Below are 59,030 nucleotides of genomic sequence, written 5' to 3' on the forward strand. Positions count from 1 at the left end.
GACCCTGATGATCTGAGTCACCTTTGGGGTCATGCGTCACTTGTCTAAAAGTATAACACACTTCACAGCTGAATGGCTCTATCATCTCATCCTGTAAAATCCACGAAGCCCAACAGCATTTATTGGTTGCTTCCCATCTTCACTCCAAATTGGCAGTTTTCCTGCTGAGGTAGCTGATTAATTCCCAGTTCACACCCAATACTAATTTCCTTATCCAAGGGACACTGAGTCACACCCTTGATCTTCTCTTCCAAACATGGATATATTTTTTTTCAATCAGTTCAGTTCAGTTCAGTCAATCAGTCATGTCTGACTCTATGACCCCAGCACACCTGGACTGCAGCACATCAGATCTCCCTGTCCATCGCCAACTCTTGGAGCTTGTTCAAACTCATGTCCAAAAGCCGGTGATGCCATCCAACCATCTCATCCTCTGTTGTCCCCTTCTCCTCCTGCCTTGAGTCTTTCCCAGCATCACGGTCTTAACAAATGAGTCAGTTCTTTGCATCAGGTGGCTAAAGTATTGGAGTTTCAGCTTCAACATCAGTCCTTCCAATGAATATTCAGGACTGCTTTCCTTTAGGATGGACTGGTTGGATCTCCTTGCAGTCCAAGGGACTCTCAAGAGTCTTCTCCAACACCAGAGTTCAAAAGCATCAGTTCTCTGGTGCTCAGCTTTCTTTATGGTCCAACTCTCACATCTGTACATGACTACTGGAAAAACCATAGCTTTGACTAGATGGACATTTCTCAGAAAAGTAATGTCTCTGCTTTTTAATATGCTGTCTAGGTTTGTCATAGCTTTTCTTCCAAGGAGCAAGCATCTTTTAATTTCATGGCTGCCATCACCATCTGCAGTGATTTTTGGAGCCCAGAAAATAAAGGCTGTCACAGTTGCCATTGTTTCCCCATCTATTTGCCATGAAGTGATGGGATGCCGTGATCTTAGTTTTTTGAATGCTGAGTTTGAAGTCAGATTTTTCACTCTCTTCTTTCATTTTCATCAAGAGGCTCTTCATTTCCTCTTCACTTTCTGCCATAAGGGTGGTGTCATCTGCATATCTGAGGTTATTGATATTTCTACTGACAATCTTGATTCCAGCTTGTGCTTCATCCAGTCCTGCATTTCACATGATCTACGCTGCATATAAGTTAAATAAGCAAGGTGACAATACATGGCCTTGATGTACTCCTTTTCCTATTTGGAACCAGTCTGTTGTTCCATGTCCAGTTCTAACTGTTGCTTCTTGACCTGCATACAGATTTCTCAGGAGGCAGGTAAGGTGGTCTGGTATTCCCATCTCTTGAAGAATCTTCCACAGTTTTTTGTGACCCACACAGTCAAAGGCTTTGGTGTATTCAATAAAGCAGAAGTCGATATTTGTCTGGAACTCTCTTGCTTTTTCGATGATCCAACAGATGTTGGCAATTTGATCTCTGTTTCCTCTGCCTTTTCTCGGTTCACATACTGTTGACGCCTCGCTTGGAGAATTTTGAACATTACTTTGCTGACGTGTGAAAGGGAAAGTTGCTCACTTGTGTCTACCTCTTTGCGACCCCATGGACTGTACAGTCCATGGAATTCTCCAGGCCAGAATACTGGAGTGGGTAGTCTTTCCTTTCTCCAACGGATCTTTCCAACCCAGGGATCGAACTCAGGTCTCCTGCACTGCAGGCAGGTTCTTTACCAGCTGAGCCACCAGGGAAGCCCATTGCAAGCTTGTGAGATGAGTGCAGTTGTGTGGTAGTTGAACATTCTTTGGGAATGCCTTTTCTTGGGGATTGGAATGACAACTGATCTTTTCCAGCCCTGTGGCCACTGTTGAGTTTTCTGAATTTGCTGGAATATTGAGTGCAGCACTTTAGCAGCAGCATCTTTTAGGATTTGAAATAGCTTAGCTTGAATTCCATCACCTCCACTAGCTTTGTTAGTAGTGATGCTTCCTAAGACCCACTTGACTTCGCATTACAGGATGTCTGGCTCTAGGTGAGTGATCACACCATTGTGGTTATCTGGGTTATTAAGAGCATTTTTGTATAGTTTTTCTGTGTATTTTTGCCACCTTTTCTTAATATCTTCTGCTTCTGTTAGGTCCATACCATTTCTGTCCTTTATTGTGCCCATCTTTGCATGAACTGTCCCCTTGGTATCTCTAATTTTCTTGAAGAGATCTCTACTCTTTCCCATTCTATTGTTTTCCTCTATACCTTTGCACTGATCACTGAGGAAGGTTCTTATCTTTCCTTGCTGTTGTTTGGAACTCTGCATTCAGATGGGTATATCTTTCCTTTTCTCCTTTGCTTTTCTCTTCCCTTCTTTTCACAGCTATTTGTAAGGCCTCCTCAGACAGCCATTTTGCCTTTTTGAATTTCTTTTTCTTGAGTGGGGTTGGTCTTGATGACTTCCTCCTGTACAATGTCAGGAACTGCTGTCCATAGTTCTTCAGGCGCTCTGTCTATCAGATCTAATCCCTTGCATCTATTTGTCACTTCCACTGTGTAATCATAAGAGATTTGATTTAGGTCATACCTGAATGGTTTAGTGGTTTTCCTTACTTTCTTCAATTTAAGTCTGAATTTTGCAATAAAGAGTTCATGATCTGAGCCACAGTCAGCTCCTGGTCTTGTTTTTGCTGACTATGTAGAGCTTCTTCATCTTCAGCTGCAAAGAATATAATCAATCTGATTGCGGTGTTGACCATCTGGTGATGTCCATATGGAGAGTCTTCTCTTGTGTTGTTGGAGCAGGGTGTTTGCTATACTAGTGCATTCTCTTGGCAAAACTCTGTTGGCCTTTGCCCTGCTTCATTTTGTACTCCAAGGCCAAACTTGCCTATTACTCCAGGTATGTCTTGACTTCTTACTTTTGCATTCCAATCCCCTATGAGGAAAAGGACTTTAAAAAAAAAGTTATTTCTAGAAGGTCTTGTAGGTCCTCATGTAGCCATTCAACTTCAGCTTCTTCAACATTACTGGTTGGGGCATAGACTTGGATGACTGTGATATTGGACAGTTTGCCTTGGAAATGAACAGAGATCATTCTGTCATTTTTGACATTGCACCCAAGAGCTGCATTTCCAACTCTTTTGTTGACTCTGAGGCCTACTCCATTTCTTGTAAGGGATTCTCGCCCACAGTAGTAGATATAATGGTCATCTGAGTTAAAGTCACCCATTTCAGTCCATTTTAGTTCACTGATTCCTAAAATGTTGATGTCCACTCTTGCCATTTCCTGTTTGACCATTCCCAACTTACCTTGATTCGTGGGCCTAACATTCCAGGTTCCTATGCAATATTGTTCTTTACAGCATTGGACTTTAATTCCATCACCAGTCACATCCACAACTGGGCATTGTTTTCACTGTGGCTTTGTTCTTTCTGAAGTTATTTCTCTATTCTTCTCCAGTAGCATACTACTGACTGGGGAGTTTATCGTTCAGTGTCATATCTTTTTGCCTTTTCGTACTGTTCATGGGGTTCTCAAGGCAAGAATACTGAAGTGATTTGCCATTCCCTTTTCCGGTGGGTCACGTTTTGTCAGAACTCTCTACCATGACCCGTCTGTCTTGGGTGGCCCTACATGGCATGGCTCATAGTTCATTGAGTTAGACAAGACTGTGGTCCATTTGGTCAATTTGGTTAGTTTTCTGTGACTGTGGTTTTCATTCTCTCTGCCCTCTAGGCTAAGAGCCTCCCAAATATTTAAGTTCTTGCTCCTTCTTGTTTGATAATGCCATCTTTAAGTCATTCCTCTCTTCTTGCATTTTGTTATAAGCAATTAGAAGGAACCGGTTTGCTCCACTGGCACTATAAAAATGTGATCAACAAATATGTTGTTGTTTTTCAGTCACCAAGTCTTGTTCACTCTATGCTATATATCCAATTTCATTTTTAAACCATTTAAACAGTTCTGCCTTCCACAAAACACTGTGCCTTGAACACAGTTAGGCCAAGTTCTTTACCACTTTATTACAAGTATCACCTTTTCTCCATTGTCCAATAAACTTTTCCTTATTTCCTTCCAAGACCTTTTCAATATGGTCTTTATCACCCATACATCTGGCAATATTTTGTACATGAATGTGAAAAATGCTCTAAGAAGTGAAAGTTTTCTCTACAACTCTCCCCTCCATTCTAAGCTGTTATCAGAATTACTTTTAAAAGCCCCATCACAAGTTCTATATAGACGGACCATGTGTACCTCCCCCAAATTCCTATGTGGAAGCCCTAGCCCCCAGTGTGACAGTATCAGGAGCTTCGACCTTTGGGAGCCGATTAGGTCAGAGTTCTCCTGACTGGGATTAGTGCCCTTATGTAAGAGACCCCACATAGCTGCCTTTCCCCTGCCATGGGAGGTCACACTGAAGCTGCCTTCAATGAGGAAGCAGGCTCTCTCCAGACACTGAACCTGCTGGCATCTCACTCTTGGACTACGCAAGCTCCAGAACTGTGAGAAACAGGTGTCTATTGTTGATGTTCCCAACCTGGGAAGGGCCAGCTTGCACTTCGCTTGGAGTGTTGCAGGGTCAGAAAAAGGTTTGCTGTGCACTGCCGGGTGCCCGCATCTGGAGGCTTTGTGACCTGGGAGTGGAGTTCAAGGTGTTGACTAGGCTGGGGCTGGCCTGAGGACCGAGTGAGCGAGCATGGGAAGCCTGCAGGCCACGTTCACTGTCCAACTCAGCCTGGCAATGTCGTGAACCTCTATGACATTGAAAGAGCTTCCCTGGTGACTCAGATGGTAAAGAGTCTGCCTGCAATGCAGGAGGCCAGGGTTCGATCCCTGGGTCAGGAAGATCCTCTGGAGAAGGAAATGGCTACCCACTCTAGTATTCTCGCCTGGAGAATGTCATGAACAGAAGAGCCTGGCAAGCCCCAGTCCGTAGGGTCACAGAGTCAGACACAACTGAGTGACTAACACTTCACTTCACATTCTGTAACATTCGGTTTGCTCATCTGTAGTGGGAACACCTTTAAGGACTAGTGAGCTGCACCAGCTTCCCAGAGAAGTCAAGGTGAAGTGCAGGCAGAATCCTCCTATGTGGCAGCTGTTTGTGGGGGCTTTTCAGCAGGTGACGTGTCAGGTCCCCTAATGCGCTGTGTAGCCTGCTGAGCACAGAAGGCCTGAACTGGGCTGAGAGGGGTTGTTGATGTTCAGTTGCTAAGTCGTGTCCAACTCTTTGAGACCCCATGGACTGTAACCCACCAGCCTCCTCTGTCCATGGAATTTCCAGGCCAGAATACTGAAGTGACTGCCATTTCTTTCTCCAAGGGCTCTTCCCAACCCAGGGAACAAACCTGCATCTTTTGTGTCTCCTGCATTGGCAGCAGATTCTTTACCACTGGGCTTGGCAAAGGTTACGGAAATGTTACTTATTGGAGAGATCTTTAGAGTGTGGTCTGGAATGGAGGGATAACCTGTCACAGCTGAAAGAGTCTGTCTACAGTGCTCCCTAAATATTCCCATTCCATCATTCTGTACTCATCATTTCTGTGATCTGAACACTCTCACACCTGTTATACCCTCAAATTTGATATCCAGGGATACGATGATGCCCTCTCTTCCTGGTAGTTCTTTCTGTTCAGGAATGGTTTGTCAGGGTATTTATGCCTTATAAAAAAGATTGGGGAGTGGATGGGGTTAGGGGTAGGGGTTCAGTTCAGTTCAGTCGCTCAGTCATGTCCTACTCTTTGAGACCCCACGAATTGCAGCACGCCAGGCCTCCCTGTCCAACACCAACTCCTGGAGTTCACTCAAACTCATGTCCATCGAGTTGGTGATGCCATCCAGCCATCTCATCCTCTGTCGTCCCCTTCTCCTCCTACCCCCAATCCCTCCCAGCATCAGAGTCTTTTCCAATGAGTCAACTCTTCGCATGAGGTGGACAAAGTACTGGAGTTTCAGCTTTAGCATCAGTCCTTCCAAAGGACACCCAGGACTGATCTCCTTTAGAATGGACTGGTTGGATCTCCTTGCAGTCCAAGGGACTCTCAAGAGTCTTCTCCAACACCACAGTTCAAAAGCATCAATTCTTTTGCACTCAGCTTTCTTCACAGTCCAACTTTCATAACCATACACGACCACTGGAAAAAACATAGCCTTGACTAGATGGACCTTTGTTGGCAAAGTAATGTCTCTGCTTTTTAACATGCTATTTAGGTTGGTCATAGCTTTCCTTCCAAGGAGTAAGCATCTTTTAATTTCATGGCTTCAATCATTTAGGAGCCCAAAAAATGGGGTCTGCCACTATTTCCACTGTTTCCCCATCTATTTTCCATGAAGTGATGGGACCAGATGCCATGATCTTAGTTTTCTGAATGTTGAGCTTTAAGCCAACTTTTTCACTCTCCTCTTTCACTTTCATCAAGAGGCTTTTTAGTTCCTCTTCACTTTCTGCTATAAGGATGGTGTCATCTGCATATCTGAGGTTCTTGATATTTCCCCCGGCAGTCTTGATTCCAGCTTGTGCTTCTTCCAGCCCAGCGTTTCTCATGATGTACTCTGCATATAAGTTAAATAAGGAGGCAGGGATCAAGACCATCCCCATGGAAAAGAAATGCAAAAAAGCAAAATGGCTGTCTGGGGAGGCCTTACAAATAGCTGTGAACAGAAGAGAAGCGAAAAGCAAAGGAGAAAAGGAAAGATATAAGCATCTGAATGCAGAGTTCCAAAGAATAGCAAGGAGAGATAAGAAAACTTTCCTCAGCGATCAATGCAAAGAAAGAGAGGAAAACAACAGAATGGGAACGACTAAAGATCTCTTCAAGAAAATTAGAGATACCAAGGGAACATTTCATGCAAAGACGGGCTCGATAAAGGACAGAAATGGTATGGACCTAACAGAAGCAGAAGATATTAAGAAGAGGTGGCAAGAACACACAGAGGAACTGTACAAAAAAAATCTTCACGACCAAGATAATCATGATGGTGTGATCACTCACCTAGAGCCAGACATCCTGGAATGTGAAGTCAAGTGGGCCTTAGGAAGCATCACTACGAACAAAGCTAGTGGAGGTGATGGAATTCCCAGTTGAGCTATTTCAATTCCTGAAAGATGATGCTGTGAAAGTGCTGTACTCAATATGCCAGCAAATTTGGAAAACTCAGCAGTGGCCACAGGACTGGAAAAGGTCAGTTTTCATTCCAATACCAAAGAAAGGCAATGTCTGCTCCAATCTCCCTATTTATCCCTCCTCTGCTTCTTTCCCCTTGGTAACTTAAGTTTGTTTTCTACATCTGTGACTCTAGTTCTGTTTTATAAATAGTTTCATTTGTACCATTTTTTTTTTCTGATTCCATATACAATCCTAGGTGTGTGGTTTAGCATCTTGGGCTCAATTAATTGGTCAGTTCCTATGCTAGTCTGGTCAGTTCCTATGTCTGGTTCACAAGTGAAGCTGTAGTCATCTGGTTCCCTGACTGAGGAAGCTGTTTGGTTCAAAATGACTTCATTTACTTTGGTAGTTTGTGCTGGCTGTTGGCTAAACCACATGTCCCTAGCAGTCTAGCCCCAGGTTTCTTCATGCGATGACAGTGTTCACAGAAAGCAGGCTCTAGTGAAAAAGTGTTTTTCATCTGTGTTTGCATCATATGTTCTTATAGCCAACATAAGTCAGATGGCAAAGCCCATGTCATTTGTAGGGAACTTCACAGGGAAATCAATACAGAGAGGCAGCCATTGTTTAAATAAAACAACAACCACTATTTAAATAAGCATCTTTTAAAATTTCAGTTGACATGCCTCCATTAACCTTCTCTGTCAACTCTATTTCCAGAGTTCTCTATGTGTTTTTAAGAACAGCAAAAAATGAATACACCTCTGGTGAGCTGGTTTTTTCCTTAACTTGTTTTATATTTTGCTACATGAGCTTTTTGACGGTCCTTAAAAGAAATAGGGAAGTGAAGATAAGTAAAATTTAGCTTCAGGGCAATATACATAAACAAGATAGAGGTGGCTTGTGAATATAGGCAGGCAATATGAGCTTCGAGTCATCCAAGATGAGTGCGATGGCAAAAGCACAGATACGGCTGTTGCCTGGTCAGAAGGGACCCTTAGGAGAGAGAGTGCTGCATTCTCCTGAGACATGATAATTGCAGGCACAGAAATCTGAAGTGGAGTGGACAGTGTCTCACTGTCAGTCAGTCTGTAAATAAACACTTAGCATGCATTCTGCAGTGGTGACAGTTAGTTACCTAGTGTTGAAGGAGAACTTGCTGAAAAGATTTTTCTGGACTTGCTAAAATAGTGTGGCCCCAGACAGCTTTTGGAAGGCCCTACTTGGTACACAGACAAACTGTTGAATGTCTGGAGGATTGAGCTGACTCAGGTTCTTTGACTAATTCTCCATACATTTCTCTCAGCTAGTTGATATATGAAGGTTGTATAGCATACTGTTCAACATTGTATTTTCTGGCAAATGTTCCCACTGCTCTTTTGCACCTTAACCTACTCTGAATGGTTCTTAATTAATTTCTTCTCAAGGTCACCAATATCCTAAATTATAGTAAGTTTTGATGACTATGCTATAATCTTTCCCTTACTTGAACCTTTGGCCATCCTGAAGTTACTGTCCCTGATCTCCTGGAAATTCTTGCCCATTAGCTTCTGTCACAGCCTCTCTGATGATTTCTTCTCTTGATTTCTTCTCTGTATTCCCATATTCTCAAGAGTCCTCTCCAACACCACAGTTCAAAAGCAGCAATATTTTGACACTCAGCTTTTTAATGGTCCAACTCTCACATCCATACATGACTGCTGGATAAACCATAGCTTTGACTGGACGGACCTTTGTCAGCAAAGTGATGCCTCCTTTTGTGAGAAACCAACACCATTGAATCTTCACAGAACTGACTTCCAGGAGCAGCAGCATGAATGTAATCGAAGTGGGAATAATTTCTGAAAGAAATTACATTTCACTCAGCTTCAGAGAGTTCAGCTAGTAGATAGAACTTTTGAATGTGATGTATGTGGTAAAACTTTCTATAAAAAGTTTAATCTCTCTTAACATCAGAGAACTCATACAGGAGAGAAACCATATGCATGTGATCTATGTGGACAGTTCTTCTGCCATAAATCAGCCCTTACTATTCATCAGAGAATCCATACGGGGGAAAAGCCCTACGATTGTAGTGAATGTGAGGAATCCTTCTGCCAGAAGTCAACCTTCACTGTTCATCAAAGGATTCACAATAGGGAGACACCTCATGAGTGCAATGATTGTGGTAACCTTGCATGAGAAATCAGTATTCACTGCACATCAGAGAACTCACACAGGAGAGAGACCTTATGCCTGCAAAGAATATGGGAAATGCTTTGGTCTCTGGCCTGCCCTCCCAGTACATCAGAAAACCCAAACAAGAGACAGATCTTATAAATGTAATAAATGTGGGAAATCCTTCTATGTGAAGCCAAAACTCACTGTACCTCTGAGACTTCCCACAAGTGAGGAACCATGTGAATGTAAAGAATGTGGTAAAGCTTTCTACCAGAAGTCAAAACTCATTGTATACCAGAGAGCTCACACAGGTGAGAAACCTTATAAATGTAATGAATGTCAGAAAACCTTTTGTGGAAAGTCAACCCTCAGTAGACATCAGAGAACACACACAGGAATGAAGCCCTATGGATATAAAGAATGTTGGAAAACTTTCTTCTAGAAGTTAGCCATTACTGCATATCAGAGAACTCACACAGGAGAGAAGCCCTATGAATGTAATGAATGTGGAAAAACCTTTTGCCAGAAATCAGACCTCAGCAAACATCAGATAACTCACACAGGGGAGAAATCGTGTATATCAGAGACTGGCTGTGTGTACACAAAAACTCACTTTTGTTTTCTTTTGAGAGCACAGTTAACCTGCATTTCTCGGCCTTCCTTTTCTGTGAGTAGGACCATATAACTTAACTCTGGCAAGGAGAATTTGAACACAAATGATAAACTGTAATTCCAGGCCAGCTCCCCTGTGCCGCCACCCAGATTTCATGCATTCCTGTTAACTTTTTATGCCCTGTAGTTCTGAAGTACAGATTCCACCCCTACCCTTTCCCTTACCCCCAGTTTGCCTTGGTGGCCATTGGGTGGAGATGGCAACCATGGCTTAAGACAGGGAGGATTAATTGTGGAGAGCAGAGATTTTCCTAACTCCACACACACACATGCAAAGTTCATCTGTACTTTACCTGAGTGAGGAATACCCACTGTTATAAATATCCCACGTGTAATCTATTTACAACACTACCAGTCACTGTAGCCAGTTCATTTTATGAATTAGAGACAGACTTCTGTGAAAAGTTACCAGTCTTTTGGAGCTGATTCACACAGGATAGAACCTGTGTTGTCATCTTTCATCCCCAGTTAATTGATGGAAAACCAAATCATATGAAGAGACAAGAATGCAAGAAATAGGAGGTGGTCCTAAGATGGCAGAGGAATAGGACGGGGAGACCCCTTTCTCCCCCACAAATTCATCCAAAGAACATTTAAACGCTGAGTAAATTCCACAAAACAACTTCTGAATGCCAGCAGAGGACATCAGGCACCCAGAAAAGCAGCCCATTGTATTCAAAAGGAGGTAGGAAAAAATATAAAAGAAAAAAAAAGAGAGAGAGACAAAAGAGATAGGGACGGAGCTCCGCCTGGGATGGGAGTCTTAAAAAGAGAGAGGTTTCCAAACACCAGGAAACACTCTCACTGCTGAGTCTGTGGCGAGCCTTGGAACCACAGAGGGCAACATAACTGGGAGGAAAAATAAATAAATAATTAAACCCCACAGATTACGTGCCCAATGGTAACTCCCCCAGTGGAGAAGCAGCGCATACGCCTGCACACGCCACTAGCAAGCGGGGGCTGGGCAGTGAGGCACGGGCTGCATTGCCTAGAGTAAGGACCGGGCATGAATGCCCTGAGGGCAATCTGAGGGAACTAACTTGGGCTAGCAAACCAGACTGTAGGATAGCTACCACGCAAAAAGTCCTAACCTAAGACACCGTCAGGCCCGCTCACAGAACAAAGGACTGAACAGAGCTAGTTGGCTGCAGACCATCCCCCTCCCGTGACAGGCGGCCAGAGCCAGAAGGGGGCAATCGCGGCCCCAGAGAGGCATTATCCATCAAACTGCAAGCAGGCTTCTTTGCTAACTAAGACTTCTTGGGGTTCTGGACGGTCAACATCCACCTGAGAAGGTGTGCTGGTTGTACACCCAGAAAACCGAGCAGCAGAGATGGGGGACGTGAAGAGTCACAGCGACCGCGCTCGCCAAACACCTCATCACCCGAGCTGCTCGGACCTGGGAAGGGCACAAACGCAGGCCCGATGGAGTCTGCGCCTCTGAGGACTACCTGAGTGCCTGAACCTGAGCAGCCTAGACGTGGGAGGTGCATGCAGCCCAGGGCCGGCCTTGGACGGTTCCCGGCGGAGCAACCTAGAGCCTGAGCAGTGTGGGCAGGGAGGGCACACGCACCGTGAGCGGGGGCAGGCCCAGTGTGGCTGGTGCACTAGGAGCGCACGCCAGTATTGTTTCTTTGCAGTGTTCCTCCCTCCCTCCAGCGCGACTGAACAAGTGAGCCTAAAAAAGTGTCCACCACCGCCCCCTTGTGTCAGGGCGGAAATCAGACACTGAAGAGACCAGCAAACGGAAGAAGCTTAAACAGAGGGAACCGCCTTGGAAGTGCCAGGTGCAATAGATTAAAACCCTGTAGTTAGTATCGACTACATAGGAAGGGGCCTATAGATCTTGAGAAATATAAGCTGGACCAAGGAACTATCTGAAAATGAACTGACCCCACACTGCCCACAACAACACCAGACAAAGTCCTAGATATATTTTTACTATTTTTACGATCACTCTTTTTTTTTTTTTTTTTGAAATTTTAAGTCCTCTATTACTCCTTTAATTTCCATTTTTATAACCTACTATTACTTTGCAAAAAAAAAAAAAAGAAAGAAAAGAAAAAGAGAGACCCTATTTTTAAAAGCAAATGTCATGTATATATATACACACACATAATTTTTGTGACTCTTTTTTTCTTTTCTTTAATATTGTATTTTTGAAAATCCAACCTCTACTCTAGATTTTTAATCTTTGCTTTTTGGTATTTGTTATCAATTTTGTACCTTTAAGAACCCCATCTTCAGTATCCATTTTTAATTGGGAGTGAGATTACTGGCTTGACTGCTCTCTCCCCCTTTGGACTCTCCTTTTTTCTTCACCAGGTCGCCTCTGTCTCCCCCCTCTCCCTTCTCTTCTCTACCCAACTCCGCAAATCTCTTTGTGTGTTCCAGACGGTGGAGAACACTTAGGGAACTGATTACTGGCTGGATCTGTCTCACTCCTTTTGATTCCCTCCTTTACCCTCCTGGCCACCTCTGTCTCCTTCCTCCCTCTTCTCTTCTCTGTATAACTCCGTGAACATCTCTGAGTGGTCCAGACTGTGGAGTGCACATAAGGAAGTGATTACTGGCTAGCTTGCTCTCTCATCTTTTGATTCCACCTCATCTCATTCAAGTCACCTCTAACTCCCTCCTCCCTCTTCTCCATATAACTCTGTGAACCTCTCTGGGTGTCCCTTGCTGTGGAGAAACTTCTCATTTTTAACCTAGATGTTTTATCAACGGTACTGTATAGATGGAGAAGTCTTGAGACTACTGTAAAAATAAGACTGAAAACCAGAAGCAGGAGGCTTAATTCCAAATCATGAGAACAACAGAGAACTCCTAACTCCAGGGAACATTAATTGACAGGAGCTCATCAAACGCCTCCATACCTACACTGAAACCAAGCACCACCCAAGGGCCAACAAGTTCCAGAGCAAATATACCATGCAAATTCTCCAGCAACACAGGAACACAGCCCTGAGCTTCAATATACAGGCTGCCCAAAGTTACTCCAAACCCACTGACATCTCATAACTCATTACTGGACACTTCATTGCACTCCAGAGAGAAGAAATCCAGCTCCACCCACCAGAACACCGACACAAGCTTCCCTAACCAGGAAACATTGACAAGCCACCCGTACAACCCCACCCACAGTGAGGAAACTCCACAATAAAGAGAACTCCACAAACTTCCAGAATACAGAAAGGCCACCCCAAACACAGCAATATAAACAAGATGAAGAGACAAAGGAATACCCAGCAGGTAAAGGAACAGGATAAATGCCCACCAAGCCAAACAAAAGAGGAAGAGATAGGGAATCTACCTGATAAAAAATTCCAAATAATGATAGTGAAAATGATCCAAAATCTTGAAGTCAAAATGGAATCACAGATAAATAGCTTGGAGACAAGGACTGAGAAGATGCAAAAAAGGTTTAACAAGGACCTAGAAGAAATAAAAGAGAGTCAATATATAGTGAATAAGGCAATAAATGAGATAAAAAACACTCTGGAGGCAACAAATAGTAGAATAACAGAAGCAGAAGATAGGATTAGTGAAGTAGAAGATAGAATGGTAGAAATAAATGAATCAGAGAGGAAAAAAGAAAAACGAATTAAAAGAAATGAGGACAATCTCAGAGACCTCCAGGACCATGTTAAACACCCCAATATTCGAATCATAGGAGTCCCTAAAGAAGACAAAAAGAAAGACCATGAGAAAATACTTGAGGAGATAATAGTTGAAAACTTCCCTAAAATGGGGAAGGAAATAGTCACCCAAGTCCAAGAAACACAGAGAGTCCCAAACAGGATAAACCCAAGGCGAAACACCCCAAGACACATATTAATCAAATTAACAAAGATCAAACACAAAGAACAAATATTAAAAGCAGCAAGGGAAAAACAACAAATAACACACAAGGGGATTCCCATAAGGATAACAGCTGATCTTTCAATAGGAACTCTTCAGGCCAGGAGGGAATGGCAGGACATATTTAAAGTGATGAAAGAAAATAACCTACAGCCCAGATTACTGTACCCAGCAAGGATCTCATTCAAATATGAAGGAGAAATCAAAAGCTTTACAGACAAGCAAAAGCTGAGAGAATTCAGCACCACCGAGATATCAGATCTCAATTCCTGGTACCTGTGTATGTTACCTTATATGGAAAGAGTTGCCCAGATTAAATTAAGGATTTTTCAATGAAATTATCTTGGATGGTCCAGGAGGAGCTTTAAATGCAATCACAAGTGTTCTTGTAAAAGAGAGGAAGATTTGACACTTAGAGAAGAGATTCCTAGACCACCAAGGGGTGGATTATAGACTGATGTGGCACAAGAATGCCAGCAGCCAGCAGAGGCTGGAAGACGCACATTCTCCCCTGAAGTCTCTGAGATGGGCCCCGCTGACACTTTGGTTTCAGCCCTGTGACACTGATCTTAAACTTTTGTCTTCCAGATGTAAGGGAATACATTTCTTTTGCTAAAACTCTTATGTTTGCAGTAATTTCTTACAACAGCAATAGGAGACCAAAATCCCTTGCAGTTAAAATCCTATATCTGATTCAGGTTCCTTCAAGCAGATGTATCCAACATTAAGTTACAGCTTTTCTGAAAAACAGGACAGGAGTACTTCTGACTCTCCTGGTGCTGATATTGATTCTGCTGGTGATTGTGTTGGGATTGCTAGCTTTGGGAGCTGTCCACTCCTTAATTTTGGGTGGGGGTTAAGTAGGTATCAATTTATTTCTGGCTGGAGTCCCTTTATTTACCTTTGACTAGATCTGAGTAGGAGCTGTGTTGTCTTGCTTGGTTTTCCTGTTGTCTTTCATCTTGCATTCTGAAACACAGGTGAGACACAAGCTGTGTAAAGAGTTTATTTGGGAAGTGATTACAAAAGCAAGGATGAGGGAGTGGGGAAGATGACACAGGAGCGGGTGAAAAGCCCGTAAAGTGTGAGCTACTGAGCTGCTGACCACTGTGAACAAGCTGAGATCCACCCTGTTGGGTACGCTGGGCATGTGCATCTCAACGGACTCTCCAGGCATGGAAGCTGACACCTTATTGTGACTTAACAACTGGCCATCACCTCTCTGACCCTGCTTTGATTCTGTTATTTTGCATGAGGTTGTTGACACCGGACATAGATCAAGAGAGAGATCCAGAAAGAGTTTTACAGTTTAGTTACAATTTCCTGGGAAGAAATGGCACACCATGCAGGGTCACTCAGAGATAGACAGAGCAGAGACTGAAGCGTGTACCAGTGCCTCTGCTATGGATTCAACAAGAAGGGAAGGGACAGGCATGGCAAACAGGCTTGGGATTGGCTAATGTGAATATTTTCAGTACACTTTGAGGCACTGAGGCTGTCCCTGACTGTTCTGTTACCTGGCCCTGGGATGATTAGGGCAGGTGTATGGTAGTGAAGTGTGAGGGTACAACTCAGAAGGTGCCTGGGAGTATGGCCTTAACTGACTGTTTTCAGAGAGTAACATCTAGCTAGGGCCACAAAATTGAGTCAAGACTGAGCTCAATTATTTGGGGTATTTGAGTGGCCTAAATAAATGATGAGCCTTTTGGAGTATAGAACATACATTGCACTAAACAGCAAAAGGCTCAATTTCTTGGTTCAGTGTGGCAGGTCTGGCCACTATGTTGCTGGACAGTATAGATTAATAGTGAAGTCAGTGTAAAGACTTGTCATATTTGTGTGTAACTAGTTGAAAGCGGTGGTCATGGTGCTTATGGTAGGAGACTCCAGGTGGGAGTTTGTGGTGGAAAGCTGGAGCAGGGAGTAGGAGAGGCACTGAGGAGTGTGCTGTCCTTTCCACAGCAGGTTGAGGGACTGACTGACAGATGGCAGTTGTCTCCTGGGAAAGGCAATAGTCTCCATTAATTCCTAGAATGGTACAGACAGTAGTAAATTCTCTGGTTGCTCAGAGGTAAAGAATCTGCCCCCCAGTGCAGGGAACACGGGTTTGATCCGTCATTCAGGAAGATCCCACGTGTCATGGAGCAACTAAGCCTGTGCACCACAAGTACTGAGCCTGTGCTCTGGAGCCTGGGAGCTGCAGCTGCTGAAGCCCTTGTGCCCTAGAGCCCGTGCTCCACAGCAAGAGAAGCCACTGCGATGAGAAGCTCATGCAGCACAGCAGGAAGTAGTTCCCACTCACTGCTACTAGAGAAAAAACCATGCAGCAATGAAGACCCAGCAAGCCAGATAAATGCAATTATTTTTAAAAGCTGGGCCTGCATTCACCGTGTTGGCTTAAACAGTGGCTTCCTTGGAAGGTTTGGGACTCTGGTTTGCAAACCAGTAAAAAAAAAACCCAGACTAATATTAAGGAGACCAACATTCAACAGAGTGGTGTACAACTCACTTGACTGACTCCTGTCATTTGGCACTGATTATCCTTAAGCATGTATCACTAACAAGTAGAAGTTTTCTGGTTTTATCCTTATGTGATATGGTTTTGATTTTATTATCTCCAAATGTGAATTTCACTTACTAAGTGGAGTTTTCTATTTATCTATTTAGTAGTCCACACTGCCTATGAGAATGGTCCTGGAGTACGTGGAGATGTGAGTCAATTTTTAGTTGAGCGTGTGGGCTCATTTCCTGCTACACAATAGAAAAGACCAAATACTGAGACAACATTCTTTTGCAGAAAGAAAAAAGCTTTATTATAGGGTGCCCAAGTAAGGAGATAGGAGGCAAACTGGTGTTTTTATCTTGGAAGGAGGGAGAAAGAGGGGCAGGGAGCTCAGAAATGATTGGTGGAAAGTAAGTTTAACTTTCAGTGGACGTATTGAGTTCTCTGCTGTCCTGCTCTTCTGCCTCTTCATGTGTCATATGTACAGATCTGTGGTATTTTGTATATAACTGGAGGGGTTTTGGCCTGTGCAATCTAACGTTCACTGTCATGCACCCTAGTCCCTCGATGCGTCTGTGCCTCAGCGAGTTGTTTCCTATCTGCAGTTTCCCTGGGTTTTGTTTTGTTTTTTTTTTTCTCAATATTTATTTGGCTGCACCGGGTCTTCATTGTAGCATGCAGATTCTTTAGTTGTGGAATGTGTGCTCTTAGTTGTGGTACGTGGCATCTAGTTACCCGACCAGGGATCAAAGCTGGCCCCTTGCATCGGGAATGTGGAGTTTTAGCCACTGGACCACCAGGGAGGTCCCTCTCTGGTGTTCTTAGTGTATCAGTTTGTTTCTCCTATATGGACCTTGTAAGTTACAGGGTACAGTTTCACAAGGGGACTTAAATGAAGAGATTAAGACCTGGGACAAGATAGAGACCCATACAGGGGGTCCATTTGCTGGAGTGGAATTTGAAAAATTGTCTGAGGAGGCCATTATGTCTCTCAGTTAAACTAGCAATCAAAAACCTATTAGGAAGCTAAAAGTGCCATTGAAGGCAGTTTTGGCAGTTTCTTAAAATGTTAAACATACACCTACCATAATATCCAACCATTCTACTCCTGGATATTTACCCAAGAGAAAAGAAGACATATATCTATGCAAAGAATTATACATGTATGGTCATAACAGCTTTATTTGCAAGAGCCAAAAAGTCAGAAACAACCTAAATATCCATCAACAAGTGAATAGATAAGCAAGCTAAGATATAGCCATACAACAAGAGACAACTGCTTGGCAAGGGACAACTCACCAAAAAAAAAAAAAAAAAGGAAAAAAAAAAAAAGTCCAGCACAGTGTATTCTGAGAAGTGAACTTCGTGACTTGGTTAACGTCAGTAATGACTGCAACTCCAGATGGGATGAGAGTAGTGATAAATCTGGATATGGATTCACCTTCCCTGCACACAGTGCTTTGGCCAGAACTGCCTTCTGCAAACTTAAGAATTCCTATCCAGCACCATGGTCTTTCACATAGCATTAATTCTGATCAAAAAGCTCCCTTAACAAAAAAGTTCTGCAGCAGGCCAAGCTCTGATGGAATTCACTGGTCTTACCATGCCCCCACCATCCCAAAGCAGCTGGCTTGACCGAATGGTGGAATGGTCTTTTGGAGACTCAGTTACAATGCCAGATAGTTGGTAGTACCTTGCAAAGCTAGTGGAGGTGATAGAATTCCAGTTGAGCTATTCCAAATCCTGAAAGATGATGCTGTGAAAGTGCTGCACTCAATATGCCAGCAAATTTGGAAAACTCAGCAGTGGCCACAGGACTGGAAAAGGTCACTTTTCATTCCAATCCCAAAGAAAGGCAATGCCAAAGAATGCTCAAACGACCACACAATTGCAGTCATCTCACACACTAGTAAAGTAATGCTCAAAATTCTCCAAGCCAGGCTTCAGCAATATGTGAACCGTGAACTTCCTAATGTTCAAGCTGGTTTTAGAAAAGGCAGAGGAACCAGAGATCAAATTGCCAACATCCACTGGATCATGGAAAAAGTAAGAGAGTTCCAGAAAAGCATCTATTTCTGCTTTATTGACTATGCCAAAGCCTTTGACTGTGTGGATCACAATAAACTGTGGGAAATTCTGAAAGAGATGGGACTACCAGACCACCTGACCTGCCTCTTGAGAAATGTGTATGCAGGTCAGGAAGCAACAGTTAGAACTGGACATGGAACCACAGACTGGTCCCAAATAGGAAAAGGAGTACGTCAAGGCTGTATATTGTCTCCCTGTTTATTTAACTGATATGTAGAGTACATCATGAGAAACATTGGACTGGAAGAAACACAAGCTGGAATCAAGATTGCTGGGAGAAATATCAGTAACCTCAGATATGCAGATGACACCACCCTTATGGCAGAAAGTGAAGAGGAACTCAAAAGCCTCTTGATGAAAGTGAAAGTGGAGAGTGAAAAAGTTGGCTTAAAGCTCAACATTCAGAAGACGAAGATCATGGCATCTGGTCCCATCACTTTATGGGAAATAGATGGGGAAACAGTGGAAACAGTGTCAGACTTTATTTTTCTGGGCTCCAAAATCACTGCAGATGGTGTCTGCAACCATGAAATTAAAAGATGCTTACTCCTTGGAAGGAAAGTTATGACCAACCTAGATAGCATATTCAAAAGCAGAGACATTACTTTGCCAACAAAGGTTCATCTAGTCAAGGCTATGGTTTTTCCTGTGGTCATATATGGATGTGAGAGTTGGACTGTGAAGAAAGCTGAGCACCGAAGAATTGATGCTTTTGAACTGTGGTGTTGGAGAAGACTCTTGAGAGTCCCTTGGACTGCAAGGAGATCCAACCAGTCCATTCTAAAGGAGATCAGCCCTGGGATTTTTTTGGAAGGAATGATGCTAAAGCTGAAACTCCAGTACTTTGGCCACCTCATGCGAAGAGTTGACTCATTGGAAAAGACTCTGATGCTGGGAGGGATTTGGGGCAGGAGGAGAAGGGGGCGACAGAGGAGGAGATGGCTGGATGGCATCACTGACTCGATGGACATGAGTCTGAGTGAACTCCGGGACTTGGTGTTGGACAGGGAGGCCTGGCGTGCTGCGATTCATGGGGTCTCAAAGAGTTGGACACGACTGAGCGACTGATCTGATCTGATCTGATCTGCAGGGCAGGGACAGGGTTCTCCAGAAGGTTGTGTATGTTCTGAATGAGTGTCTAATTTATGGTGTTGTCTCCTGTGGCCAGCATTCAAAGGTCCAAAACTCACGGGGTGAAGTGGGAGCGGTAACACTCACTGTTATCCCTAGTGATCTGCTGGAGACTTGTGCTTCCTGTTCCCACAACCAAATATTCCACTGGCCCGGAGGTCTTAGTGCCAGAGGGAGGAATGCTTCTACTGGAAGATATAATGATGATTCCATTGAACTGGAAGTTAAAGACTGCTGCTCAGCCACTTTGGGCTTCTTATGCCTGTGAATCAACAGGCAAAGGAGGAAGTTACTGTGCTGGCTGGTGTGATCGACCCTGACTACTTTGAGGAAACTGGACTACTTCCCTACACTGGAAGTAAAGAAAGCAAGGCTATCATGCAGGATACACCTTAGAGCTTCTTTCAGTACTACCATGTCTTGTGATTAATGCCAGTGAAAAACTATAACAACTCAACCCAGCAAGAGTACTAACACCCCACATCTTTCAGGAATAAAGGTTTGGGTCACTCCACCAGGTAAAAGTGCACAAACAACTGAGTTGCTTAATGAAGGCAAAGGGATACAGAATGTGTGGTGGAAGGTGAGGGAAGTTATAAATACCAGCTATGATTCCATGACCAGTTTGTTTTTGTTGTTCAGTCACTATGTTGTATTCAACTCTTTGTGACCCCATGAACTGCAGCATGCCAGGCTCCCTTGTCCTTCATTATCTTCTGGAGTTTGCTCAAATTCATGTCCCTTGAGTCAGTGATGCTATCTAAACATGTCATCCTCTGTAGCCCCCCTCTCCTTTTGCCTTAATCTTGCCCTGAGAGTTCAGTTGGTAACAAAGCCGCCTCCAATGCAGGAGACTCTGGTTCAATTCCTGGGCCAGGAAGATCCACTGGAGAAGGGATACACTACCCACTCCAGTATTCTTGGGCTTCCTTTGTGGCTCAGCTGGTAAAGAATCCACTTGCAGTGTGGGAGACCTGGGTTCGATCCCTGTGTTGGGAAGATCTCCTGGAGAAGGGAAAGGCTATCCACTCTAGTATTCTGACCTAGAGAATTCCATAGACTGTATAGTCCATGGGGTCACAGAGAGACATGACTGACTGACTTTCACTTTCACTGCCCAGCATCAGAGTCTTTTCCAATGAGTCAGCTCTTTGCATCAGGAGCATCAAGTTTTTGGCACTCAGCCTTCTTTATGGTCCAACCCTCACATCCATACGTGACTACTGGAAAAACCATAGCTTTGACTATATGGACCTTTGAGTTGCAAAGAATTGATGCTTTTAAATTGTGGTGCTGGAGAAGTCTCTTGAGAGTCCCCTGGACGGCAAAGGAGATCAAACCAGTCAATCTGAAAGGAAATCAACCCTGAATATTCATTGGAAGGACTGATGCTGAACCTGAAGCTCCAATACTTTGGCCACCTGGTGCTGGAAGAAGGAGGAGGAGAAGGGGGTGACAGAGGACGAGACAGTTGGGTGTCATCATGAACTCAGTGGACATGAGTTTGAGCAAACTGTGGGAGATAGTGAAGGACAGAGAAGCCTGTGGTGCTGCAGTCCATCGTGTCGCAGAATCGGAAGTGAATGAACAACAGCCTTCTTTAGGTCCAACTCTCACATCCATACATAACTACAGGAAAAACATAGCTTTGACCATATGGACCTGTGTCAGCAGTGATGTCTGCTTTTTAATTCTCTGTATAGGTTTGTCATAACTTCCTTCCAAGGAGCAAACATCTTTTAATATCATGGCTGCAGTTACCATCCGAAGTGATTTTGGAGCCTTGGAAAATAAAACCTCTCACTGCTTTGACTTTGCCCCCTTCTATTTGCCACGAAGTTATGGGACCAAATGCCATGATCTTAGTGTTTTTTTTTTTTTTTTAATGTTTTAAGCCAACTTTTTCACTCTCCTCTTTCACTCTCATCAAGAGGCTCTTTAGTTCTTCACTTTCTTCCAGTAGAAAGTTACAGAGACAGATATAAATCCATTTCTGTAACTGGTCATGTATACAGAAATGAGAATTGTTGAGGTTATCTACCTCCTTATGTCCTACCTGGATGGGGAAGCCTTTCAAGAGATGGAATCTCCTTGTACCTATGAATTCACTGTCTTTTGACTCAAGAGCACAGACTTTGACTCCCATCATTGCCCTTGAGTTGATGCATTCCTTGGATTTGAAACACGCCATAAGCACACAACACTCCTAGAATGATTGAGTCCAAGAACACTGAGGATAACATACTATGTTCTTGTAACAAGTGTCTCAGGTATAGATTTTGTTCCCAGTTCAGTTCAGTTGCTCACTCGTGTCCGACTCTTTGCAACCCCATGAACTGCAGCATGCCAGGCCTCCCTGTCCATCACCAACTCCCGGAGTCTACCCAAACCCATGTCTGTTGAGTCGGTGAGGCCATCCAACCATCTCATCCTCTGTTGTCCCCTTCTCCTCCTTCCCTCAATCTTTCCCAGCATCAGGGTCTTCTCAAACGAGTCAGCTCTTTGCATCAGGTGGCCAAAGTACTGGAGTTTCAGCTTCAGCATCAGTCCTTCCAATGAACACCCAGGACTGATCTCCTTTAGGCTGGACTGCTTTGATCTCCTTGCATTCCAAGGGACTCTGAAGAGTTTTCTCCAACACCACAGTTCAAAAGCATCAATTCCTTGGCACTCAGCTTTCTTTATAGTCCAACTCTCACATCCATACATGACCACTGGAAAAACCATAGCCTTGACTAGATGGACCTTTGTTGACAAAGTAATGTCTCAAATTACATTTAGGTCCAATTACAATTCTTTTTCTCAGCTAATCAGTGGGTACTGTGGGCACAGAACTGACTGGCTGAGGACCCCAGCACTTTGGCCCTCATTGCTGATATTTCTGGGATTCTGTGTGGTCCACGCCTGAATAAGGAATGGAAGACAATCACAGGGTGGGTGTGCAGAACCTGTGGGCCTATTGTAAGATGGTCTCAGTCTTGTATCCCTCTGCGTGGGGACCCAGAACAACATGTCAAGTGCTAGAGATGAGCAGTCAGGGGACTGTGAGGTTAGGGAAACATTTACTGAGTGTCTGCTGTGGGTTTCTGGCTGAAGACAAGAGGCAGAGTGTGGCCAGGCTTTCATTCAGACTCAGGTGCCAGGTGTCCCGGGATGGATACCCCTCCTCCCCGAGCCTAGCACAGAGTCAGATGAGGCAGTTGTATTGAAGTAGTGCCTTTATTTACTGAAGTCCAAGTCATAAGCTCCAGTGCAGGGTGGGTTCTCCTTGCCTCGGGGCATCATGTGCTACTTGGTGGATGGCTCTTGGTCTTTCTCCTCACTGACTCCAAGGGGCTTGGGATTGGCCTGTGAGAGGTCAGGGTTTGAGGCAGGAGTCTCATCAGATCCCTGTGCCCACACCCTCCATGGGTCCTACCCCTCCTCACCCTACCACTGCCAGCCTCTGCACTTTTGCCTGGGATGTGTCCCATTGGAAATGCCCTTCCCTGAGGACCATCTTCTGAGGTGCCTTCCCACCCACAGCTCCTCTCACAAGCTCTCTGCTCCCTGCACTGGATTCCAGGACTCACAGCTTCTCCTAGGCCAGCCTCCTCCTCTTGCTTGCTCTGGGCTTGGGCAAGGACCTGTACCCCAAGTTTTTCCAGCTCCTCCTTCAGCCTGGATAGAAAGAGGTCGGGAGTGGGGTAGGAGGATGTGGAGGGAGAAGGGTAGGACTGTAAAGGGACCAAGAGACAGAGTCTAGAAGGGAGCAGACACTCCCTCAGCCACCTTCTCCTTTGGGACTCGGGGGAAGGGCTCCATGCCCACCTCTGCCTCTTCTGCTGCAGCTGCTGACACTTCTGTTGCAGCTGCTCCTGGCGCTGGGCAGCAGCCTCCAGCAGCTCCTGGGCTTTCCTGTTCTCCTCCTCAAACAGATGACTGAGGGTGGGGCCATGGGTGCTGGCAGCTCTTCCCCTCCACTCACTCCCCCCTCCCGATCCATGTCTTACACCACAGCTGCTGCCTCCGGGCTGCGGAGGAAGAGCCCTTCATTGATTGTGTGGCCCTTGGCTCCAAACTGCGAGCACAGACGATGCTTCACATCCTCCAGCTTTGCCTCCACCAGCTTCTCTGCAGCAGAAAGGAACGGATGGGCAGGGCAGGGCAGGGCAGATCAGGGCATCCCCATCTTCCAGGCCTCACCTTCCTTAAGCAACTGCTCCTTGCCGCTGTCCAGGGTGCTGATCTCCAGGGCCAGCCGCTCTGGTTTCTGATGGATAATAAAGGAGACCTGTCCGCAACTCCTGGCTTTCTCCCACGTGCCTCAGAGAAGCCAATCTGGATCTGGTCTTTACTCATATGCCTCACTTCCTGCATGCCAGGCACAGTCCAGCTTCAGGGCCTCTGCATTGGCCATTCCCTCTGTCTGGAATTGTTCTACCCCAGATACCTGTGGTGCTATGCAGGAGAAGCTCATAAAGTAGCTAGTGTTCAGGAATTCTGCAAGGGCATCCTGCAAACACCAAAACTCAAGCCTGTTCTCTGGAGACTCAGTTATCAGTTCAGCACTGCAGCTCCTACTCTTCCCTCCAGTGACCTCACTGAGTCTGTCCATCCTGACTTGCACTCTCTCTGCCTATTTTCTTGTTTGGGATCCCTAGGTGGCAAATAGTGGCCTGCTAATTTCCCCACTGTCTTCCCTGTGACTGTGATGGCCCCAGAGACACCCATGAATCTCCTTAATGGATAGCCCCTCCTCAGTTCTTCAGAGCTCCTCTTGAGCTCTTAAGGCCCCTGGGAGGCACCAGAGGCGGGTGGGCAGGGCCGGTGCAGAAGGCAACACCTGGGGGCGGTGAGGGTGCTGAGGGGCTAGGCTCAGTGCGGCTCTGACACATGGCTGCTGGGCTTGCTCAGGAGCTGGGTGTGGCCATCGACAGGAGGGAGGCCTGGGGGTGACACAGCTCTGGGCCTAGTGCTGCCAGGGAAGCTGTGCAGGGTGGAGAGAGTAGCTCTGAGTGACTCACGTGGAATTCCCACAGGTCCTTATACTGGCCCATCAGGTCCTCCAGTTGCTCCTCGAAATCCAACCTGGGAATCAAACACACAGGATGAGGGGCTGTGGCCTGGGACACCCGTCCCAACCTGGTTCACCCCGGTGTCTTTATGCACAGACGTGAGGGAGCTTGCTTGTGCTCTTCACTCTGCTGCAAGCGCCTTTGCCTCCTTGACCCTCCAAGCTTCAGCTCAGCCAGGTCTTCTAATTCCCATTCCTAGTATTACCCCCTCCCCGCTTACAACCCACCCAGCCCCCCGTGCCTTGGGAGGCGGACCTTACCTCAGCTGCCTCTGTTTGTTCTTTTCTTGCTCAATCTGGGAGTTCAGGGCAGAAATCCGCTCTTTGCACTCCTGCAGCATGGTTTGCTTCCTGGCAAGAAGCAAGGCAGTCACCATGCTTTCTGAATAATCTCTCCCTAGGAGGGGCCTGGGGTGGAGCTCCCATTTCCTTCTCTTGACATCTGTTGTAGCCTTCCAGATTGAGTTTCTTTCTGTAACTTTTGGGGTGGTATGAACACATGTCCTCTGGAATGTCATTGTGAAGATTAGGGAGATCAATGTGGGTGTGGTCACACACACAAGCACACACATATTGATCTCATGTGAATTCCTCAAACATATTCAGTGTTGGTATGCTAGGGGCTTGGAGGTCTCTGGTCATGAAATGAGCAATATAAGCACTCAGGAGCTAGAGAGATGGGTGAATAGAAGGATAATGGGTGAATGGAGAGAGGCTGGTGGACAGATGGTTGGCATGATACCTAAATGAAGGGACAGATGAAACTATAAAAAGCACAGAATAAAAACCAGCTGAAGGAATGTAACTGACATTCTAGCAAATGAATGATTATCTCAGTGAATAAGATGGTAATCAATACTACGACCTACTGTTGGGAGTCACGGTCTCCCTATTTTATAGAGGAAGAAGATGAGAGCTGTGGGTCTAAGGCCAATTTCCCTTAGTTCTTTTTTGTTTTTACCAGAATGAAGGGGTAGCACTCAACAGGGGCTAGGTGGAAGCTCTTACCTCTGTGCCTCATTCTCCTTATCCTGGCAGTGGAGCCGGAGGACCCTCAGGGTCTCTGCAGGGAGAGGAAGTTAGGACCCTGTGAGAGCCCATCATGGCTGAGGTTTGGGCATGGGTAAAAACACCAGATTATGTGAGGTCTCCTGAAGAGCTGATGGGACTCTGTTGGAAGCCACAGGAGGGAGGCAAGGTGATTCAGGCTTCAGAAGGCTTTCACTGCTATAGAGTGGGTTTCTGAAGGGTGGAAAAGGCAAAAACCTGGAGATAAAGTAGGTGCAATTACCTTGTTTTTTGCTCAAGATCTCTTTCAGGCGTACTTTCTCTCCACTCACTGGAAAACAGAGGAACATGTTTGGGCATCACCAACCACCCACTGTACCCGAGAGGCTGGGCTTGGCAAGCCCTGCCCCAACCCCAAATGTAGACCCCCTTCGAGGTAAGTCCCCTTCCCCTCCTGTGTGCATGCTCCCTATGGGCACCAAAGGGTGCTTGATAAAGGGTGGCTAAGAGGACCCTGTGGAATGCCAGTGCAGTTACATGGAGGGAAGAGAAAAACACTTCACAAGTTGGGTGAAGGCTGTGAAGAAACACATCAAGCAGTAAGGGGCATGTGACTAGGTGGGGGCCGTGTGCTGACTCTGAGTGGGGAGATTGGGGAAAGCCTCTCTGAGAAAGGGGCATTTGAGCTGAGAGCTGAATGATGTCTTCAGGCAATAGGAATCTGTATTATATGGGGGATCTGCCTAGCAAAGGTCCTGATGTAGGACTATGCTTGGCAGTGTTTCAGGAACGCTCCCCAAAATAGAGTGGGATGGGGGAGATTGGTAGGCCCTGAAGTTGGGGAGAGTGCAGGAGTGCTTGGCCACAGAAATGATGCTGACTGTCTGTAATATTGGGTTCAAGGATGTGTGACATTTTGGGGACCTCTGGGTGATCCCCCCCAGGCTTACATGAGTCCAGTTCTTTCTGCAGGGTCTCCCAGACAGTCCGGGCGTCTCCCAGCTCCTCACTAGCTTTCTTTTTTGCTGTGCCAAACCATAGGACATCATGTAAGTGTCTGTCCTTGCAAACATTTCACACTTGTCTTCAAGTAAACCTAGAGGGGCCCCTAGAGGATTTTACAGAGCAGGAAACAAGTCTCCCGGAGCCAAAGCCCTTCTTGGGCTCAGCTGACAGCAGGGCCAGGTTACTAAACATGTGACTGCAGCTCCTGTCTTTGGATGGACCAATCCATGTTTGGTTTAATGCTCCCTTGTTTCAAAACACTAAGTAATTCTGAATAAGGGGCTCTGCAAATCATGTAACCACTCCTGGCAGACAAGCCAAGGTCCTGAGCTCACCTTGCTGAACCTCATTAATCCGGTTAATCAGGACCTCAACCCTGGGCTCTAGGCTTCCCACTGCTGGGAGAAAAGGAGGTTGAGTGAAAATGACAGGGCAGGCAGAGGAAGGTGGATGCCCTCCAAGGCTCACATTCTGGGGAGGGGAGGCAGCAGCACATAGAGATACTGAGTCAGGTTGTGATAACTTCAAGAGAAATAGAGGAACCACAGATTAAAAAGTGAAGGAGTGGGAAGTGCTCCTTCAGATATGGCAGGACCTCTTGAGGGCCCCAAATCAAGTGAGGAGGGCAAGGCTTGCAGTTCCCTGGGTGGGGTGGGAGACAGTCAGTGCAAAGGCCTACTCGAGATAGGAACATGGGCGGACGGTGCCTGGTAGCAAGAAGAGAGCAGAGTTGAGGTGGACGGAAGGAAGGTAAAGACAAAATCCTGGAAATTCAGTAGAGTATAGGGGGAGCCAAATGGATGGCCAGTAAGGGGATTGAAGCTGTGTTGTGGGAAAATGTTTTGCATTTTATCCCCTTATACTTAAATTTTGAATCATGGAGTCATATTTTTACTTCAAAAAATTAACTTTTGAAACTAAGAGAGAACAAATGAGTTAATTTCCCAAGGTGGTGAATCAGGTGGCTTAGAATTGATTCCACTTCTGCCTGACTCCAAACCTCGGGCTGAGCCTCAGTTATAGAGGAGACACGTGACCTTTCTGCAACTTCTTCACCATTTCCATCAAGTCTTCAATTTTCTGTGAAGACTTGGCCTGCCCTGTGGAGACAAAACCAAACATTTTAGTATGTAATAATGAGAAGCCTAAGGAAGGGCCTGATAAATTGGGCTGGGACTGAGGTGGGCTGAGGGCAGGTCTCCAGCCAGAGTGGTGCCTCTGCTCCTTGACCTGAGGGAGACACTGCAAAAGAGATGAATCAGAGAGACTCCTTCATGGTCATCTTTTCCTAAAGGGTGATTGACACCATAGATTTCCCCTTAATAAGACTCAGAGCAAGAGAAAGGGTACACTCTTACTGTTGATACTGTTCAAGGCTTGGTCAAAGCTCAGGATGTAAAAACAGAAAAGAAGAAGTAGTATTAAAAATTGGAAACAAGGAGTTAGAAGTCACTGTAACTGGTAGGTGACATAATAAACTATAGATTTATAGAGAATATTACCCAAAGAAATCTCAGAAGGAATAGTGAGAAATTTTAATGATGTATCTTTAAACATATAAACACAAATAGCTTTTCTATATATATGTTTCATATTCAGTTCAGTTCAGTCACTCAGTCGTGTCTGACTCTTTGTGACCCCATGAACCGCAGCACACCAGGCCTCCCTGTCCATCACCAACTCCTGGAGTCCACCCAAACCCATGTCTGTTGAGTCGGTGATGCCATCCAACCATCTCATCCTCTGTCATCCCCTTCTCCTCCTGCCCTCAATCTTTCCCAGCATCAGGATCTTTTCAAATGCGTCAGCTCTTTGCATCAGGTGGCCAAAGTACTGGAGTTTCAGCTTCAACATCAGTCCTTCCAATGAACGCCCAGGACTCATCTCCTTTAGGATGGACTGGTCGGATCTCCTTGCATTCCAAGGGACTCTGAAGACTCTTCTTCAACACCATAGTTCAAAAGCATCAATTCTTTGGCACTCAGCTTTCTTTATAGTCCAACTCTCACACTCATACATGACTACTGGAAAAACCATAGCCTTGACTAGACGGAGCTTTGTTGACAAAGTAATGTCTCTGCTTTTTAATATGCTGTCTAGGTTGGCCATAACTTTCCTTCCAAGGAGTAAGCATCTTTTAATTTCATGGCTGCAATCACCATCTGCAGTGATTTTGGAGCCCAGAAAAATAGTCAGCCACTATTTCCACCGTTTCCCCATCTATTTGTCATGAAGTGACAGGACTGGATGCTATGATCTTAGTTTTCAGAATGTTGAGCTTTAAGCCAACTTTTTCACTCTCCTCTTTCACTTTCATCAAGAGGCTCTTTAGTTCTTCTTCACTTTCTGCCTTAAGGGTGGTGTCATCTGCATATCTGAGGTTCTTGATATTTCTCCTGGAATCTTGATTCCAGCTTGTGCTTCCTCCAGCCCAGCATTTCTCATGATGTACTCTGCATATAAGTTAAATAAGCAGGGTGACAATATACATCCTTGATGTACTCCTTTTCCTATTTGGAACCAGTCTGTTGTTCCATGTCCAGTTCTAACTGTTGCTTCCTGACCTGCATATAGGTTTCTCAAGAGGCAGGTCAGATGGTCTGGTATTTCAGAATTTTCCACAGTTTTTGGCAATCCACACAGTCAAAGGCTTTGGCATAGTCAATAAAGCAGAAATAGATGTGTTTCATATTAACTTGCTTATAATCAATATAGGCATTTAGTTTTAATCCTTAATAAATTAGTAGATCCAGACAATTATTATTAGTGCTATTAACATGACAATAAAAATAACTGGACATCATGAGCTATTCGATGTAAAAATACAATGGAGGATTCTTGTCAAAAAATAATGCTAACACTTGTTACGCCTATCAATCTAAATAACCAATTTAGAGGATATACAGGGACAGAGGACCATTTAAGCGGCATATGTGCATGCAATTAGCAACATCCACACTGGGAAACTTCACAGGAAAAAGAACTCAGTTTCTTTAATTTAAAAAGATTTTAGGGGAAAAAGGAGACAGGAAGACGCTTACAGACAAAAAGAGATTAAAGAAACATATCAACCAATCTCAATAAATGGACAATGTTTGGATTTTGATTCAATCCAATACACTTTTTAAAATATTGATGACACAATCAGGGAAATTTGAAAACTGATTACAGATACTTGAAACAAAGGAATTATTGTAGCTGTTCTTCAGATGTGGGGCTTCCCTGGTGGCTCTGATGGTAAAGAATATGCCTGCAATGCAGGAGACCCAGGTTCAATCCCTGGGTCAGGAAGACTCCCTGGAGAAGGGAATGGCTACCCATTTCAGTATTCTTGCTTGGAGAATTTGACGGACAGAGGAGCCCGGTGGGCTACAGTTCATGGGGTCACAAGGAGTTGGACACAACTAAGCGACTGACACACACATTCAGAAGCGGTAATGCCACAGTGGTTACTTTTCTGAAAACAGTACTTAGTTTTTAGAGATATACATGCAAATATTTATGGATATGTTATGATGCCTGGGGTACTTCAAAATAAAACAGTGGAGCAGGTGGTAGGGAGGAGCTGAGGATAATGAAGAAACAGGACTGGTCAAGAGCTGATAACTGCCAAAACTGAAAGATGAGTTCACAGGGTAATTATCCTTAGTTCTTAATTTTTTTTAAACTGAGTTACAGCTGGTTTACAATGTTGTGTAAGTTTCTCCTTGCACAGCAAGATTTGGTTATAAATCTATATATAAACATTTTCAGATTCTTTCCTATTATAGATTATAAAATACTGAATATATTGAACATAGTTCCTGTACTATAAGTAGGGTCCTGTTGACTATATTTGCATTTCGATTCCACACATAAATGATATCATGTGATATTTGTCTTTTTCTGATTTACTTCATTTAGTATGATAACCTCTAGGTTCACCCATGTTGCTGCAAATGGCATTATTTCATTCTTTTTATCTTGTTTGTTGTCCACTCACTAAATCATATCTGACTCTTTATGACCTCTTAGACTGCAGCACACCAGGCTCCTGTCCTCCACTATGACCCGGAGTTTGCTCAAACTCTTGTCCATTGAGTCAGTGATGCCATCCAACCATCTCATCCTCTGCTGCCCCCTTTTCCTTTTGCCTTCTATCTTTCCCAGGATCAAGGTCTTTTTCAATGAGTCAGTTCTTTGCATCAGGTGGCCAAAGTACTAGAGCCTCAGCTTTAGCATCAGACTTTCCAGTGAGTATTCAGGGTTGATTAACATTGTATAGGAGGATTCTCTTGTATCCACACCTTCTCCAGCACTTATTTGTAGATTTTTTTTTCATGATTGTCATTCTGATCAGTGTGAGGTGATACCTTAGTGTAGTTTTGATCTGCATTTCTGTAATAATTAGCAATGTTGAGTATCTCTTCATGTGCCTATATTCTTTTGTATATGCTTAAACTTTTCCATAATAAAAAGGTTTTAAAAAATCACCCAAACATCCAATCAAAATAGAGAAGGTAAGTAATCATTTATACAGAAGAATGGAAAAATAGAGAAAACAAGTAAGCAAAAACTACACTAAACGTTAATTATATCTGAAAAGATGTATAACCTTAGTCATAATTAAAAAGATGAAAATGACATGTTGTATTTAGCAGCTTGGTAAAGATTAGTAAGTCTGATAATGCCTTGTGTTGATTACAATGTAGAGAAACAGGCACTAATGCACACTGACAGACTGTGAAAACTGATGCAAACTTTTGGAGGACAGGTTGGCTGCATCAACATTTTCAAGACAAAATTTCACTTCTACGAATTTATCCATCAGATATGCTTGGTTACTTATCTATGTCAAAAATGGGAAACTTGAATGCCCATCAGTAGAGAACTTATGATTCATGCCCACAAGAGAATACTGTGCAGCCATTGAAAAGGAGGCAGAGTTATATGTATTAACAATGAAAGAGATCCAAGATAGACTGAAAGGAAAGAAAGTACAAAACAGTATAATATAGAATCCCATCTGGCTACAAAAAGAGGTGAAAAAAATATTTTGTCAGTCTAAAAATATATGTGTCTTATTTCTAGAAAATTTCTGGCTCAAATCACACAAAAATATTTTCAACAGTAGTTCTTTTGGAAAGTAGAAGTGGAAGGATAGGTAAGAGAATGTTTACTTTTCACTGTATACTTCTGCATATGGTTTCACTTTTACTTTTAAATGTTAATAGACTTCCCTAGGTGACCCAAAAATGAATTTATAGTTTTCTTGAGCAACCATTTGTCCAGGTATTATTAATAGACTAGCCAGTGAGCTGCACCTTTATTTTTTTTTCTTTATTGCATATTATAAGGTAAGGCACAGAGTGGGAAAGCAGAATATATCTGTTGAACAAGTCAACTAATATATTGTTAATAAAAAAAATTCAAGGGTACCACTGCCTATGTTATTATATGAGCCCCTACTTTTTACTTCTTATTTTAAAAAATTTCAAATTTACTTAAAAGTTGCAGAAGTAGAACACATAGCTGTATATGCCGTTCACCCCAATTTTACATTTGCTAATAATCATGAACTTTGAGAATAAGTTGCAGGTACAATTCTTCATTACCCCCAAATATCCTAGTGTGAAGTTCTGAAGTACAAGGACATGCTCCTGTGTAGTAACAACAGTACAACAATTAAAACAGAGAACAGCAGTGAGAGATATTAACATGTGATCATCAAGTGGTACTTTAAAAATGTCTCCTACTTTCACTTTTATAAATTAAAAGTTCCACAAGTATCAGTTACATAGTCCTGGTAGAAAAAAACAAATATTAAGATTAAAAACGTTCCTTCACCTTTGCATTGCCCTTAGAAACTAGATTGGAGAAGGCAATGGCAACCCACTCCAGTACTTCCAGTACTGGAAAATCCCATGGACAGAGGAGCCTGGTGGGCTGCAGTCCATGGGGTCGCTAAGAGTCGGACATGACTGAGCGACTTCACTTTCCCTTTTCACTTTCATGCATTGGAGAAGGAAATGGCAACCCACTCCAGTGTTCTTGCCTGGAGAATTCCAGGGACGGGGGAGACTGGTGGGCTGCTGTCTATGGGGTCACACAGAACTGGACATGACTGAAGCGACTTAGCAGCAGCAGAAACTAGATCCCTCCATCAGAGTCATCAATTAGGAAAGCAGCCTCCAGACATCTTTCTGTGCAACCTACACAGTATTGCAATTTTTCCATCTTGCTTTACTCTCATAAAAATATCTGTTTTGAAGATCATATTGTATCTGTATGTCTAATAATTTACAAGTTGACTTGGTTAAGTGGATTTTAATTCCACTTCCTCTTCATTTTAGAAATCCACTGCACAGGTATATCCCAGTGTGCATGGGATTTAGCTATTCCCTTCCCAAGTTTTCCTACCACCATCTAGGCTCCAGTAACTATCCCATCCATGCATCTATATATGTCTTGTGTGATTCTCTAGGAATGTGACCAAAAAGGGGAGAAGATAATTTAAATGTTAAAATTTGTGCCAGAAGGACTACTGCAAAGCCTTTACCCTTTCTTCCTCTCATCAGAGTATGATATGGTCTGTATGTTTACACTATTGTTAACGCTAGATAGCACCACTGCCCCCTTTTTTAAACAACCTAATAGACTGAAAATGGAATCTTGATGTCTTATTTTCTTTCACTGCTATAGAATGAATGTTTGTGTCCCTCCGTATTTCATTTGTTGACATCCTAAAGTCTGATGAGATGGTATTAGAGGGTGGGGCCTATGGGAGGTGATTAGGTCATGAGGCTGCAGCCCTCATGAATGAGATTAGCACCTTATAAGAGACCCCAGAGAGCTCCCTTGCCCATTCTGCTATGAAGACACAGATGGACATCTAAGATTCAAGATATTGGTCCTCACCACACGCAAGAAATGGTATTTCACCAGTTATAAGACACTAGTGAAGTCAACTGCATCTAAATAAGCTAGCTTAATGAACCTGAAACAAAGATACTAACAGGTTTCTTTAGCACAGTGGTGAACACAGTAGGTGCTTAAGAAAAGAGATCTATATCTATCTGTTCTGTTTTTCTTTTTGTTCTTAGCTGAGGATTGTTACTGAATGCCACTCCCTGCTCCAAGCAAGCTTTCTGTGCTAAGTTTATTTCATTATGTAAACCTTCATTTTATTTATTAAAAAAAAAAAAAAAAAAAGGCCACAAAGCACCCGCCACGTACAAAACTACTGCCTGCAGGTGTGACGGATATGACCAAGGCGGGTTCATGAGAGAATCTTAACACGGGGAGACAGGCAGGCCAAGAAGAGCAGCGTCAACAAGCTGAGGGACGCGTGTTCCTTGTACAATTCTCTCCCCTTTTGTGTTAACACTTAGGAGCATATCCTTCGAGGGGTGGACAAGCCTGGGAATATTTTTTATCTTTCTCTTCTATGCTAGGCTGTAATTTCAGAAAACTTTATAACTGTAATGAGCTGCCATGCCTCTCCTTTCCCGGTGAGGTGGGAGCCATTGCTCAATAGGTCAGTGTCAGGAAGAAAAAAAAACGTAATGCTATGTGGGGCAGTCTGGTCCTGGTTTGGGGGAGGGGGAATCTATTGTTGAGGACCATTACGGAACAACAGGGAAATTCAGGTGTTCGGTGCTGTGAGATGAGATATGGGACGGACTCCTTCCCTCAGGTGACACAGCCCCGAGAACAAGTCCCTTTCTGTTGCAGGAGATGCCCGTGGAGACGCTCAGGATCAGATTGAAAGGATGCCCTCTGCCTACTTTAACGTACTTAAGCAAAGCAGATGGCGCCAAACGAGGCCAAAGGAAGTGAGTGAACGTGGGACACGGGCCTGTGGGTGATTCCTCGCGGCACCAGGCACAGCCGCCAAGATCCTTCCCATGGGGCAGAAGGTCATTTTTTCCTCACGCCCGCCCCGACTCTGAGGAAGCGGCGTCTGCGTGCGCTCCCTGCCCGCCCAGCCTTCAACAGCCGCGGTTGGGGGCCGCCGCCAGGCCCAGCTCTACCTCTGGCCTCGTCAGTCGGGCCCACGGCTCCCGCCGCTTCAGCATTCGACGATCCCGGCCGCCCAGCCATGTCCTCTCAGTTCACCGGCTGAGCGCCTCCTCTGGGATTGGACGGAACCCGCGCCAGGGGCGGGGCGTCCTCAGCACGCCTGCGCAGTGCACCTCTGCGCCGTACCCTTCTTCCAGCCGGCAGCTAGGGTGGCGGTTGGGCAAGCTCCGGTGCGCACGCTTGAGTCCACCCGGAACAGATTCCGTGCAGAGCAGGTGTGGGGCGCGCACGCGTCTTCCAGGCTGGCGATTGGCTAGTTGAGGAGCCGGCGACCTGCTAATGACAGAGGTCTCACGAGGGACTGTCCCAAGTGGCGTCACCCACCTTGCGAGGAGGGCACCTGAACCTGGTGGTGGGGAGCAGAGTCTCTGCACATGTTGAGAGGTTGGCGGTTTACCCAAGGACTCTGCGTGGTTTTCTGGAGGGAGGCCGTAAATTGTCCCCCAGTTCAGTTCAGTTCAGTTCAGTCGCTCAGTCGTGTCCGACTCTTTTCGACCCCATGAATTGCAGCACGCCAGGCCTCCCTGTCCATCACCAACTCCCGGAGTTCACTCAGACTCACGTCCATCGAGTCAGTGATGCCATCCAGCCATCTCCTCCTCTGTCGTCCCCTTCTCCTCCTGCCCCCAATCCCTCCCAGCATCAGAGTCTTTTCCAATGAGTCAACTCTTTGCATGAGGTGGCCAAAGTACTGGAGTTTGAGCTTTAGCACCATTCCTTCAAAAAGATCCCAGGGCTCATCTCCTTCAGAATGGATTGGTTGGATCTCCTTGCAGTCCAAGGGACTCTCAAGAGTCTTCTCCAACACCACACTTCAAAAGCATCAATTATTCGGCACTCAGCCTTCTCTCAGTCCAACTCTCACATCCATACATGACCACAGGAAAAACCATAGCCTTGACTAGACGGACCTTTGTTGGCAAAGTAATGTCTCTGCTTTTGAATATGCTATCTAGGTTGGTCATAACTTCCCTTCCAAGGAGTAAGCGTCTTTTAATTTCATGGCTGCAGTCACCATCTACAGTGATTTTGGAGCCCAAAAAATAAAGTCTGACACTGTTTCCACTGTTTCCCCATCTATTTCCCATAAAGTGATGGGACCGGATGCCATGATCTTCGTTTTCTGAATGTTGAGCTTTAAGCCAACTTTTTCACTCTCCACTTTGACTTTCATCAAGAGGCTTTTTAGTTCCTCTTCATTTTCTGCCATAAGAGTGGTGTCATCTGCATATTTGAGGTTATTGATTTTCTCCCGGCAATCTTGATTCCAGCTTGTGTTTCTTCCAGTCCAGCGTTTCTCATGATGTACTCTGCATAGAAGTTAAATAAGCAGGGTGACAATATACAGCCTTGACGTACTCCTCTTCCTATTTGGAACCAGTCTGTTGTTCCATGTCCAGTTCTAATTGTTGCTTCCTGACCTGCATCCAGATTTCTCAAGAGGCAGGTCAGATGGTCTGGTATTCCCATCTCTTGAAGAATTTTTCACAGTTTATTGTGATCCACACAGTCAAAGGCTTTGGCATAGTCAATAAAGCAGAAATAGATGTTTTTCTGGATCTCTAGCTTTTTCCATGATCCAGCGGATGTTGGCAATTTGATCTCTTGTTCCTCTGCCTTTTCTAAAACTCACCCCCTCCTTATTGCAAAATTCAGACTTAAATTGAAGAAAGTAGGGAAAACCACTAGACCATTCAGCTATCAGCTCAATCAGATCCCTTAGGATTATACAGTGGAAGTGACAAATAGATTCAAAGGATTAGATCTGATAGAGTGCCGGAATAACTGTGGACAGAGGTTCCTGACATTGTACAGGAGGCAGTGATCAAGACTATCTTCAAGAAAAAGAAATGCAAAAGGAAAAAGTGGTCATCTGAGAGGCTTTACAAATAGCTGAGAAGAGAAGCAAAAGGCAAAGAATAGAGAAGATATACCCATCTGAATGCAGAGTTCCAAAGAATAGCAAGGAGAGATAAGAAAGCCTTCCTCAGGGATCAATGCAAAGAAATAGGGGAAAACAATAGAATGGGAAAGACTAGAGATCTCTTTAAGAAAATTAGATATACCAAGGGGATCAGATCAGATCAGATCAGTCGCTCAGTCATGTCTGACTCTTTGTGACCCCATGAATCGCAGCATGCCAGGCCTCCCTGTCCATCACCAACTCCCGGAGTTCACTGAGACTCACATCCATGAAGTAGGTGATGCCATCCAGCCATCTGACATTTCATGCAAAGATGGGCTCAATAAAGGACAGAAATGGTAGGGACCTAACAGAAGCAGAAGATATTAAGAAGGTGACAAGAATACACAGAAGAACTATACAAAAAAGATTTTCATGACCTAGATAATCATGATGGTGTGGTCACTCACCTAGAGCCAGAAATCCTGGAGTCTGAAGTCAAGTGGGCCTTAGGAAGCATCGCTAGGAACACAGTGAGTGGAAGTGATGGAATTCCAGCTCAGCTATTTCTAATCCTAAAAGTTGATGCTGTTAAAGTGCTGCATTCAATATGCCAGCAAATTTGGAAAACTCAACGGTGGCCACAGGACTGGAAAAGGTCAGTTTTCATTCCAATCCAAAAGAAAGACAATGCCAAAGAATGTTCAAACGATCACACAATTGCACTCATCTCACATGCTAGCAAAGTAATGCTCAAAATTCTCCAAGTGAGGCTTCAACAGTATGTGAACTGAGAACTTCCAAATGTTCAAGCTGGATTTAGAAAAGGCAGAGAAACCAGAGATCAAATTGTCAACATCTGCTGGATCTTAGCAAAAGCAAGAGAGTTCCAGAAAAACATCGACTTCTGCTTTATTGATTATGCCAAAGCCTTTGACTGTGTGGAACACAACAAACTGAAAAATTCTTCAGAGATGGAAATACCAGACCACCTGATCTGCCTCCTGAGAAATCTGTATGCAGGTCAGGAAGCAACAGTTAGAACTGGACATGGAACAACAGACTGGTTCCGAAGAGGAAAAGGAGTACATGAAGGCTGTATATTGTCACCCTGCTTATTTAACTTATATGCAGAGTACATCATGGGAAATGCTGGGCTGGATGAAGCACAAGGTGGAATCAAGATTTCCGGGGGAAATATCAATAACCTCAGATATGCAGATGACACCACCCTTATGGCAGAAAGCGAAGAACTGAGGAGCCTCTTGATGAAAGTGAAAGAGGAGAGTGAAAAGCTAGCTTAAAACTCAACATTCAGAAGAGTAAAATCATGGCATCTAGTCCCATCACTTCATGGCAAATAAATGGGGACACAATGCAAACAGTGACATACTTTATTCTCTTGGGCTCCAAAATCAATGCAGATGGTGACTTCCTTCCTTGGAAGAAGAGCTGTGACCAACCTAGGCAGCATATTAAAAAGCAGAGACATTACTTTGGTGACAAAAGTCTGTCTAGTTAAAGCTATGGTTTTTACAGTAGTCATGTATGGATGTGAGAGTTGGACCATAAAGAAAGCAAAGCACTGAAGAATTGATGCTTTTGAACTGTGGTGTTGGAGAAGACTCTTGAGAATACTTTGGATTGCAAGGAGATCCAACCAGTCCATCCTAAAGGAAATCAGACCTGAATATTCATTGGAAGGACTGATGCTGAAGCTGAAGTTCCAATCCTTTGGCCACCTGATGTGAAGAACTGACTTATTGGAAAAGACTCTGATGCTGGGGAAGATTGAAGGCAGGAGGAGAAGGGGATGGCAGAGGATGAGATGATTGGATGGTATCTCTGACTCGATGGACATGAGTTTGAGCAAGCTCTGGGAGTTGGTGATGGATGGGGAAGCCGGGCATGCTGCAGTCCATGGGGTCACATTGTCCTCCACAACTGAGTGACTGAACTTAACCGAACCTACAGATGCTAGCATCCTCCATAGGATAGTGTTGCAGGAATTGGGATGTGTCTCGGGGATCAAGGTAAGGGGGGTGAAGTAATGTGACACAAGCCTTGAGTGTTTCTTCTGGACTATTCCTCTCTAATTGGCAATCTAGGAACAGGATTTTCCCTAAATTCTACTTGCCCAAGGAAACAGAATTGGGCGTGAAGAAATGCTGCTGCCCTGTGGCCACTTCGTATAACAAAAACTTAAACATCAGTGCCGATGGGCTCTTATTACTCTGAAGCCCTCCAGGACTGTCAGTGACACTTGCTCTCAAGTAATGTCCCAGGGTAAAGCATTGGAAAATAATTCAAAACAGGGCAACTTCCAGGAGGCCAGTTTCAAGAGGTAAATGGTATTCATGATGGGTAATTTTCGAAAGTATCTGGAAAAATACTCTACCTCATTCACTATTAAATCAATGCAAACCAAAACCATCATGAAGAATCAGCTCACACTGGTCACATTGGCCAGCACCAAAAAGATCTACAAAGAATAAATCCTGCAGAGTGTAAGGTATAGTTCGGGCCAAGGCAGAAAAGGACAGACGGCCTCAACGGAAGTAGGTTACCTTTATTCAGGCAAGGAGGGGCGACAGTCTGCCTAATGACCAGGCTGAGTGCCGAGAGGGATCAGGGAGGCTTCATATTTATAGGGAGGTTTGTGGAAGCGGTAAGGGAAATGTTAATCAAGCAGGATGTTTTGGGTATTCTTTAGTTGAGATGGCATTTGTAGTTGGACAGGGGATGATAAGTCTTCTGAGCAGGTGTAGGGGGTGGAAGGTTTCTGGACAGGGAGTGATAAGTCCCAGATAGATATAACTAGCCTGGAGCACCAGGGAGGGACCTGAAGTTCTGTTTTGTTTTCTCCGAAGTTAGATGATTCAGCAAGGGCCTTTGAGACTGTTGTTTTCTTTTTTAGGCCCAAAGACTCCTTCACAGAGGGCATAGGATAAGAGGAATCCTCCTTTTCTCTGGGTAGGCGTATGAATGGGTGCAGGAATTCTGGAAAATAGCATGGAGGTTTCTTAAAAAACTAAAAACTGAGGTACCATATTATCTGGCAATCCCACTGCTGGGTTTAGATCCAGAGAATGTCAGAATTCAAAATGACACGTGTGTAAGGTGAGCGTGGAGAAGAAGAGAGCGAGCCAGGCAGTCAGGCCGAGAAAGATTTATTATAGGAAGAAAGAAAGTGACTGGCTTTAGAGAGAAACCAGTGCTCAGCCTTTACAGCCAGCCCTGCTTAGTTTATCTTCAGCTGGGGTCTTGTGATCATGGGTCTCACGGGCGGGTGGTCATGTCTGGTACCAGCAGGGAAAAACAGGATATCAGCCTTAAAGAAAGAACAGGATGCTCACCAGGGCGGTGTGGCCACTGTGACTTCATGCCCTGTTTGTCAGGTCACCACAATGGGCGTTTTACACTGTCCGCTGTGAGGCCCTTGTGGACCCGACGACAGGCACCCGGCTTGCAGGGCAGCACAGTGTATAATAGCCAAGACACTGGATTGACCAAAACCTGCAGCAGCAGAAAAATGAAGATAGAATCGTACACCTCTACACTGGAGGCCTACTCAGCCTTAAAAACATGGAATAATGAATCCTCTTTAAGAAAATTTATTAAAGGATTTTCAGATAAATACAAGTTTCTGATTTTCAGAAAATAATACTGAATTGAGTAAAAAAAAATTGAAGGATTCTAGTGAGAAACCTGATGTCTTCATAAAGCTGCTAACAAAAGGGATTAGTTACAGAGAACCGATTAAACTGGTAAATATGGTTGTAATTTTTATGGTCTCTATCTCAAAGGATTACTGGTTTAAATCTGTGTTTTCTATGTGTAAGAAAAAAACTTCGCCTTCAATTAATTATGACTTGCATTAAATAGTTTGGTAGACTATGCTTTTTGGAACATTTATCTTTTTTTCTCTACCTGGTCTCTACTAGTAACATGTGCTTCTCTCAAAGATTAATCCATGCATAAGTGTGCACGGCCAGTACCATGAAACCGCAGGTCGCTCATCAAATCAGTTATGGCTCCTTTGGTCACTGTGTTATTATACTGGACTATAACTAGTTATACTAATCATTGGTTAAATTTGTTCTTTCTTTTCAGAGTGTGCTTTGTGCCTCTGTGATGCATTATGGCAGTCACTCCATGCTGCAGTACTTATATCCTGTCCAATTTGTTAGATTGTTGTCTCTTAGAGTAACCAGTGTGTTAATCAGAGCTCCCACAAAGTTAATATGACTAAAAATATTTGAAGAAATAATTGTAATAATGTGATTCTAGATATGAGAAGAAACAACAAGGGAAAATGTCTCCTGGATTACAGTTAGAATCCAGAGAATTTTAATTATTGATGGGGCCTGGTCCAAAACTTAACACCTGGAGTGATATATCAAGAATTTTTTGACTGAACTGGGATGAACCTCCCATTGGCATGGGACAAACATTGATCTTGAAATGTTTCCCAACAATGTCATTCATGACCGAGAGGGGAAGACCTGAGAAATGGAATCAGCAATTGCAGCTCCTCAGTGTGAGCCAGTGTGCCCTGAGAAAGGGGAATGCCTGCCACCTGGCAGTCGTTAGACTGCAGCCACTCCAGCTACTCCCTGTGGTGAAACTTGAGGGAACTCTGAGAATGCAGGATTACAGGCCCCAGATAGCTAAGATACATAAAATAGATTCAATGAACCCTGACTCTGGCATCTTCCCATGCATAGAAAAGCACTAAATTCCTTAAATTGAGGTGCTGCCTCTTACATTTGAAGAATTTCTAAGTCTTCAGGTGTAAAGTAGGTACTTTTCCAAGGGGAATAAGGGAAGACAAGTCTCAACATTTAAAAATAGTGGCACTGATGGCAGGCACTCCCAGGAAGATCCATCTGACAAGCAAAACGTCCCCTCTTCTCCCACAAGATTATGGGATGGACATTGAGGGGGGGAATTGTAACCAGGAAGGGTTAATTTTAAATTTACACTGGATCTGCTTCTGTGACTTTAACCTTTTTTTGTTATAATGAACATACAAAATGGCCTACTTCAGGGAGATAACGCGAGCTGCCCACTCATAAAGGACTATAAGGAAGTGAAACTAACACATTCCCCTGCCTGAGGCTTGCCCCTCTAGGGGACATTCGCAAGGATTGGATAGTCTTTTTACTTTGTTTCCTCACCTTCTCACCATCTCTGATTCATAAAAGAACCTGGCAAACAGGCCTGGACAAAATGTTTATTTTCTTGGCCAGTTCAGTTCAGTCACTCAGTCACGTCCGACTCTTTGTGACCCCATGGACTGCAGCACTCCAGGCCTCCCTGTCCATCACCAACTCCCAGAGTACACCCAAACTCATGTCCATCGAGTCAGTGATGCCATCCAGCCATCTCATCCTCTGTCGTCCCCTTCTCCTTCCGCCTTCAATCTTTCCCAGCATCGGGGTCTTTTCTAATGAGTCAGAAATGAAACATTTCCATGTCTATTTCTGCTCATTCCTGTATGTAGAGGTTATTCCATATATCTGTTTGTTCTGTTTAGTCTCCCTCCTGAGTGATTGCGTGCTGCCTTCCTGGAATAGATACAACTGCTGGAACAGGGATGTCGGTCCACCTGGGGGCAATTTTGCAACCCCTTGGACAGTTGACAAGCTCCGGACAGTTGGTTGTCATACCTGAGAGGTGCTGCTGACATCTAGTGGACAGAGGCCAGAAATGCAGCTTAATATTCTGTTGCGTGCAGGACCGCCTCAGAGCACAGTCCCTGAGTCGTGTCCAACTCTTGAGACCCCATGGACTGTACCCTACCTTGGGATTTCTGTCCATGGGATTTCCCAGGCAAGAATACAGGAGTGGGTTGCCATTTCCTCCTCCAGGCGATCTTCCTGACCTGGGGATCAAACCTGCGTCTCCTATGTCTCCTGCATTGGCAGGCGGATTCTTTTCCGCTGAAACACCAGCTTTGTGGCCCCAAACGTCTGTATTTCCAGGTTGAGTAACTGTGCTAGATGGTCAAACCAAACTTCTTTTAAAATAGGATCCTTTGTGATTTTCAGCACAGACATTTGTTTGGGAAGAGCTCTTTGAGGGAGAAGATGGCGTGTTATAAGTTGGTGTTCTTGTCTTCTATCACCAGGCACTTAGTCTGAATGAAGGTGGAGATGTCCACCGAGGTTTGCAGTCACTCCTCAGGGAAGTGAGCACGCCCGGCCCACAAAGCCTGCTCACAACTGCCAACAGACTGTTTGGGAAAAGACGTGTGATTTCCTGCCAGTAAGTAGTGCTCCCACATTGATGAAAAAGAAGCTGAAAATAAAACAGAAATTACGGAAGAGCAGAAATAAAGAATAGCTGTACTGCCTTAAAAATGTGCTTAGAATTATACTTCTGTAAATTGAGAATTTTGTGATTGCCTCTGAATTGTGTCCTTTAAAAATGATTGTTTCTGATATCTCATGCTCCCAGATGTCAGTTTCAACTTCTCCACCCTCCTACACCCACATCTGCCTTCCCCCATCCCCATCTCAGTGACCACAACCCCTAACCCCTGTCTCATCTCTGCCGGGCACTTTCTGTGGAGCTGACTTTTCGAGATCTCTTAAATTTGTCCCCTCTTCTGAATCACCATTGTCATTGCTGGTGTCCGGGTTCTCACACCTTCTACACTGTTATTTTAATTGTTTTCTAGCTGATCTCTCCAAGTCCAACCTGGTCCTTCTATACTACTAATAGAATAGTCTTTCTAAAATTAAAATCTGTCCCTAAAAGATAAGATTTTTGTATCTGAGTATTTCCTATTTACTGCAGCGTGTGATTCCGAAGTTCCCTAGTCCAGTAGAAGCCTGCCATTATTCAATAAGCGAGAATCAAGCAACTGTGCCAAACGATAAGCAGCGGGATGCTGTTTTAAGATGAATGAAATGATCAGGCTAAGTCTGGCCATCTTACCAGTTGGCAGCTCCAAGGATTATTCTGTAAGATGCAACTATAACCTTGTCCTGGCTGCTGTTGGGTGCTGCCCACTGCAGATTGCCTGCTCTGGGCTTCAGTGTCCTTGGAGATGATTCTGAGTCCTTCAGCTACTTAGGTTTTCTAGGATAAGCACTTGTGATTCCAGGAATCTTCTGGTTACTGGATGCTCATTTTTCAATATGAGCCATATCTTTGAATATTGTAATTGGGGAATATTGAGGACACAGGGGATCATTCTCCACTTTTCACGGTCGCTTGGGTTCTTCTCTCTACATCTTCTTTCCTCTGTAGAAGCTAAAATGTTTGAGGACAGGAGATGGGCAAAGGATGGGAGCCAATTGCCAGGCACATGATATCAGAAAACAAGTTTTCATGAGGTGAGTTATGTGTGAATTTTAATGTGTTACATATAATGCCCTTCCTGATTTGACTCCAACTTACATTTCATGACTCATCCCTTGTTACTTTCCTCCCTAATTCCCTGCACACAGACACACATGCACACACACATGCACGCACGCCTCCCACACGCCCCGCGCGTGTGCACGCACGCACACACGCACGCATGGACGCACGTACACGCGCTCACACACAGACACACAGACACACATGCACACAGACACAGACATGCACACACACATGCACGCATGCCTCCCACACGCCCCGCGCGTGTGCACGCACGCACACACGCACGCATGGACGCACATACATGCGCTCACACACAGACACACAGACACACAGACACACACACACACACACACACACACACACACACAGACACACACACAGATTCTACTCCTGGAAGACCTACAAGACTTTGATAGCCTACTTCAAGTCTCCCAGTCATTCCATGAGGATGTTTCAGACCCTCTGGTCGGTGTTGGTGGTACAGAAATGAGTAAAACATGATTTGGCCACCTAGTGGAGGAGGTAAAATCAAACAGAAGGTCAACATGGAGTTCCATGTTTAACAGGAACGTTTATGGGCTGTCTTATGCATAGCTGCTGCTGCCCATGTTCTCAGAACAGCCTGCAGCTTCTCCCTGTGTGTGTGTTTCTCAGCAGACTGTGAGCCACCTCAGGTCCAACGTTGTATCTTCACCCTGGTGTCCACATGTGGCACAGTGCCAGTGGTCTACACATTTTTATTAATTGCACAAATGAGTCTTAAAGTATAGATTGCCCTGTGCAAGCATTTATGCCAGAAACATGTTAAGAAAAAAATGTTTTCACACTTTGAGGAAACCATGCCAAGTAGAACATGGCTACTCTTGGAATTTGTTGGTTTGCTTTTAAGGAATCCCGCCAGAGGTTCCATTAGGCTGACCTGGAGTCCTTTGCTGAAGACACCGAAGAATGCAGGAAACACGTAGACGACTGGATGATGGAGAAGATGGAAGGTCAGAGCTTGTCTTTTCGGGGGCGGTGCCATTGTGAGGGAGACAGCCGAGACTGCCCGCATGTGATCCCACGGCGCTTCCAGTGGCCTGTGTGGATGTGCTTGCTGGGTTTTCAGGCCAGTTCTCTGTCCATGGGATTCTCTAGGCAAGAACACTGGGGTGGGTTGCCATTTCCTTCTCCAGGGCATCTTCCCAACCCAGGGATCGAACCTGGATCTCCTGCATTGCAGGCAGACTCTTTACTGTCTGAGCCATCAGGGAAGCCCCAGTGCCAATCTGATATTTTTTTTGGACTTATGAAATGGTGATTTCTGAAAAATGCTTAAACCCAGTGTTGGTCTCTGCTTCAAGATTGTTGTTTGAGGACAAGCACTACACTGCGTGTATGTCTAGTGTGAAACATCATCCCCCTGAGTGCTCAGGTGGCCAGAAAGGCAGGATTCCAGCCTTTGCTTGATATTGAGAGAAGTTTTGTGAAGGAAAAGTTTATTCTCCCCCAATAGCAGTAACTTTCTCTCATACTCTTTACAGGTAAGATATCAGAGATACTGGGGCTGAGACAGTCTGTCCTCTGATTAAGCTCATCCTGGTGAATGCCATCTATTTCAAAGGCAAGCGGCATGAGCAATTTGACAGAAAGCACAGGAGGGGAATTCCCTTTAAGACTAACCAGGCAGGAACACATTTTGCAGACATTGTTACTTCCTAAAGTAACACTCTGGGAAAGACGCTAGGAAAGACTGTGAAGGATGGAAAAAGTAATTTATCTCCCACTGTCTCGATTCTTAATTCGTTTCTGAATGAATTTCATATCCCCTGTGTATCTCTTATTGGAATGGGAAGAGAACTACTAAAACAATTGTTACATTGATCTTTCTGTCTTTGGTCAAATCAGTCTTCTGTCTCCCGTCATGTTATTTGGATTGAAACAAAATTTCTCCTAAGCCTTGGAGTTGTGTTTGTATTATTCTATCACTGACTATATTTAGACTTTTCCTTGCAATTGTCAATGACAACTATGACTATTTATTGCTTTAGAATTCATGGCTGTACAATTCGAAATATAAGAAAAAAGGTGTTACCAAATGTTCAGGACAGCTTTGTTTTTATTTATTTTTGGATATTTAAAAAATAAAAATTGTACATATTTAAGGTGTACAAGATGAGGATTTGAGATATATAGTGAAATGATTACTGCAGTGAAGCTAATTAAAATATCTTCCTCTCACATAGTTACCATATATTTTCTTGATGACAGCACCTGAAATCTCCCCTCTTAGCAAATATCCAGCATTTCATATTATTATATTATTAATCCACAGTATTATTAACTATAGTCATTATTCTATGTGTTTGATTTTTAGACTTCTATGCCTACCTTTATTTTTTTTATTTTTTTATTTTTTTTAACTAAACACTTTTATTCACAGAAAATTAAGACCAAATGTCTGAACTTACAAAAGCAGTGGGGCATTGGTAATCTAACATTATATATATATATTTGTATTGTCCAAATTTGTTCTATTTTAATCTTTTTTTTTTACATTTTATTTTTAAACTTTACATAATTGTATTAGTTTTGCCAAATATCAAAATGAATCCGCCACAGGTATACATGTGTTCCCCATCCTGAACCCTCCTCCCTCCTCCCTCCCCATACCATCCCTCTGGGTCGTCCCAGTGCACCAGCCCCAAGCATCCAGTATCGTGCATCAAACCTGGACTGGCGACTCATTTCATATATGATATTATACAGGTTTCAATGCCATTCTCCCAAATCTTCCCACCCTCTCCCTCTCCCACAGAGTCCATAAGACTGTTCTATACATCAGTGTCTCTTTTGCTGTCTCGTATACAGGGTTATTGTTACCATCTTTCTAAATTCCATATATATGTGTTAGTACACTGTATTGGTGTTTTTCTTTCTGGCTTACTTCACTCTGTATAGTAGGCTCCAGTTTCATCCATCTCATTAGAACTGATTCAAATGAATTCTTTTTAATGGCTGAGTAATACTCCATTGTGTATATGTACCATAGCTTTCTTATCCATTCATCTGCTGATGGACATCTAGGTTGCTTCCATGTCCTGGCTATTATAAACAGTGCTGCGATTTGAATATGATAATGGCTGGGGTCAATAACTCTCAGTTTGGAATTTGACCTCTGTCCACTTGATAATAGCATATTACACAAAAATGTACATGCCCAGAATATAGTTGATGTGGTCTTTAAAACTGGTGGACTCTGGATGTCTCATCAAGGTTTTCCCTTCAAGAAAAGCAAGGCCATGAAGCTGATTATATCATTGAGCAACACTCAGAGTGAAAGTGTAGCTCCCTCTGGCCTATATGCCTTTTCTAAGCAGATCTTCCAGTGCAGGCTTGAATATTAGCTACTTTTCCTCTTAACTTTGAGAAACAGTTTTTTTAATTGAAAGGTCCCTTTGAGTGCTTCTCTATTTATCTTTAAAAAAAAAAACACAATTTCTTCTGAGAGTGATATAGAGAGCTTTGTGTCTCTCTTTATCAATTTTTCTCTCCCACGTGGTAGTACTTGATCTGCTGGGACAATGGAATATTATTACTCAACACTAGTATATACTAGTGAAAATTTAACATCAATCAGCATAAGTGCACAGAAATAATAATTATTTGTGCCTATATGTTATGTTCCGTGGGCTTCCCTGGTAGCTCAGTGGTAGAAAAATCTGCCTGCAATGCAGGAGATAGGGGATTGACCTCTGGGTCAGGAATATCTCTTGGAGAAGGAAATGGCAACCCTCTCCAGTATTCTTGCCAGGAGAATCCCATGGACAGAGGAGCCTGGCGGGCTACAGTCCATGGGGTTGCAAAGAGTTGGACACAACTTAGGACTGAACAGCAACAACAAGGGTTCTGTGAATTAGACATGTGATTTGATTTTAATTTCATGCTTTTACCAGGAGAAGAAGACAGCACAGATGATGGTCAAGCCACATTTAGAATGGGACACGTGGAGGAGGTGTGCGCCCAGGTCCTGGAGCTGCCCTGCGCGGGGCTGAGCTGAGCACGCGCATCCTTCTGCCTGATGAGGACACAGGTCTTGCTGTGGTGAGCCTCGATGTTGAGTCAGTGTCTGTGGATCCAGCCTGAGCATGTTCTTTTTAAACTTTTTGTTCTGTATTGGGATGTAGCTGGGTAACAATGCTGTGGTAATTTTAGGTGAACAGTGAAGGGACTCAGCTATGTACACGCACACACATGCATCCATCCTCCCCAGACTCCCCTCCATCCGGCTGCCATATACCATTGTGAGAGTTCCCTGTGCTCCACAACAGGCCCTTGCTGGCTATCCATGTTAAATATAGCAGTGTGTATATGTCCATCCCAGTCTCCCTAACTATCCCTTCCCCCAGTCCTTCCCCCTGGCAACCCTAAGTAGCCTGAGCTAATTTTTAAAAGTCCAGCCATTGGATTGCATTTGAGGCATTTCCAATTTAGGGTTGTGCTGAGTGAGTGAGAGTTGCTCAGTCATGTCCAACTCTTTGTGACCCCATGGACTGTAACCTGCCCAGCTTTTCGGTCCATGGAATTCTGGAGTGGGTTGCCCTTTCTTTCTCCAGAGGGTTGTTCTGATGGGTGCTAAATAAACACCACTGCATGGCTTTGGTGAACATGTGTATGCATTTCCACTGAGTGTACATCTAGGAGTAGAATTGCTGGTATAAACAAATTCTGATAGAGCCTAGAAGAGAGTTCCAAAAATAAGAACGTTATTATTTATTCTAAAGAGAGAGGCTAGTTGCTGCTGCTGCTAAATTGCTTCAGTCGTGTCTGACTCTGTGCAACCCCATAGACCGCAGCCCACCAGGTTCCCCCGTCCCTGGGATTCTCCAGGCAAGAACACTGGAGTGGGTTGCCATTTCCTTCTCCAATGCATGAAAGTGAAAAGTGAAAGTGAAGTCGCTCAGCCGTGTCTGACTCTTAGCGACCCCATGAACTGCAGCCCACCAGGCTCCTCTGTCCATGGGATTTTCCAGGCAAGAGTACTGGAGTGGGTTGCCATTGCCTTCTCCGAGGCTACTTGAGAGCCCAGTAATTATTGAAGAAAAGAACAGGAAAAAGATAAAGATGGCCCTGAGCAGTGTTCCTCAAACATTAATGTGTGTGTTAATCTAATGGGATCTTGTTAAAATGCAGCTTCTGACTCAGGGGGATTATGGCCTGAGATTTTGCATTTCTGACAAGATTCCAAGTGATGCAGATGCTCTTGGTCATAGACCAGTTTTGAGGAGCAAGAATCTGAAGTACAGGTGAAGAATTTTTCCTAGGCAGAAAAGGACATTTTCCCATGACAGGAAAAGAGGGTTCAGGTTGGGGGAAAGTAAATTTATAGGGTGAGAGGTGCAGGAGCGACAGTGTGCTGGCACCTGGGGTGTGGGGGAAGCCCTCATATTAACACTTGCTGATTCCTGTGGTGTAAGTACCTGCGCCATGGGTGACTTTAGGCTCCTAAGGGTTTAATGATTGACTTTTGCAGAAGACACAAGCAAGCCCCAGCACACCCGCACATGCCGGCTCGCCTCTGTGAGGGGAGGCCTGCCTGATTTCCCTGGCTTCTCTATGCAATCAGGAAGCTCCTGGCATAAGTCAAGGAAGAGATCTGTCATGGCAACTTTAAGAAAATTAGGTGCAGATATAGGGAACAGACCTGTGGACACGGCGAGGGTGGGAGAGGGTGGGATGAACCGAGAGAGGAGCCTAGAATGAACACAGGTAGAGTAGGGGCCGCCGGGAACGTGCTCAACACTGCAGGGAGCTCAAGCCTGGCTCTGCGATAACCTACAGGATTGGGGCAGGGTCAGAGGCAGGAGGGAGGTTCAATAGGGAGGGGAGATATATATACACACACACATACACCTATGGCTGATTCATGTTGATGAATGGCAGAAGTCAGCACTACATTGTAAGGTGATTATTCTCCATTTAAAAATAAACAAATTAATAAAAAATGAATGATAGTTATATAATAGAGGTATTAATTTTGCTATAATGGCAAATATCATATGTCGAATTTATGCAATGTTTTATATCACATATATTTCAGTTTTTAAAAAAGCCCCTCACCCACCTCCTGAAAAAGAAAATTAGGAGAGTCTAGGAACAGAACTGACATCCAAACATCTGTCACTGGAGAGGAGCTCTCACCTGGACTTCTGCTGGTAGAAGGAAGATGCTCCTCCTATATTTTTTTCCTTGTGGATAAGCAGAATGGGTGCTTGGTCTGGGAGAGTTTGAAGCTCCCCCCAGAACAGGCAGAGGACAAACAAGGATGCCAGAAGCAGCAGTCCTGTGGAATTTCGCATTCCTGCCCTCCCTTCCCCAGAATCCCTGAGTTCTCCCTCTTTCATCCAGCAGAGTTCTGAACTGTGATTTTCGCTCTTTTGTTGAACAGGTTCTCAAACTCATGGTACTGGGTATTGCATTTGCTGTTGTTGCTCAGTCGCTAAGTCATGTATGACTCTTGCAACACCGAGAACTGCAGCATGCCAGGATTCCTTGTCCTTCACTATCTCTTTGAGATTGCTCAAACTCACGTTCTTTGAATCGGTGATGCCATCCAGCCATCTTATCCTCTGTCACCCCCTTCTCCTCTTGCCCTCAATTTTTTCCATCATCAGGGTCTTTTCCAATAAGTCAGTTCTTCCCTTCAGGTGGCCAAAGTATTGGAGGTTCAGCTTCAGCATCATTCTTTCCAAAGAACACCCAGGACTGATTTCCTTTAGAATGGACTGGTTTGATCTTGCTGTTCAAGAGACTCTCAAGAGTCTTCTCCAGCACCACAGTTTGAAAGCATTAATTCTTTGGTGCTCAGCCTGTGTTATGGTGCAACTCACATCCATACATGACTACTGGAAAAACCATAGCTTTGACTATATGGACCTTTGTTGGCAAAGTGATGTCTGTGCTTTTTAAAACACTGTCTAGGTTTGGCATAGCTATTCTTCCAAGGATCAAACTTCTAATTTTGTGATTGCACTCACCATCTGCATTGATTTTGGATCCCAAGAAAATGAAATCTGACACTGTTTCCACATTTTCCTCATCTATTTGCTATGAAGTGATCAGACTGGATACCATGATCTTAGTTTTTGAATGTTGAGTTTTAAGCCAGCTTTTTCACTCTCCTCTTTCACCTTCATCAATAGGCTCTTTAGTTCCTCTTCACTTTCTGCCATCAAAGTGGTATCATCTGCATAAATACAATAAATTTGTTGTGGGAATTTCCTAAACTAAAAAACCAACTTGAGATGAATTTGGTACAGATAGTTAAAAATAAAACCCTACCCTTGTCTCAGGTATTTCCTAGCTATTGTTCTTTTGAATCCATAAAACAGGGAAAATGCGAGAAATAGAGGGAAAATCTTGGTGTGTTTATTAGAGGAAATACCCTGTAGATTATCTTGGAACAGAACTCAGCATCTAGTCACACGTCATGAGGGGGAGGAGTTAATGAGCCAGTAGGTGGGTGGGTACCAGGCTATTGTCATGTAGCTTTTAAGACTTAACTAATTATTTCAGGTGGAAAAGCACTTACTTATGAGAAGTTCAGAGCCTGGACCAGTCCAGAAAAGTTGACTGAGGACAAAGTTCAAGTTTTTCTTCCCAGATTAAAGCTGGAGGCATTATGACTTGGAGACTTTTTGAAGTTAACAAATGACTGATGCTATCTAGGAAGCCAAGGCAGACTTTACCAGAATGTCAGCTAAGAAGAACCTGCCCGTGTCCAAGGTTGCACACAAGTGCTTCGTAGAGGTCAATGAGGAGAGCACGGAGGCAGCTGGGGCCACGGCCGTGGTCATGAACTCCTGGTGCTGCAGAATGAAGCCAAAATTTTGTGCAGAGTGCCCTTTCCTCCTCTTCGCCAGGCACCAGGAAGCCAACATCATTTTGTTCTGCGGCAGGTTCTGTTCTCCATAAGAGGTGCGATTGATTTACTTCCCTCTCTTCACTCTCACCCACCCTGGCTTACTCCAGATTCTGGGGCCAAACGGACCCAGTGGCTTGAATACCAAGTAAAGTGTGATTATGGTGACAGGTCCCCCTCATCGAGTTTTTAAGAGGATTTAATTGGTTGATAAAAAGCTTGGAGGCTTGCCTGGTGGCTTAAGTGGTAAAGAATCCACCAGAAATGCAGGGGACCTGGGTTTAATCCTTGGGTGGGGAGGAGTCCCTGGAAAAGGGAATGGCAACTCACTCCAGTACTGTTGCCTGGATAATTCCAAGGACAGAGGAGCCTGGTGGGCTACAGTCAATGGGATTGCAAAGAATCGGACAAAACTGAGTGATTAGGACTTTCACTGTACTTTAAACAGTATCTGTTATAGTAGACAAGATATCATTATTGGAAAACAGTCAATTGCGTTTTTATGCATCTAAAAAACAACAGAAAATGTGGTTCATTGGGGAGGGATTAGGGGTTAGGGATTAGGGATGAGGGGTTGGGGGTTGGGGTTAGGGATGAGGGGTTAGGGTTAGGGGGGTTGGGAGGGTAGAGGAGGGGGTCAGGGGTGTGGAGGAGGGGTGGGAGGATGGAAGGGCTGCTGTCTGCAAGTAAGTCCCCACCCCCGGCCATCTTCGGAATTGCTCATTGGTGTAGCAAGCATCCTAGTTGGCTTTTCACCTGCGTAACTGGTGGGTTCTTAATGAGCAATGTGAACAGTGACATTAAATGTCTCAGTCAGGACTAGACACTTACTACGCCACATACAGGTGTAAGAACCTGGGGAGGCATGTGCAGCCAGTACCTTAGGACAGGGTTCAGAGTTGACCCCTCAACATTTTGGGGCCCAGCCACTGCTTTAGCATTTCTGAGGGCCCAGTTCTGACTCTAAGGGTTCTGTAATCCAGCCTCCATCCTTCTTTAATGACACCCACACTTCTAGGATCCTACAGAGCAGGGTCTGTGTGAGTTCTCTGTGGCTTCTCTAACAAACAACCACCTGTTGGGTGATTTAAAGCAACAGGAGTTCATCCTCCCCCAGTCCTGGAGACCAGACACCTGAGATCAAGGTGGCACAGGGCTGAGGTCCCTCCAGAGGCTCCAGGATAGGGTCCTTCCTGCCTTTTCCTGCTTTGGGGCTCCAGGGGTCCCAGGGCTTGTGGCCCCCTCCTTCCCACCTTTGCCTCCACCTTCACGAGGCTTCTCATCTGTGTCCTCTTTCATCTCTTATAAGGACTCTGTCAGTTGGATTGAAGGTCACCCTAACCCTAGATGACCTTACTTTGAGATCCTTAACTACATCTACAAAGACCCTTTTCACAGATATGGCCCTGTTCCCATGTTCTGGGGGGACACATCTTTTGGGGCCACCATTCACCCCATTATCTGTATATAAAATAACCCTTATTTTAGGAGATCACCACAGGCCCATATAGACGGGCACAGACAGTGGCCACACACGTGGGGTCTGCAGAGAATGAGGATCCTGGAGTCACCTGGAACGGATCATGCCTGGCTTCATCAGGTGAGGGGAATCACAGGGAGGAGCGGGGCATGGTCTTGTTCAGGCTTCAGAAAGACCATGTTGGGTGGGATGTGAGACACACTGTGAGGGCAGGAAGCTTTGTAGGGCCTGATGGAGGGATTAGGCTTGGGCCAGGGCTGTGGGTGTAGAGGGGAATTAGTGTGGGGGTTGGCCATATGCCCTGGAGAAGGAGCTGACAGTCCCTGGGGCACAAGGAACTGGGAACCTGGGAGGCCTCCGTGTTACTGAACCAACCTTGAGTCCACACCCCTGAATGCAGTAAAGCCAGTCGCCTGACACCAGGTGCAGTAAAGGCGAGGCAGCATTAACTGTAAAGGCACCAATACATGGAGACAGTAACTCATGCTCTAAACCCTGAAATCCCCGAAGGGCTTCAGGAAAGCAGTTTTACGGGCCACATGAGGGAGGGGGCGTCACAGAGAACCGCTGGTGCACAGTTCTCTGGTTGGTGAGGTAACAGGTGGCTAACCTCACAAATCCTCAGGCACTGGACATTCTGGGGGTGACGTGTTCATGCTCATCAAGTAGTTAACTTCTTCCCCTCAGTGGGGCTTTTAGCAGCTATAAAACAACTCCCTGAGTGTGCCTCAGATACTATTATCTCCATACTTCAGAGAGGAGTTACAGCAGAGGACACAGGACGGGGTCTGTTCTGGGAGGGCCCCATTGGCTCCTGCTGGGTTACACCAGGTGTCTGGGCTCAGCAGCTGGAGAAGTTGGGGCTGCCTCCTGGGCGTGGGGAGCAGCAGGATCGCAGTCCTTGAGGGGCCTGTTAGTCCCCAGGATGAGATGGGAGGCCGTGGATGGATAGATGCACCTGGCCTGGGAGAGGGGTGCAGGCTGGAAATGTCACTGGAATCATCGCAGGGAGGAAGGGGAAAGGCCAGAGCGGGCAGGTGGGTTATAGCACCTACGTGCAGGTGATGGTGGTCCTGTTGGACACAACTCAGAGCCATAAGGAGTGGTGGTCAGGGGCTCAGCTTCGTCCTCTTGTTCTTTGCTTATCTGTAACTTCCCACTCCTGCAGCGAGGAGCCTGGCCCCCACCATTTGCATTTGTCAGCTCTTTCCTCCTCTTCAGGTTATGTGTACAGTGGTCTCAGAATTGCTAGCTACTGCACTCTGGAACCCACTCCAGTGTTCTTGCCTGGAGAGTCCCGGGGATGGCGGAGCCAGGTGGGCTGCAGTCCATGGGGTCGCACGGAGTCGGACGCGACTGCAGTGACTTGGCGGCAGCAGCAGCACCTGGAAAGGTCTCTATAAAAGGAAGCCCAGTGTTTACGTGCAGGCCATTTAGCCTTTTGTGTATCGATTCGTTCATTTCCAAAGTCAACACATTTTGCCCCATCTCCTACAGTGAGAGATCTTTTCAGTGCATTTCTAATGTGGTTAGGTTTTGTTGCATTGTGTATTCTGTGCTGCGACTCTCCTATGCTGTGAATAACTATACTTGAATAGATGGTTTGATCCCTTGGGCTATACAAATCGACGAGCGTAGACAAATGCATAGTGACAGGTGTCCATCCTAAAGCGTCACAGGGAATACTTCAGCCCCCTTCAGCAGATGATCTGCTTATCATCTATGTAGCTTTGCTTTTCCTAGAATGTCATAAATGAGGTCATACTCCAGACTGTATTCTTTCACTGAGTGATATGCATGTGAGAGTTAACCATGCTTTTCAAGGTTTAGTGGTTCATTCCTTACTACTGATGAGTAATACTCCATTGCATGTGTATGGGAGGAAAAACAATTTTCACTCTGCCCTTCCATAATACAAGACAAATGACTAGGAGAAAAAACAGAAGCATACCTCCTCTATGCTTCCTGGGTGGCTTTGTGGTAAAGAATCTGCCTGTAATACAGGAGACTTGGGTTTGACCCCTGGTTTGGGAAGATCTCCTGGAGAAGGAAATGGCAACCCACTCCAGTATTCTTGCCTGGGAAATCCCGTGGACAGAGGAGCCTGGCGGGCTACAGTCCTTGGGGTCGCAAAGAGGTGAACACGACTTAGTGACTAAAACAACAAATAGCTTCTGTATACAGGGGAGCTACCAAAGAAACCGGAGTCACTCCCTGAAATGTCCAAAGTCATCATCTTAAATGCCATCTTCAGCTAAAAACAAGACCCTGAGGGATGGGAGAAGCCCATTATGGAAGGTAATTACACAGAACACAGTAAAGAAGGGTATGATTGTTTATAGCTTTAAGTTGGGACCTCTCCATTGATAAGTTACTTGAGTTTTAATTAGCCTTTTATTTCTGGTGCAAATAGAGACAACCCTTAAATGCAGAGATTTCCCTGTTGTAAATGTCCATCATAAAATGGCAATTGCTACTTAGTTTACTGAGAGTCCTCTTTTTTTTTTTTTTTTGTGGAAGTGGACTTAAGCAATCCTCACAGCAGAGGGGCATATTTTGGGGTAGCATGTTCTACTTGCTTTGACGTGGATATACCCGATTTGATTATGGATTCATCTATTGAAGAATACCCTGATTACGTCAAGCTTTTAACTACTATGGATAGTGCTGCTGTGCCTAAGTTCATCTTTGTTTGCGTTTGGGCATGGATTTTTCAAAGCAGTTTCCTAAATACTGGAAGTACAATTGTTGGATCCCAAGGTGAGGTGTGTTTAGCTTTAGAGAAAACTTCCCAACTGTGTTACAAGGTGGCTGTGCATGCATCCCACCAACAGTGAGGGAGCGTTCCTGCTATTCCTCAGCCTCCAGCAATTGGTATTGTCATATATTTAGAGTTTAGCAGCCTAATCAGAGAAGGCAATGGCACCCCACTCCAGTACTCTTGTCTGGAAAATCCCATGGACAGAGGAGCCTGGTAGCCTGTAGTCCATGGGGTCACTAAGAGTCAGACACGACTGAGCGACTTTACTTTCACTTTTCACTGTCATGCATTGGAGAAGGAAATGGCACTCCACTCCAGTGTTCTTGCCTGGAGAATCCCAGGGACGGGGGAGCCTGGTGGGCTGCTGTCTATGGGGTCACACAGAGTCAGACACGACTGAAGCGACTTAGCAGCAGCAGCAGCAGCAGCAGCAGCAGCAGCAGCAGCAGCAGCCTAATATGTGTAGTGTGATAGCTTGTGACTTTAATTTGTAATTCCCTAACGGAGGATGGGATGGCTGGATGGCATCACTGACTCGATGGACGTGAGTCTGAGTGAACTCCGGGAGTTGGTGATGGACAGGGAGGCCTGGCGTGCTGTGATTCATGGGGTCGCAAAGAATCGGACACGACTGAGCGACTGATCTGATCTGATCTGAATGGTGTATGATGTTGAACTATCTGTATAACATTTGGCTTGGTGTCTGTTCAGATCTTTACTTATTTATATGGTTGTTCAAGAGGTCTTTGTCTATTTTGTGTCCAAATCCTGTATCAGACATGAATTTTGCAAATATTTTTCTCCTAGTTTGTGGCTTGTATTTTGATTTTCTGAATGAGGTCTTTCAGAATAGACATCTTTATTTCTATAAAGTCCACAATATTTTTCTTTTGTGGACTGACAGCTTGTGTGTTAAAACTCAAAGCTCATGATATACAGGCCAAACCCAGGGTCATGTAGATTTTCTGTGTTTATGTCCACAGTTTTGATAGTTTCAAAATTTAAGTGTCTGTTAATAAATTTGAGCGAATTTGGTGACTACATTTCATTCTATACAGTTTCAAGTTAATTATTCCTTAACTATTTTGGAGAAGTTTTGGATATTGGCAATATTTCAGTTTGAATTTCCATAGTTTAATGGACCTAAGCAGAACTGCCCTGAGGGGCGGAGTCTCCACTTAGCTGTGCCTGCGCGAGTGAGGCCGTGCATGCTCCAGTTAGAGACGCGTGTAGGCATGTGGTCCTTGGAGTTAATCAGAGCAACTAAACGGAAAAACGATCCAAGTGACTCCAGACACTGCCAGTGTGGTCGTGAAGGGGAAAGGCTTGAGCCGCATTGCAGGACCGGAATACGGAAAGTGTGTGCTAGCTTCCTGCACTCGCATTCCAGAGCACTTCCAGAAGGACCGAGGGGATCTCCGAGGCCCTTATTAGGAAAACAGAGTCCTTGAACCAGTCGGCGTGGGCAGGCGGAGAAGGCCGCGTGGGCCTGGCTGTCCCTGCGCAGCTGTCTCCTGCCCGCCGCGCAGGGGCCTTTCCACGGCGAGTTCCCCTGTTCACAACGGGCGGTGGAGCAGGCCCTCTGAGAGGCTGGACCACAGTGGGAGCTGCTGAGCAGCTCAGGTCCTGGGGAGGCTCCTGTGAGCCACACGTCTCAGGGGGAGGAGTCAGGAGGAGACACAGCAGCCCAGAAGGGTGAGGGCCGAGGAAAGGGCCTTAAAAAGGCTAAGTTCCAGATTCCCAGGAACCAGGTGTTTCCATTTTAGGTGGTGAGTCTGTGTGTCAGATGTCTGTCCCGGCGCTGGCACATGGGCTCCTGGAAGCCCTGGGCGGCTGCATGTGGCCCAGGGGCCCTGTGTGCCCGGCTGTCACCACACAGTGATGCTGCCCACGTGTCCACACCGGTCCAGTCGGAGAGGACGCTCCTCCAGGCCCAGAGAGCGGGCTGAGAAGCAAGAGGACTGGGACGGGGTGGGGGCCTGCTGTGCCCTTTAACTTCCCAGTTCTGGCTTTCTTCGAGCAAAGATCCTCAGGACCTGCTGGTGCTTCAGCTTTCGTCAGCCTATGCCGGCTCTGCCAACAATAAAGAGTGTTTTTTCCATGCATTTCTAAGTCATTTAGACTCTGCTGCATTCTGTGTTTCATTCTGTGATACTCTCATATCCTAAATAACTAAATTTGAATAGATTATGATTTACTAACTGAGGTCTAAAGATCTATGGGTTTATATAAATGCACAGTGATAGATATTCATCTGAAATGTCAGTTCAGTCGCTCAGTTGTGTCTGACTCTTTGCGACCCCATGGACTGCAGCCCGCCAAGCTTCCCTGTCCATCACCAACTCCCGGAGCTTACTCAAACTCACGTCCATCGAGTCGGTGATGCCATCCAACCATCTCATCTGTAATGCATCAGATGGAATATTGAACCTCCTACCTCATAATCTTTTTCTAAGTCTGTTTTGCCTTTTTCAGAATGTCATATAAATGGGGTCATTAGTGTGTAGACTGGATTCTTTCACTTGGCAATATACATGTAAGATTCATCCATGGATTTTGCTTGGTTTGATATTTCATTCTGTTATATTTCCGAATACTATTCTGTTGCGTGTGTGTTGGAGGAAAAATAATGTTCTCTTTATATTTCTCTTTTCCTCATTGAGACTTTCCCCCACAATGAAAGGCAGATGAACTGGAGGAAAACAGAAGCTTATTACCATGCATACCCCCTATACGCTTGTAAGGTACCTAGGAAAACCTGAAATGGCCCACGCCTGTGATTTATGTGCTATCTTTAGCTAAGAACAAAAGAAAGATATTGTGGGGGGTGTGGTGGAATGATTTGGGAGGTTTGGAGGCAAAGCACAGTAAACAGGGGTCTGGATAGTATGCAGATTTACATCCAGGCCATCTCCACGGACTAGCTTCTCTTAAGGCTTAGTTATCCTTCCATTTCTGGTACACAGGTGGAGACAGCCTTACAAGTGGAGATTTCCATAATAAATATAAGT

General features: G+C 44.8%; 1 protein-coding gene and 1 pseudogene across 2 annotated transcripts; one reads left to right on the forward strand and one right to left on the reverse strand.

Moving 5' to 3' along the window:
* Nucleotides 1-22,668: 22,668 nt before the first annotated feature.
* SYCE1 (synaptonemal complex central element protein 1) lies at nt 22,669-34,691 on the reverse strand. Of its 2 annotated transcripts, none has more exons than XM_019953232.2 (13): nt 34,550-34,691; nt 27,575-27,637; nt 26,873-26,932; nt 26,483-26,557; nt 25,816-25,863; nt 25,533-25,587; nt 24,786-24,875; nt 24,475-24,538; nt 23,654-23,720; nt 23,461-23,581; nt 23,279-23,389; nt 23,041-23,128; nt 22,669-22,816 (listed from the first exon to the last, which is right to left on the reverse strand). In XM_019953232.2, exons 1-13 carry the CDS (start codon nt 34,617-34,619, stop codon nt 22,757-22,759), a joined length of 972 nt encoding a protein of 323 aa, XP_019808791.2. In that variant the 5' UTR covers nt 34,620-34,691; the 3' UTR covers nt 22,669-22,756. The 2 variants fall into 2 exon arrangements, with proteins under 2 accessions (XP_019808791.2, XP_070637303.1); XM_070781202.1 differs by having other exon boundaries at nt 26,873-26,935.
* Nucleotides 34,692-38,515: 3,824 nt separating this feature from the next.
* On the forward strand, nt 38,516-53,907 carry LOC109578963 (serpin B8-like; annotated as a pseudogene).
* The last annotated feature ends 5,123 nt before the right edge of the window (nt 53,908-59,030 follow it).

Source organism: Bos indicus, chromosome 26 (genome assembly GCF_029378745.1).
Source record: "Bos indicus isolate NIAB-ARS_2022 breed Sahiwal x Tharparkar chromosome 26, NIAB-ARS_B.indTharparkar_mat_pri_1.0, whole genome shotgun sequence".
Lineage (NCBI taxonomy): Eukaryota > Metazoa > Chordata > Mammalia > Artiodactyla > Bovidae > Bos > Bos indicus.

Bases quoted from the DNA above. Each gene is read 5' to 3' on its own strand.
- SYCE1 (XM_070781202.1), bottom strand. From the start codon at position 34,619: ATGGCTGGGCGGCCGGGATCGTCGAATGCTGAAGCGGCGGGAGCCGTG. The intron at 25,864-26,482 runs GTAAGCCTGGGG...TCTGTTTTCCAG, and splicing joins GCAGAAAGAACTGGACTCAT to TGAGTGGAGAGAAAGTACGC. The intron at 23,129-23,278 runs GTGGGCATGGAG...CTTTCTATCCAG, and splicing joins CTGCAGCAGAAGAGGCAGAG to GCTGAAGGAGGAGCTGGAAA.